Genomic DNA, 71,306 nt, shown 5'->3' with positions numbered 1-71,306 from the left:
TTAGGCTACTGATCACAGACTGATAGAACTGGAGCCGGTTTATCTTTCCTGTACCCTCTGAGATTTCAACATCTTTGAACATGCCCAGCGACGAGCGCTGCTCGGCCTTCACTGCGGATCGACTGCCGGTGTCTTTCCTGGCTGTCAAGATATCGAAGGTCTGCTGAATGTGGCAACTGGAGTCCACCAGAGATGTGTCTGTGTTTTGGAGTTTCAGGGAGAGGCCCAGCAGCTCACGGAGAGCATCTTTCATAGATGCCAAATCAGCAACAGATGAGGAGTTAGTGAGGTGTTTGTGTAGTCCCTTGTGTTTCTGTCTCTCAGTGGCACTGTGTGATGCATCCTCCCTCCCTTGCTGTTTTAAAATGGTGTGCTAATGCAGGGAAATCTTTCCATACTGCTTTCACGGTATTAAAACTGCTTGGCACTAATATTCAAAATCTGGCCAATTTTCGAAATCTGCACAATTAGATCTGCAGCTGCTTTCTCGAGCAACCGAGCGTTCTTAGTCGATTGGTGATAAAGTGAATATAGTTTTGCAATAAAGAATTCAAAATGGTTACACCCAGCCACTTCTTTGAGAGCGTCTTGGACTGCCAGTTCATGGCGATGTGCCAGACAGTGTATGGACTGCACTTTAGGAAAGTCACGCTTTAGTCTAGCAGTCAGTCCAGAGGATTTGCCAGTGAGCACTGCAGCCCCGTCTGTGGCTATGCTGATGAGATATTTCTTCAAGAACTCATCATCCAAACCCACGTTACTAAGGCTCCTTCTCAGGCAACTGTAGATTGATTCCGCGTCTGTGCCATCCATCAGCTCTGTGATTTCCATAAATATATTGTCTACGTCCCCAGCCGCTAGCAGCAACAGTCAGATCGTGCAGTTTGGGTTGTTTTATGAACCCAAAATTAGCGAGTCAAGTTCCCTGTCTTCTCTTGGTCATTATCGTTGTTTTTCAGAAATATATATAGAAAACTGAATGTCTTTGGTACATTTCTCTGCATATTTACTGTGCGCCTTTTTTTTTTTGAGAAGACATAACCAAGAGTGACTTGTTAGCTTTTCTGTTTGTCAAGTGAAAAGGAACGTTGCCTACTTTTGTAACAGCGCCACCAGGCCTTGATCGGTAATAGTATTCAATTGCTTAGCTATTTCTATGGCAGCAACACGCTCAAAACAGAAGTGCAAATGTAGTCTATACCGGAAAAAGTGACACGTACTGTATAAATAGGATTTTCTTTTAATTGACAGTTTCCATATTTTAGAAACCCCCCAAAATTTCACAAATGGTCTCTTCAGGGGAGCTTGTGCCTTATTCAGGGGAGCTAAGCTCCCCCTAGCTCCCCCGTAATTCGCACTACGTGTTACAGTATAGAAAGAGAAGAGGCCAAAACACAACAGAGGAGAGGAACCCAAAACTCCTCAGTAAGGAGAAGAAAAACCTCTGGGGGTCCAAGGTCAACTAGGTGCCCAACCCCTCTGGGCATGCTAACATTATAAAATTAAAAAAAAGTACTAATGTGGAGTATTAAACCTTCCATCATGTCCTTCTGTGTGACAGTACTGTAAAATCCTGGGTTCGGTAAAATGTTTCAGGCATTCATGTAAAGGACAACAGAGCTTTCACTGGCCGATTATCAAACTTTGTTGATAAAACAAAAAAAAACTAGCCGACCAAGCCAGAAGAAGACAAAGAATCAAAATAACGGACACAATGAGAGCCTGCATTCTCTCCTCAACCGTCCACACCACACTTTTCCTTGGGTCAGAGATTAAATACAACTTCACTCACACCAAACAAATTACCACACACTGAACACTGAACATGTTAAACCAAATATGTCTCACATTAGACCCACCGTGGAAAAAGAAACGTCTACGTTTCTAGGTAACATTCCTATAAGTAAATAAAAACATAACTAAACTTTATAACAAGTAACAAATACGAGAACAAACAAGTATTAGATGTAAGATCATTAAACAATATGAAACCACTGAAACACTTTGTGTACATTTTTGTTTAACTTTTTTTTACAATATAATCCCTGAAACGGGCTGGCAACTTAACAGGCCTGCGACCTGGCAGTCGTGATGACTGCTCGTGGTTATCAGGGGAGCAGGAGGTACTGTCCACTTGAGATGCTACCTGAGCTGCACTGTGATCTGATTCCCCTGGACGGTGTTGGACGTGTTGTGCAGTGGACTGTTCATTAATTGTATGTCTGGCAGGATGGTGGCACTGCTTTACACCAGAGAAAATGATGGAAGGCAACGCAGGGGTAGCACTAGGTACCAGCACATCTGGGTTGTCCTGGGGTGGCACCCTTTGTGTTGTTGGTATGACCTGGCACCAGGACTGGGGCTGCAAAAAGGTCGGCTATGACTGATGCAGCTGCATGAAGGAGATCTGCCTCTGCTGTATAGCTGATGAGCAGTAGAATCTGTTTGATGTCGACAGTCACAGCAAGGACTACAGTGGCTATCCCAGGGCCCCTCTGGGGACTGTGGTCTCCTACGCGCAGCAGATGAAGACTGGACCTCTGGGGTGCGAGTCAGTGATGTTACAGCTGACTGCAGTCTGTCCACTTGAAGTGTAAGTTTGTCTAGCTGGGCTTCTAGCTTGTCAGCGCTGGTATTAGACAAGCTATGCACTGGCGTGGAGAGAGCAGGCGGTGGAGTAGTCACCTCCAAAGGTTCATTAGGCTGATGCGGCCGTGCATTCAGATATGTTTGAAATGTCCTGAGTTCCTGTTTTTGTCCAAAAACGGATTACATGTGCTTGCAAGTGTTATCATAATCACATTTCACTGTATCTGGGAGACTGTCCCAATAACTAAATGCAGCACCTGCCAATCTCGATGGAAGAATTTTGGCTATTTGTGTTTTATCCATACTGAAGTCTCACAGCACACTTGAAAACGTCTAACCCACTGTGAAAAACTTTCGGTTCCTTCACCAGTGAAATCCGCCGGCAAAATACCTTTGAAGTGCACCACAGCAGTGAATGTGTCATCGTCAGACATGTCTGTAGACATACTCAATTTCAAAACTGGGGCAAAAGGCCTTCCACAGGGAGCAGAGGGCCTTGAGGGACTGTGCGGGGCAACTCCTCCGGCACAGGCCGCGCTCCTGCAGCCTTCCAGCGGAGCACCGGCCCCACGTCAGGATCAGCTGCCTGACGCTGCGCCAGGTCTGACAGGCCCACCCCCAGTGGCCCCTCCAGGGCCGTGGCCACAGCGCTCGCCTCCACTACGGTGCGGAGGGCCCCCTCACGCTGCTCCCGCCGGGCGCAGTAGTGGCAGTCCTCACAGGGGCGCCGCGAGAGAGCGTCGGCGTTGAGATGGCGAGATGCTCCTTAAAGCTGCGCAGCTCCGCGACGGTGCAGGGAGTCGGCCAACCCCTCACTGCGGCAACCTTACCTAGGTCTGTAGCCACCCCTCGTGGTCCAACAACATGTCTCAATAAGGTCACCTCCCGCCGCAGGAGCTCGCACTTGCGGGGGTTGGGCCTCAGGCCAGCACCGTCTGGAGGTTCGTCAAGGCCTGGTCGAAACCCCGGGCATGGACCAGCAGGTCGTCCAGGTACAGCACACACTGGTTCCGCAGGACCGATGCCAGCACCCTCTCCATCAGCCTCTCGAAAGTCGCCGGGGCACTGCACAGGACAAAGGGCATGACAGTAAACTGCCAGGGGCCCTGGCCGATGGAAAAGGCCGTCTTCGGGCGAACATCAGGAGAGAGCGGTACCTGCCAGCAGCCGCAGCGGATGTCAAGGGAGCTGAACCAGGTCGACCCGGTGATGTAGTCCGAGGCGTCGTCGGTACTATGAGCGCCTAGGTGCGCTTCCTCCTCACCGCCAGCGAGGGCGTTACAATACTAAAGGAGCAACGCGGTAGCTAACCAACAGTTAATAATAACCTAATAGTTAACTCCAGGCAATAAAAAAGTTGTACTCCTTTTAAAGCATGTTCTGTTGAAATTATGAGAAAACAATCTATATCGTGATATATATCGTTACTGTGCAAAATTAAAATCATGCTGGGCAAACAATTTTTTTAAGTTTTAAAAAAAGAAATCGAAAATATGATACAGTGAAGTGTCCCTGCCTGAGACAGTGCATGACTTTAAAAGCTGTAAAAACCGGGTTTAGATCATTAAAAAACACTTTTTATGTGCAAGAAACGGGTGATCAGCTTAGAATGTTTGTGTACATTGTATGTTTTTTACTTTATAATTAAACCTTTAAAATAATTGAATCTCATAAATGGAGTTTATAACGAAAGTTCGGGAGGGGTGACAACAACCTTGCTCAATCGTCCTCAGCTGTCAGTAATTAGCAATCGCTCCCGTCATCCTTCCTCCACCAGACGTGCAGAAACAATCTCCTTCCCTTCTCTTCCTGTGGTGTGTATGGAAGCATGTTTCCACCAGGGAGTAAAAAAAAACCGCGCTATGGTACAGTATCTCAGAATTGTGACTTAATATCTCAGAATTGCGACTTCATATCTCAGAATTGCGACTTCATATCTCAGAATTGCGACTTAAAATCATTCATAAATCGTACAAGATCTAAAGGCATGAAGACTTGCATTTTCAAGTGTCCTGATAAAAATCAAATTAATGTAGGTCTACAATAGTTTTGCTTATTATAATCCCTACACGGTTTGCAAGACACCATTATAGAGGACTTGTTTTGTCGTGGTTACACAAACCATTAAATTTTGGTGTTATTGGAGGAATCACACAATGTAAAACTGAGTCTTCGGACTTTGGAAGGAATGCTGTGTGAAAATTCTACTATGTTTTATACTATTATACTTATTAAAGATCTCTTCTTTGAGTTCCATAAAGTGATTTCGCAAACCTTATTTTAAAACAACTGATTTCTATTGTGTATTGTGAAGTGCTGACTGCCTGGAATAATCACAGATTAAGTCCAACTCACCCTTGTGCTCCAAGTGGACGACCTTCAGTGATGCATGCCTTCCCCAGGTGATATGGCGCACAGAACTGCTTGCAGGCAGTTGACCAAATCAAAGTTGATATCTGTGGAGAAGACTGTTGTGTGAAGGACTACCCCTGTGATGAGGATGTCTATAATCTTTGTGTTGAACTGATGGCTGAACATAACCTTGCAATGGCAGATGATGTGTTTGAAATCACTGACTTTTACTTATGACTACGTGAAATGTTCCTCAATGGGCTGGACCTTGAGTAGGAATAGGAGAATAGGGGACTTCGCACTCTCTGGATAAGATAAACTGCTTATAAACGTGGGATCTACTGTAGGTATAAGGGTGTTTTGTTTTTCTCAAATGCCACAGCAGATGTCACCACTCTGAATGTGTGGTCTTTAGATCTGATTTAACATTGAGTGTAAAATAGGATGAAACAGGGAACAAATGAAAGTAAATGCGCCAAAAGATGCAAACAGTGTGAACAATCTTTAATGGACTATAGATAATGTTCACACATAAAACCAACCCAACTTTGATTTGACAATAACATTACCTCATCTCTCTCATTTCCTTTCACCAAATGCAATGAAAATAGAGTACAAATAATATTCACTAAACGCAAGGCATTCGAACTCATTGAATTTGAACTCATCTGCAATCTTGACGTTTCATAAAAATGTCGGACAAAATCCACAAATAGCCAAACTAGTCAAACACAAATAAAAAAATTCAGGTTCTGCAAAGTTGCCGCGACCCCAAGAAATGTCTAACTGAAGAGTTAATGACAAAGATTAATTCTAAATCAAGTGCTGACCAAAGTGAGCACTTAGAATTCATCTTTGTCATGAACTGTCCAGTTGTTGTGCAAATAAACTCTGCTGCCATATTGTGACAACGCAAAAGTTGTAACAGTATTAGACACTAGATGGCAGCAGAGGTCATTGGCACAAGTGCTTGGTAGCTTAGAGAATGCACATGGCTCAAAAAAAGAACGTGTTTAACTGCATCACCATACTTTATTGAAGGTGAAAAACATCTATTAGTTTCTCACTCAATGAACAACCAGTCTGAAAGAAATTCTTGTACCAAAATGACAAAAATAAAAGTGCAATTTAACCTGAGACTTTTTAATTTCTTAAGTCAGTGGTTCTCAAACTTTTTGGACCAAGTACCACCCCTAATCCAACTAAAGCATCCAGGTACCACCTACAAGTCATCATCTCATAGGAACCCCAGAAATTCTCAATGACCAACATGAGCGCGCGTGCACACACACTCACACATACATATAATAAATATTATAATAATAAACTTTATTTGATATAGCACCTTTAAAGGTGGCTTCTCAAAGTGTTTTACAGAAAAAAAAACAGTAACAACAACTAATAAAAAAGCACCATTTCAGTGAGAGGGGTGAGCCTGTTTAGTCGAGCAAAGCAGAGGTGATTTAATTTTTCGAGCCTTGATACAATTCACAAAATCGTCAGGCATTTTCTTGACGGCAAAGGTCTCGCGGTGGATGTTACAATGCGTCCATTCATTTCTGAAGCAACCTCTTTAATTCGTGCAACTACACCGTTATGTCGGCTTGTCATCGCTCTAGCACCGTCTGTACAAACTCTGCCGCGTTTTATCCAGTCGATGCCATTCTCTTCGATAAATTCATTCAGAAGCTGAAACGTGCTCTGCTGTAGTTCCTGTCGGTAGCGGTTTACAGAACAGAAAGTCCTAACGGGGCTTGCCCTCAAACTCGCATCTAACGTAAGCAAACGAACCGGCCAAATCGACTACAGACTCATCTAATTGCAGTGAGAAGCATCGGCTAATCTGAACGTGCTCTATCAGCGTACTTTTGATATCATCCGCCATTTCAATAATTCTGTGAGTGAATGTCTTTCAGAGGGGGCAGCAGGTCGAGCTGTTTAGCAGCTTTTTCTCCACACAATACGTGTCAGCTCTTTTGCCAACGGCAAATAAGGTTCTTCAAAAATAGCGCTTTAGCAATCCGCAAGCTTGCATTTTCCCGCTTTTCCATTTTTATTTCCGTATTTATTTTAAGTTTTTATTTCATGCGCATGGGAGCGAAACACAGAGACGCTCGGTGTATTTTTCTCAATTTAACTTAGAACAGTTCTTAAATATTTTTCTGTTATCACGCTTTCCTGTACTCACAAGATCACCAGTGTTTGTAGCACGCATTTCTATGCATTCCTGTGTTTACAACGTTGGCATTGTTCCTAAATCACGCACATTCTCCTTCCTCCCTATTTGCTGGAGATACGGTAGCTTTTTTAAAATACAATTGGTCACTTCCGTCCGTAGCATGCATTCCTATAGAGTGGTATAGAATTACAGAGTATCTCTTGTGTCCACTGAAGTATTTTTCGCACACTGTATCGTAGTACGTAGGCTGCGTATTCGACACGTATTAAAACACAAAATATGAAAACCCGTCCTGATTTTTCAGTGCACAGGACACAGTTCCAGGGTCATTTGGCGTACCACCTGGAGGCACTCCGCGTACCACTGCCGGTCCGCGTACCACAGTTTGAGAACCACTGTCTTAAGTGAAATGATGAACATTCTATCATAAGTACACTCAAAACTCATATTATCATCTTATATGCTTATATGTATAAAGGTACAGACTTGGTCAGATGGCCTTTAAGTGCGTACTGTGAATAAGTATACCTTACCAAAAGTTTTGAATGGTGAAAGATGCACATATTTCTAATCTGGGTAGTCTGTAGGTTGACAGAGTAAAATACTAAATTATGTCCATTAACCATACATTACTTTCCAAAATTTTGTTCATTTTACACCTTAAGTCAGGATAGCTATCATAATGAATAGACACTCTCAAATCCTTGCATATCCGTGAAGTTAACAGTTACAGTCTTGCCAAGAAAGAGATATGAGCCTGTGTTTCCTTCCATCACACTCTCAGGTATGTTGTAAGATGCTTTGATATTTCCTCTTCCTGTGCATTCATTGTGCAGGGAAACTTCAGTGACCGCATGCTTTTCCTTTGCTGTTGGGTGCAAGTTTTCATACACAGTTTCCATTTCCTCAAGGGCTTTGCTGAGGGGAGCGAGTACACTTTCCCACTGTTCGATAACATACTGTAAGCAGGCTCTTGAATAAGGGTTTTGTGAGCCAGTTCTTGCAGAATTTGTTCTATGTTGTGTGCATTTGGCATTCTTCGGGAGCTGTAGCTGTCCAAGATTTCCAGTAATTCATCTTGGTCAGAACTGTTGAAGTCTCTGCGACAACATTCCAAGCTATAACGGTCAGATTCTGAGAGATACTTTAGAAAATTGTCAACAAGATCACTCTTCACATATCCAAGAGCTGCCTGTTCCAAGATTACAGGAGCAAGCCTGATGGGCAAATACTTCTGTTTCTGCCAACCAAAAGAAATAATTTTACCTTTACTCTGCCACTTTTTCTTGCCATAGTCATGTCAGAGAAATGGTATCTTGAAAGTGCTGCCTGTTGTACATTGTTCATAGAATTCATGCCAGAATTCAGAGAGGCCATCTCTGAGAACGCCTCCCTCATCATATCCATTCTCATACTGCCCATTTGGTAGTAGAAGCTTTACTTGAATTTCTGATTGAGTATATGAAAGGCGTTCCTCAGTGAAATGTTCAATAAGCTCAGATAGTATCTGGCTGCGATGGACAACAAGGAGTTTTTTGTCTGGTTCCCTGAGTTCTTGTGCCAGAGGCAAAGTGTCTTCTAGACTTTGTCCTCCCATCTCAGAGAGGTCTCTATTGAAAATTGTAATGATATTGCTATCCTCCACATTTTCCCAAGCAGTAGAACTTTGCTGACCTAAACTGGAATCATCTGTGACATCTGCAGGATAAAATTGTCACATCATCACTGCCTAACTTCAAATCATTTCCAGTATTTCCAACATAGATGACATCTAATGTTTCTAATTCCAATGGTGGATCAATCTGTGAGTCTGTAGAGGGAAGCTCCTGTGTGTTTTCCTGTGAGGGACCTGCAGTGTTTGATTCTTGCTGTGTCTCCACACCACCACTGTCATGTTTCTTTTTGGTTGACAGATAGAACCTCATGACAGTTAATTTGAGGCTTCATATAGAGCTCCCACTGTCCTCATCTAAGGAAACTTCTTGGTCATTTGTCAGATCCACCTCAAACTCAGAAATATTTCCATGTACATTCTTTCCATCTGGGAAAAACAAACTTATTGCCTCCGCTATGAGGTCTTTTTTTTCCAGTCCTTTGAAACACTTAACTTTCGTGTTCCACCACCCTTTTTGGGTCTCACCTGGATAAAGCCTCCTTTTCCTCCATCGTACAGCATCCAGCCCAACTCCACTTTCCTTACTTTCCTCTCTGTGTTCACCTCTTGATGAGGAGTGATATTTTCTGGATGTTTATACTTTTGTCTTTTATTCAGTTTTGACTTCAGTCTATCAAAAAGCTTTGATTTCCTACTGTTGGGCTGTTTTTCGTGTCTCCTACAATATCCCATCACTGCCAATCTGTCTCCATAAGACGGCAAATAATTCCTCATCTGTTCATCTGTCATTAACATCAGGACACTGGCATCAATCTAAAAATGAATAGTGTATTATCTATTTTCAGTTTCAAAATACCATACTTAAAGCATCATTTTATGTGGATCAATATGCTGATACTGGTTTAAGGGAAAAAGTCAATTCGGGACTGTTGAGGTATGAAGTGAAAATATATCTACTATACATGAAAATATCAATATACTGTAAAGTACTGTGCAGAAGTCAGAGACCACCCTTGCATTTATTTAATTCCCAGTTAAAACAGCCATTCAGTGCAAATTATTTAGTTTTTGGTGTCAGAAAATAATGCAAGAAACATATATTTGACAGAAAAGTACACTAAATATAACATCAAATCTATCAGTATTTAATTTGTCCACTCTTTACTTTTGTGCACCCTTCTGGCACTTTAAGTCTTCCATCCTTCCACTCAAACAAGTGGAACAGCTGTGTCCTCCCAGCACAAGTTGATCCCAAAACTGTCACTGACATTATATTAGAACACTTTCCATTACAAGTGACACTAACATTGGGTAGACACTAACATTGGACACTAACTTCCCAAACACACCATAGCTGCCCTGCACATATCTTTGTCATGTGTATCTGAAATGGCTAGAGGCGATATTTCTGATAAGATTAGCTATAAAGATAATTCACTTGCGTTAGGAAAATATAAGTCAAAGGAAAATAAGTGAAAAACAAGAGTTTCCAAAACTGGAATTAAAAATTACTACAATATACAGAGAAAATGGGACTCCTAACAATCGTGCAAGGCCTGGTAGACATCACCATCACATAGACAGAAGTTAACGTTTTTATCACTCTTGCATCAGATCTGAAAAAAATCCACAAGTGTTTCTGTCAATACTTCCATTGTAAGAAGACAACACAATGCAGTGGGTCTGAAGGGGTGTGTAGCTGTCAAAAAGTCACTATTTGAAAAGGAAATAGACAGAAGAGAAGAAAATTTGCCCTAGAACACCAAAACTGGACACTTGAGATAAGAAAGGCTTTATGGACGATGAGTCATTGAGTGGATTTGGATTTGGATCGGCAGAAGCAGAAAATACAATCAACTTCTAAGACTGAACTTTGGAGGTGTTTACATGAAGCATGAAAAAATATCCCAGTGGATTTATTTGAAAAACTCAAAGAAGGGCTCCTGTTAATAATGGAAGCTGTAATAAAGGCAAAGGGTGGACACACTAAACAATGAAAGATCTGACATTATATTTAGTTATGGATGCTTTTGTGTAATTTTGTGTTAAATATATGTTTCCTGGAATAATTTCTGACATTGAAAAATAAATTAATGGCCGTTTTGACTGGAAATTAAATAAACGAAAGGGTGGTCTCTGACTTTTCACAGTACTGAAAGTGCTGTCAATATCTACAGTAGGTCAGTGGGAGTTAGTTACAATAAACAATGAACACATCCATTCTGTTAACTGCCTTTACTTCCTTTATTTTTTTGATAGTGGAATGTCCCTGTCCCTGAGGAAATCGATAAGATCCTCCATCCTGCAATTGTGGCCTAGGAAGCACACATGGGACAGTGGTTTAGCATTGATTAGTTAGCATAGTGTAATTACCTAGCCTCCTGTTTGCCCAGACTCAAATAGTATGCATTATAGTACATTTAGAAGTAGTCCAGGACAGACAATGATGACCAACACTCGCCACAAATTTGCATTCATGTTACTGTGCTGAAATAGCTGCTGGAAAAGTGTTTGCAGGAGCTGCCTTGTACAAACAGACGAAACCCCCACAAGAGTACAGGCCTACTGTTAGTTTTGACTCATGAATTAGGTCGCGCTTGAAAAGGTTAAATTGCTCAACCAAAGTAGCTCTTGCATATGTTTTTTTTTAAACTTAGCTACGTTAGTCTGTGTACAGTTTACGCAGATGTTATTTAAGTCTGTGAAATGTATGAAGATATCAGTAGAATGTAGCACTGTACCTGGACTGAATTGTGAACAGTGGATTTCCTATGACAGATGAGCAACCTACTGTACTTTCATTGCTGGCGCCAGAAGTGAAGTCAAAACTGTGAGACTTGAAGTCGCATTTCTGAGATACCATAGCTTGTTTTTTTTAACTCACTGGCAGAAACGGGCTTCATGTGGTGTGAAACAGATCAGTGGGTTCGTGTTTCCCAGTCAGGATGGAGAACAGCGCCCCGCCCACTGCGCTCCGTCACGGAGGGGGGTGGAGCCTAGCAGAACAGACTGAGCGCTAATGGCACCGATTCATGACTTAGTGTTTAAAATTAATCTTCTTCATCCTAGCGTTAATACCGCATCGGCAGGGTCCGCTTGTCGGCACGCCCGTCTCCATTTGGCGCTGTCATAGGTGTAAAATATAGGTAAAATATACTGAGAAAAGTTCCTTTTCCCATCGGCCCTGAGATGAAGCCCATCAGCAGCAAAGGCCTGAGCAACGGGCTGCAGGTTCTGCAGAAGCACTCTGTTGCTCCTGAGGAGCTGCACATGGTCCATGTGAGAGGAGAGCTGTGAAAGAGCCCGGGCAGCTTCCTTCACAGCTCCAGCAGCAAAGAGGCATCGCAGAGCCGTGGCAAAACTGAGCAAATTGCCATATGAACCTTACAAGGAGATGCTCTCCTTCCTGCCACAGTCAGTGCTTTCCTAGCTCTAAGGATGTCATAGGAGTCCCCCTGGGCTCTGTTATTGGTCCCTATGTTAATGATCAGTAATATATCCTCGTTCAGGGCCTGGAGGTGGTACAGGTGCTGGTGGGCACTGCGTGTTGTGCCAGGGTGCAGCCACACCTGTTCTGCTGGCATCAGTGTTTCCAGGCCCCACAACATAGAGTCTCTGAGGACATACACTTTCTTTGGACCTGATGGGAAAAAAGGCATTATCACAGGCATTGCATGGCTACATCATAAGATAAATCTTAAAAGTATATAAACTGTACCTGAACAACATACATATCCAATGAATAACAATGAACAACAGTGTAAAAATTACGACTCGCAAGTAACTATAGACAGTGCTGGAAACCAGCTATCACAAGGCATGGGGAAGTTATTTACATCAGCAGTTATATATAGAGCAGTAATTTCGTATTGCTGGCTCCAGGGATCAACTTTTCATCAGCCTCCCTGGCACATCAGCATCAGCTACAAGATGTTTTCCTTTTCGTCTTCCTCAAAATTATCTGCATCTGACACACAGTGTAACATTAGCAACTGCCCGAACTTAAGAAACCTAAGCAACAATCCTCACCTCATTATCCATGTGATCATCTAACAATGGATAATCAATTAAAGCCACTAACGTCATCATCACCCTCCTCTACACAATCCACAACAAACAAGTCTCCTGTTCTATTTACATGGACTGCCCTGCCTGGCCACCAACATTCACTCCCATCTTCACTGCTCACAAATGTGCTCCATTTTCTTGCCTACAAAGTCCTCTGCACTAACAGGAAGCAATTCTAAATAACTATTCATATAATCTTTCCACAAAGCAAACCACCACATTTTTCTAAATCCATCATCATCTTCTTCTTCTTACAAAGTCCTCTGCACTAACAGGAAGCAATTCTAAATAACTATTCATATAATCTTTCCACAAAGCAAACCACCACATTTTTCTAAATCCATCATCATCTTCTTCTTCTTTTCACAGCCTTAGTCCCAGACTGTCCTGGGGTCAGCTGCTTTGGTTGTTCTTCTCCACTTGTCTCTGTCGAGCACATCTTCCTCACTCACTTCACATACCTCCATATCTTTTCTAACACAATCTATCCATCTCTTTCTAGGCCTGCCTCTTCCCCTGTTACCTTCCACCTCAAATTCCATTACCCTCTTTGTTACTTCCTCAACGTCCCTCCTCATGATATGTCCATACCACCGTAACCTCGCCTCTTGCATCTTCTCAACTACATCTACCACCCTACATCGTCTAGAGATTTCTTCATTTCTGATCTTATCCTTCATTGAAATCTGCAGAATCCATCTCAACATCCTCATTTCAGTTCTTCTCATCAAGTTCTCTTCCCTCTTTCCAACTGCCAAGCATTCAGCTCCATATAGTAGTACAGGTCTAATCACAGTCTTGTACATTTTGCACTTTAACTTTCTAGGAATTTTCCTGTCACAGATTATTCCAGTTATTTTTCTCCACTTGTTCCATCCAGCTTTCACTCTTTGTTTTACTGCCTCCAGTGTTTCTCCTCCCTTTACCAGTTTTGATCCAAGGTATTTAAAGCCATCAACCTGTTTCAGTTTTCCTCCATTTGTCTCCTTAACATTGGTCATAGTATCTTCCCTTCTCTCCATTACCATTATTTCAGATTTTTCTGCATTCATTTTCAGTCCACCCTTTTCCAGACTCCTCTGCCATTTGAACACTTTCTCCTGTAGTTCTACTTCTGAATCTGCCATCAGTGCCACATCATCAGCAAAGATGAGTTCCCAAGGCACTTCTGTTCTTACCTCCTCTGTCAGTGTGTCAATAATGTTTATAAAAAGGAAAGGACTTAGTGCTGATCCTTGGTGTAATCCAACTGTGATTTCAAACTCTTTTGTCTCTCCCCATTGTGTGACCACCTTCATAGTTGCATCTCTATAGGTTGCTTGAACTTACTTCACTATGCTTTCTGGTACTCCTTTCTTCCTCAAGCACCAATACACCACCTCTCTGGGCACACGGTCATATGCCTTCTCCAAGTCCAGAAAGGCCACATACAGCTTTTTCCCTTTCTCTAGTGTCTTCTCCTGTAACTGTCTCATCACAAAAATGGCATCTGTTGTGCTTTTCCCCGCTGAGAATTGTGGGTTGTGGATCCTGACTATCTTCCTGAGTCTCTTGTCCAGAATTTTTTCCAGGATTTTCAAACCATGTTCCAGAAGTTGTATTCCTCTATATTTTTTTTTACACTCCATTGGGTCTCCTTTCTCCTCGTAGATGGTAACCATACTGCTTTTTGTCCATTCTTCTGGAATTCTCTCTTCCTTTGCAATATTGTTTAGCAATCTCGTCAGCCACTGAATCCCCTCTTCATCGAGGTTCTTAAAGTGTTCTGCTGCTATTCCTGATGGTCCAGTTGCTTTGCCCGCTTTCATCTCTTTGATAGCTTCTGTCACTTCCTTTACTGAAATTTCTTGGATTGGTCCACACACTACGTCTGCCTCCACTAGGTTCTCTACATTTAACAGATTTTTGAAGTACTCCAGCTATCTTTGCTTGATCTGTTCTTCTTTAATCAAGACTCTGCCTTCTCCGTCCTTGAGTACTGCCACCCGGATAATATATTTTTTCTGTCTCGCTCTATGTTTAGCAATCTTGTAGATTTGGTCCTCTCCTTCCTTTGTTTCAAGTTTCTCATACCATTCTTTCCAGGCTCTTTCCTTTGCTCTTGCTACACTTCTTTTTGCTACCTTCTTTATTCTCTTATATTCTTGTAATTCTCCAGTGCCATCTTTCAGAGCCTTGTCTGCTTTTTTCTTTTCCTTCAGTGTTTCCTGAACTTCCATATCCCACCACCACTCTTCATTTTCCCTCGGTCTGCCTCCTCTTGTCTTTCCACAAACCCTGGTAGCAGACTCTTCTAGAATGTGGCTTATCTCAGTCCACTCTTCTTCAACTGAAGGCTCCTCTGTTTCCTCTGTGTTGTTTTTCATTTCTCTCACCAGCCTGTTGAAATCTACTTTGTTTTCTCTCAGTTTCCACACTTTTGTTCGTGCTGGGTGTTTTCTCTGCTTTATTCTTTGCTCCTTCAATACTGTGATGTCCATCACCAGTAGCCTGTGTTGTGTAGTATGTAGTCTATTTGGGTATGGCCTCCACTCCTGTATGTCACCTTTTGCTCATAATTCTTTGTGAACCCTGTGTTCACTGCAAACAATTCAAGAGCTTAGAGTGTTTCTAGTAGCGTTCCTCCTTCTTCATTTCTCTCTCCTAGCCCTCTCTGACCATGTTCATCTGGATAATCTGGGCATTTCTCTCCTAAATGCGCATTGAAGTCTCCTCCAATTACCACCATTTAATTTCCTGGGATTCTGCTAACCACTTCTTCGAGATCTTCCAAGAAGCTATCCTTTTCCTCCTGTGGTCTTCCTACCTGTGGTGCATATACAGAGATGATATTCCACAACCCGCTCTCAAAAGCCACCTGTACATTGATAATCCTGTCTGAGTGTCTAACCACCCTCACTATCTCGTCTGCTAGGTCTTTGCACACTATCACACCCACTCCATTCATTTTTGTACTCTTTCCAGCATATAGAATCTTGTATCCCTCTCCTAGGTGTCTTGAGCTGTTTCCTTTCCACTTGGTTTCTTGCACACACAAGATCTCCACTTTTCTCCTTGCCATAGTTTCAACCAATTCTCTCCCTCTCCCTGTCATGGTACCAACATTCCAACTCCCCACTCTCATTGACTTAACATTCCTTCCAGGCCCCTTCACCTTGTTTCTTTTCTGTAGCCCCCACTCTACAGTTTTCCCCACAGTAGCGTAATTTCCATTAGTACCCTGTTGGGACACAGTCCCTCTCCCCATGTGCTAAATCTGCTTCAGAATCACATTTCCTTTTGTAATACGCAACCTTCTGTGATTACTTTTATTGCATATTTAATCTTTTGCAACTGTTCCTGCAATTCATCAGTACTCTTCTCTAGTTGTGCCTTTTCTTCTCTAACTCACTTTTCTGCAGTTCATTCAAAATGACTGCCTGCTCACATTCCACAACTTTTTGCTCAAGTGTCCGAAGCTTACTATCCCTGCATCTAAGCCTTTTATTCACATTCCTAACACTTCCATGTCCTAGCTTTTCATTTGCCTTGTGTTATTGTGAGTGAGCTTGAATTTCAGCTTCAGCCTTATAAAGCAGTCCTCTATTTTTTTTCCTTCTCTACCCTAGCTCTTTCATCATCTAGTTTCCTGCATTCCTCCAGTAATCTATGTACATTTTTAAACTGTGCTCCTAATAATAATAATAATAAACTTTATTTATAGAGCACCTTTCATACAGATAGCAGCTCAAAGTGCTTTACAAACCAAGCGTACAAATAAAATCTTAAAATTAAGAGATATACTTTTTGTTGTAAAGGAAAACACGGTAATACAGTAAAGCAACATAAATGTCAATTTATGCTTGAAAAAGAAAAAGAAATTAGGAAGGTCGTAATAGAATAAGAACAATAAAAGATAAATAAAAAAGAAAGATAAATAGAAAGAACAGAGAACCATTTTAACTAAAAGCTAAATTAAAAAGATGTTTTCAAGTGTTTTTTAAAACAATGTACCGAGCTTGACTACCTGATAAAGAGTGGTAGTGAGTTCCATAATTTAGAAACATAAAAACAAAAAGCAGCCTCTCCACTCTTTCTGTATTTCACATGTGGTATCTGCAGAAGGCCAGTATTTGCAGATCTCAGGTCATGTATAGGAACATATAAAGACAGACATTCAGTAAGGTACATAGGTGCTAGGCCGTTTAGAGCTTTAAAAGCAAGTAAAAGAACTTTAAAATCTATCCTAGAAAATACAGGTGACCAGTGAGGATCTTTCAAAACAGGAGTGATATGTGTTCTCTTTCTTGTTTTTGTTAGGATCCGTGCTGCTGCATTTCGAACAAGTTGTAAGGGATGTATTGTTTTCTTGGGAAGCCCACTAAACAGAACATTACAATAATCGATTCTACTGGTTAGAAATGCATGGACAGATTTAACACATGAATTTATCCTGCAAGAGTTCTTTCTGAATTTTAGTACCCAATATCAATATTTCAGTCTTGTCTTGATTAACTGTAGAAAAGTTTGGGACATCTACTGAGATATATCTAACACACAGCCGATTAGTCTGTTGAAGGAGTTTTGATCTTCAGATGGAACAGAGATATACAGTTTTATATAATCGGCATAGCTATTAAATTGATCCCACGGTTCCTAATTACATTACCTAAAGGTAACATATATAATGAAAAGAACAGAGGTCCTAAAATGGAACCCTGCGGAACTCCACAAGAAATGTCAAAATGTTTTGATGATTTATTTCCCAAAGCAACAAAAAATGATCTATTCTTCAAATAAGATTTAAGCCATTCTAAAACCAACCCTGAAAGACCTACCCAGTTTTCAAGTCGGTTGATCAGAATCTTGTGATCAACTGTATCGAAAGCTGTACTGAGATCAAGTAAAACCAAATTATGTTTATCGGCACTCAGTCTCAGGTCATTCACAACATGGACCAATGCCGTCTCTGTACTATGGTTAGAACGAAAACCTGACTGAAGTTACTCAAAAAAAATGTTAGAGACCAGATATTCTTTTAATTGAATTAAAACAACTTTCTCCAAAATTTTCTTTAAAAAAGGAAAATTCAAAATAGGTCTAAAATTGCTAATAACATAATAACTCCAGCTGACAGAGAGCAATTTACAATAGTAAAAACATTATCTTGCACACAATCAAAAACCTTCTTAAACAGAGTTGTAGGAACAGGGTCAAGATCACATGTGGAGGTTGTCTGTAACAGTTTTAAGAGTCTGAAGATTAATAACAGCGAAAAGATGTCATAACAGATGTAGGTGGCTGATCAGGACAATTGATGAGACTCGTTGTGGTTGTCTGAGCTATATTCTGTCTAATCAATTATTTTATCTTGGAAATGAATTGCAAACATCTTCACATTTTATAGAAGATACATCATAAGAAAAAATACGAGAAAAAGTAAGGTTTATTAAACTGTCTATATTGGGGAAAAAAGTACTATGAAAAGGTGTTGGGCAATACCTTTCGGTCTACTGCAGTGCTCTTTGTGGCAGCCTGAGCATTCCGAGTGACTGGACCTGCAAGAGCTGATTATTAAAGGTGACGTCTTGGCAAGGTGACGGAAGCCTGTCAAAGGTTCTTCATGCGCCGCCCAGCTTTCCAATAGAATTTCAAAGGGGAACTGCAGTCCCAGTTTCTCAGACCGGTTAGTAAATCTTTGTAGCAAAATGAATTGATTAACGGCATATAAAACATTGACAAAAATCGAATTAACCACAAAATCATGAACGTTTTGAAAGTTCTGTAAGTCGCCATATTGTCACAAACCCCTGTTCTCTCCATGGGGAGAGCAAGAGTTCATATGAATTGTGCCGTGAAGCGGCCCTTCCTGCTCACTAGTCACTAAAACGATACATGTACTGTGAGGTACGAGTGAATGCGTACAGGTTGTGCTGCAGGCATTTGACCACAGAAAGTTTCCAGTGTGATCTGCATTCAGAATTAACAAGTAACTTCAATTTATCAGCTAGACTGTCTTGATCTCGAGAGCAATATTTCTGTTGAATCGCAGATGTTGGGCATTTCTGGAAATTTTGTCTATTTTGAGATGTACACAGTAACTTGTAAAGCCTCCAGCTTACATCTGACTTTAAATACACTCATCAATGCTGATAGTTTCTAAGCTCTAAATATAAAAATGTGTTACAGTTCCGCTTTAAAGGAATACCAGAGATCGATGGTATAATGTTTACTTTCTATTCATGTGTTGTCAGTTTTTAGAATAACATATCTCAGCAATCAGTGACTTTCTGAAGAAGGTAGAACCACAGGTAGAAGGTATTGAGCACATCTACCACTGCACTCAGTGTGTTCGAGAGCAGCTACAGACACACAGGGGAGGCAATCAGGTCCACAGCAGAATGAGCAAACAGTATGAAATTACTGCACAGCTATGAGGACTGACAACGATTCTCTCACACTACAGCATGACAGGACCATCTCAACAAGAGAAGAATTATTCTCTTGAATCTCACAGCAATCTAGGAGAGGAAGCACAAGACAGCTGTCACTGTACTTGAATGACATGACATTACCTAACAGAGGAAGAAGATCACTTTTCCTGTCTGTACCCCCTCCCTCTCACTGTGTGTGTTATCAATCCCCTCTCTCACTTCATACCACAATCAGCCCATCCTGCCACTGCTTCAGGGGAATCTTTCCCTCTGGAAATTCTGAAACACAACACACAAAAAACTCAGCACTTGGATAGGGGCTGCAGCAGCTCAGAGCTTATTAAGGGGAAATTGCTGTAACTGAACATAAAAAAACACAGATGAGTGACATTATGGACATCCTGGTGTTGATAAATGCAAATCCCCCATCTGATGTGCTGTATCCTGGACAGTTCTGGACAATGGGATGGAAATCTGCTCAGGTACCTTATAGTACTCAGGTGCCATAAGGACAAAACCTGTGCTCTGCAGAAGATATGACACTGATTCTAATGCAACACTGAAAGATTCCAAATCTGATTAATCCTCTCAGACAAATCTCTTCGCAGATCTGTCCTGTTGTGCTGTGGGGTACCCGAGAGAGCCTGGCCAGGGGCGTGATGGGAAGCTCCCAGACACTGGGCAGCTGGGGGTGGATCACTGGGCCCAGGGACTGCAGGAGGCTCAGGAACTCGCTCCCACCTCTGTGCGGCTGGGATGCTCCAAGCTGGCAAGCAGATGTCAGCACAGAACTTCAGCTCGGGCCTGCACATCACTGCTGGGTATCAGTGTGCATGGCTCTCTAGCTGCTGTCTACACTGAATACTGAATCACTGGCTTCACTGATGCACTTTTTCCCCCAGTTCACACTGGATCAAGAAAGAAATCACCCCCACTGGCCCAGTCTTCCCACTCTGGCTGGCTGTGGGTAGAGAAGCTGTGCACTACTGTTCAAGTCTTACGTTAGGGGGCCTTGTGTGCTCTGCTAGCTGAGGCCTCACTTACCAGAAGTCTCCCAATGAAGATGTCCGGTGAGGCCAGGAACTCTGAATTACACAGACATTGACATCAAAAGGGAGCACAGTAAACCCAACTAGACTCTGCGCATCCAGTTTCTGGAAATAAGAACTTTAAGAAATAAGTGGCAACATTACCACTTTATTACACTGACTCTCCCCACCTAGAGAGAATCTGTTCTCTAAATGATGTGGCATACTTTCTGTAACCTGAGGAAATCTCAGGTGTCTCAATACATTTTGATAAAAATTCAAGATTTAGATGAAACTCAAGACTGGGCGAACACCAGGAGGAGGAAATTTCACGTAGACAACTGCAGGGCATTTCTGTTCTTTGTAAAGACAAAATATAAATCCTAAATGGGAAACACTGAGCTAGAAAAGCTGTATCTGGTCCTCAATACTAACCAAGCTCATCAATTCTTCAGGTGAAGAACTTCAGCAGGTACACAGGCCACAGCATCATGCAGGAGCACAAAACACAGGCCACTCCAACCTCCAGCTCGTCAACACAATTGCTACAAAGCAGCACCACCTTCTAAAGAAACACAGTGAACCAGGAAGAAAGGCTACAGGAAGAGAAAATAGACAGGTTTGGCAACAGTCTGCCTGAGCATCACTGGAAGAGGTTTCCAGTCTCAGGTGGCAGAGACTGTAGACAGAGGCACTTACTTCAGTCACACTCTCATCGGCACACCAGCAGGCCAGCACAGCCTCAAAGCTCTGCCTCACAGTGCTGCTGCTCACACTCTGCTCGGCCTGAACACACAGAAACACACACATTATCCCACTGGGTGTGGAGCAGGGACATGCTCATGCTGTGCAAGAAGAGGTAAAGCCAAACACTTGGGATGGACTGACAGTTCTCAGAGTGCTGCTCAACAGGAAGTCCAAGGTTTTATTTCATGTTCATTCAGGAACATTACTGACAACCGTAAACTGCAGCTCCATACCTGGGTGGTGTCGCCTGCAAGGGCACAGTTCTTCACTATGTACTCCAGAGCTAAGACTGTGCCCCCCAGCCGCAGGTAGCCCTTCTGCCCCATTGCAATCAGGACCTGCGACTCCAGATACTTTACCTGAGGACAGGAATCACAGCACATCGTCACAGAGGACCAGTCTGCACATGCTGAGACACACAAACACCCTCACACCTTCCACACACCTCAGGAGTACTTCACACATTCCCAGGCACAGCAGGATACAGAGCATAGACACATGACAGCAGAGCAAGGCCAGATCACTGCAGCTCTGACTGTACCTGATTGCTGGGGTTGTGAAGGGATGCCACAAAGCTCATGAGGACATAGTCCTTCAGGGCCTCCTTGACACAGACTGAAAAAACACACAACCCTGTGAGTGCAGCCCTGGTCCAAGCAGCTTGACCAGACGCAGCAGATGAAGAGGACGAAGTAGAGACTAGGAATCGGGTGTGTGATTGTACACAAATGGCAAATCTTTAATTAATCATTTAAATATTAAATACTCTGCCTCCTTCTGTTATCTTGACACAGGTAGATTTCAGCTTGACTGGCTGAGCCACTTTCTGCCACCCAGCCAACTGCTGTCTCAGACCAACATGAGTAACATCCCGGCGTTTTTCGGGAGGATGATTATGGAAACACGGAGGAGATCCGCTCTAGTGTATGTTTGTTTAACACCAATATATTTGTGTGTAGTGAACTTCACTGGGTCAGCGTTATTTTGATACTAAGATTTCCATATGTTTTCCAAATTAATGTCTCCTTTTCCAAACCTTGGAAATCAGTAATTTTTAAGAAAAGCATACAGCACATGTGTCAGGGATTGTGCTCTGCGAAAGAATGTACAGCCATTGTGAATTTTCACAGGTTCCACAATGCACGAGCAGGTATTCTTAAGACACTGTCTGCCACCTGTACCCAACACTCAGTGGCTGAGTCTAGCAGTCCTACCTGGAGCTCAGGGCCCCCGGGATCCTGCAGAGGCAGTAGCAGCACATCCTCCACAAGCACACGAGTCAGGTGCTCTGCACTGCAGGGAGCTCTGGGCTGCAGCTACAGTGGGACAAGGAACAACAGGACACTGTTAGCAGCTCTTCCTCAAGACTCAGCATGATGTAAACAGAGATGGAACTCTGACAAAAACTCAGTGTTACATCCTGCCAGTATATCAGTTTTAGAAAAATGAGTATAAGTTACATATGGCAATAAAGTTCAAGTTCAATTTGAGTTGTATTTGTTTCTCCTGGGAGCACTGTTCAGGATCCTATTTGAAATCTTCTTGCCTCATCTCTAATGATGTTGACACTTTATAAACTTTATTATATTGGACATGATTATGCTGAATCAGATGTTTTGTTAATTGTTTTTTTTTTCAATTTTATTGTAAAACAAGCACCATCATTAAAGTAAATGGTAGGCAGTTTATGACACCGTGTGAAATCAATAGCTGTGATTTTAAATCAGGTATAGAATCAGGTCATTATGAGAAGGCTGTGGAAAAGACTAACTCCACATTCAACACAAAATGAATCCCCTGAGCTGTCAACCTCTGAGAGAATCCAGAGGAATCCAGAGTGCTTTCTGATATGTACAGCAGCTCGGAAAGGTTCCATTCACTGCAGGGCGGCTCAGCTGTTTTTCACTTCATCTAGAAAGCTGATTTGAAGTCTTATGTCTCCAGTCGTATCAAAGCAGGTCTTTCATGTTCAGCCCACACTGGAACAGATGTTCCACCACCACAAGCTTGAAGGTCTTTGCCTGAACCCCTACAGCACTGAACCGAAACTCACAAGTGAGTAAATGGAGATCCAAGACAGACTGTGAATCCCATGACTGTGGCACAGTCCTGTATGAGCTCCAGATTGAACCTCACGTTTAGAGAATCAGTGGGATGTCTTGCTTAAGACAGGGGTGACCTTCTACCTTAAACAGGGCAACAAGCAGCTACAACAACGCATCTAAGAAGATGGCGCCGTGTTAGTGGCAGCCTGCTCTTTGTTGTCTCTTTGTTTGTGTCAGTTAGTTAGTGCTAGTTTGTTAGTGTTTTTGTTTTGTTTCTTTCAGTTAGTTAGTGCTAGTGTGTTAGTGTTTTTTCTTCATACCCTTGCCGGCAACTAGATTTGCGATCACAACATGATGGATGCTAGGAAAGCTGAGATACTTTTTCTTGTTTTTCCTGATACTTAGACCTCTGTTTCTATCGGGTTGCAATGCCGATAGCTACAGAGGCATTGTCTAAATGCGTGACCAGCTGATCGCGCTAACGCGTTTGGCTCTACTCACTGGAGAGAAGCCATCAGTTCCAGAGTAGCTGAGGAGGAGAAGCCGAGGCTGTAGGACTGGTGTGACGCGAAAGGCAAAGAGAAGGAGATTTAAACCCTATCTTCCTTCGATCGTCATGGGAAATGTGAGGTCCTTAGTGAACAAGATGGATGAACTGGGAGCACTGGTGAGGAGCGAGGGAGTATAGAGAATACAGTATGATGTGTTTCACCGAGACGTGGCTGCAGGAACTTATTCCAGACTCGAATGTTACCATCAGCGGCATTCAGCCGGTGCGGGCGGACAGAAACACCGAGAGGGGTAAGAGGAAAGGAGGGGGCTCGCTCTGCTTGTCAACAACAGATGGTGTAATCCTGGGCATATTCATGTTAAGGAGCGCTTCTGTAACCCGGACATTGAACTGGTTGCCATAGGACTGCGTCCATACTATCTGACGCGGGAGTTTACATGCGCCATCTTTGTTGTTGTTTACATTCCATCCACAGCGAACGCAGAGGCAGTGTGTGACATTATACACACAGTCACAGCCAGGCTACAAACGAAGCACCCTAGTGCTTTTATAGCTATTTCAGGGGACTTAAACCATGTCTCTATTTCCTACTTTCCACCAGTTTGTTAAGTGCCCGACCAGAGAAAACAAAACACTGGACTTATTATATGCCAATGCTAAGGATTCATATAGTTCCACAGCCCATCCCCCCCTTGACAGATCAGATCACAACCTTGTCTTGCTTGCACCACTATACACGCCTATTGTCCAGCGCCAACTGTGAGGAGATGGTCTCAGGAGGCTATGGAGGATCTACGTGGTGGTCTGGAGGCTACCAACTGGGATGTGCTGTGCGAACCACATGGGGACGACATACACAACATGGTGGACTGTGTCACTGACTACATTAACTTCTGCGTACACAACACCATCCCCACCAAAGACGTACACTGCTTTTCCAATAACAGCCCTTACTTCTAAGAAGGAAGCTGGAGGAGATACAAGTCGGTGCCTCCATGATCTTGTGGATCACTGACTATCTGACAGGCAGACCACAGTCTGTGAGACTTCAGAACTGTGTGTCTGAACAGGTAGTAAGTAACACAGGGCCTCCTCAGGGACAGTTCTTTCTCTGTTCCTCTGTTCTTTCTCTGTTCCTCTTCACCCTCTATACTTTGGACTTTAAATACAACTCAGAGTCATGCCACCTGCAGAAGTTCTCAGATGTGCTGCAATTGTGCAATTGTGGTGTAGGCATCCTCTCATGAGGCACCAATAAATGTAGGGGTTTTGTGCATTTACTGGGACAATTATTAATTGTAGCATTAAGTCACAAAATGAGTCTTTGATGGCTATTAGAAGACCGACCCAGAGGGATACTCAGCAACGCACACACGGATACTAATACACCACAATACATTTATTAATACATAAAATGTGCATATAAACATAACAGATCTTATTGTGAGGGTTAGCAGAATACAAAAGGTATATATTCAGTCATGAAGAGTTACAAACCAAGAGGGACATACGTTCAGTATATCATTCATTTAGACCGTTTCGTAAATGAACTTGGATTACAACTTCTACACTAGATACTCAAAAGCAAGTACATCACTCATAGGAATTAAATTGATATAATCTCAGGTTGAGGTAACAACTGAATTCTCGAGCTGTAATGCAGAATGTTGAATACTCATCCAATCTGTGTGGATTCAGATCTCCCGCGGACACAAACAGCGGCAGGCTTGTTGCTGTGTCCAATTGGCGTTCTCTGGCTCGGTGCCAGGCAGTGCTGGTTCAGCGAGAGAGAAGTGGGAGAGATTTCTGCTGCGGTGCGCTGCTGATGCTCTCTGAAGACCGGCTGGTTAGTGTTGGCTGAAACTAGCGTTTGTGCACAGAATAAAAATTGACTGTGGGTCCAAGCAGGTCACACTCTTTAGACAGGAAGAAGACCGGTTCGTTCCTGATGTAGCGCGAGTCCTGAATCCACAGATTCAGCTGTCCACAGTTCCAACTGTAGTTCACTTGTTGATCAGGTGAGTTTTCGCGGTGGGTTCACGAGGCTTGCTGCTGGGCTATCCTCGGGTGGATCCTTTGGTTAGGCTGGCAACCTCCGTTCTCGACTCTTAGAACAAAGTAAAGTTCTGACTCTCGGACACACTGGCCGTTATGTTGTGGTCCGACCTGAAACTGAGGATGTCCAGGAGGAGCTGAGTCTGAGAATGTCCAGGAGGCGCCCCGAGGAAGCCCTGTGCTGCCTGTTTTACCTGGAGGAACTACGGTCATTCATTGTTTGAAAGTTCTGTGGGCATTCGAGACCCACGTGGGGTTAACCTGCCCTACCAGTTCCTGATTGGCTGAGGGTGGGTAACAATTCACTCTGACCTTAGGGTTGTAAACAACTTTGAATAAGACTCTCCCAGACAGTAAGACGCAAGAGATGACAATTTTTTAGGGTTGCTGGAGAATCTCAGCTTCTGGAGTTGTTCCTTATCAATACACTCTATCGGCTAGAAAAACACCTTAATTGTGAACCAAATGCAATGGCCTCTCTAATCCAAGCACCACTGAGATGAAGGAGAGAGGGACTGGCAAGGGAGCAGCAAACTTAATTCCTGTATTTTAATAAGCCTTGCCCCTACACTGGGATGTATCAAGAGTGGGCAGGAGGAAGAGTGCAGAGGAAGAGGTCAGCAGCTTTGTGGAGTGGTGTGGGGAGAATCACCTGCAATTGAATGTAACAAAGACGAAGGAACTGGTTGTCACGCCCTCTGCAGCCAGAGGGCGCTCCTTCTCTGTCCTGTCCCTAGTTTCCAGTCTGCTGTCCTTCTACTTTCAACTACTTTGAAAAGCCAGGATGCCTTTCTAAATTGGTAGCAAACTGGTCCCTGTCAGGTAGCCAGGAGAGGTCTTCTCATTCACTCAGTAAGGCATTTATTCATATTGCGCAATAGGGAAAAACAGCAACCACCAGTCTGTGCAGCAAGTGAGAGCTGATTTTCAAAGTCAAATAGCAAAAGGGTCCATTATTTTAAACACTTAGCTGATGCAACACCTCAACTTGTTTACTTCATTATGGTTGGTTAGTAAAACAAAGACAGGCGAGACAGTCATTTTTCAGTCCTTATAGGTCTTAGCCTTAGGACAGAGAAGACAGCTACGTGCAGTTACTCATCGCCTTTTTGCTGGGACAGAGATCAACATATTCTTAGAACATCCCATGGCCTTGACTCGCTGGGTACAATCACACTTTGTTCTAAGAATCCAGCTGCTTTTACAACACAGCTCTGCCCGTGAACTGACATATTTAGGATAAAACACTTTTTTTCAGTAACTATCCATTACATCCCATAGAGAAAATCCACATGGAAGACATGCAAGCTCCACACAGCAGGAAATTCAGTTGGACATCAACCCCAGGAACTGTAAGGCTACAGTCCTTAATCCACAGCACTCTGCTGTCCAAATGGTCACTCGTGAATTAAGTGCTTTAAGAGCTACACTATCATTAATTCCCCATTCTGAATGCAGGAACTTGTGCTTTCATAGATTTTAATTATCACTAATCCTCTCCCACATGACATTAACTGAGAAAACAAGACTTGACTTGGAATATTTCAATCTAGGGCCCAGATATTTTCTTCTAAGTGTTTAGAAAAATTTAACCTTTAATCTGGGAGATCAAATCTGAAATGAAAAAAAAAATCTCATGACAAAGAGCAAGAGTAACCAAACATTCAGCTTTGCAATGAAACTATTTGTCTCGTTATCTAATTTAGACCACCCCTGACCTGCACTACTGGAGGATGTCACTTCTGGTATTAGTACTAATCCAGCTCATGACTATCTGAAGCACTGGGCTTCAATTTCAGTTTTTGTCGCCATGATTCCTAAACCCTGAGGATAAGGTCTATGGAAAGAATATAATTAATGATGTCTTCTGTAATTGATACTTGAGTGATTCAATCAGCAGTTCCTTGTGGTTAACAATTTAACACCTGGTTAGACAGGTGTGTGTAGGAGCTGAAGCCCAGCAGTCTTGAGTATATAAAGGCCACTGTGGGGGGGGGGGGGGTTTATACCATACATGAGGTTTGTGTGATCACTCATCAATGTGGATGGGAGAGGCTGTGTGTTTGCTTGTAGGATTCTTTCTAGGTAAGGTTTGGGTTTCTTACTTTGACTAAAAGGAGCAGCATAAAGGCAGATGGGAGGATTAACTGCATGCTGCTAGTATTTAAGGATTTCAGTATAGGTATTTGATCTTGAGTATAGATGTTGCCTGAGTGTTAAATCCATGACATGGATGTTTGTGTGCTCTTGAAGTTCTGCAAACCTTTGATTCTCTGTGTATGGAGCTCTGTTCACTTGTGGTTGTTGCTGATTCATTAACACCCTATTGGCTTGTTTCTTCTGTCCTCATATATTGACTTAGTCCCTTGGTGTCGGATGCTCATGCTCCTATGTTGCCCTCATCCCAGGCTGCTTCCATGTGATCATTGACCCAGTGGTGTCCTCTCCTCCCCAGTGTCTGTGGCTGAAGCCCTGCAGTGTTGGGCTGTGCCTGGCGGTCTGAAGCAGATAGATGCTGGTGCTGGAAGGGTGTGTGGAGTCGACAATGCAGACAACCTTGTCAGCTACTAGGGCAACAGCCGGGTCTCTCTGGCCATGAAAGGGAAACATGAGTGTGGGGCCAGCAGGGCTCTGGAGTGTGAGTCTCGTAAGCCTTGTGTTCCAGTGGCTTTGGGGAAGGTAGATTGAAGTAAGACCAGGTGAGGCTACAGCTGATCTATATGGGTTAGAAATGATAGCTGCCTGAAGACTACCTGGGATGTCACATTAAGCATTAATATCCAGACCTGTAAGCCCTCTAATCACATGGCCCTTTGCCTGTAGTAAGCTAATGAAACATATCAAGTCTTTCCACAGTGGCTTAGTCCCAGTTTTAGGCATGAGTGGATGAGCTAAAGTGCCCCCTGTGTTGCTTGGGGAGCATCACTGATCGGTCTTTTCCAGTGGCCCTAACCAGGGATGTAAGTTGAGGCTGTGACTGGGGTCCTCAAGGCCTTTCACTCTTGACTCTAAATCACTCCAGTGTAATGTTTGTTTCCGTAATGTTTGCACAAAGCACTTGGTCTTAACTTTCTTTTGCATCCCTAACCATGTTGACTGGGTGCTTTTTTTTTTTTTAACAACGGAGTTCATCTTCATGGTTGAATCCTCACCTGAGGTTTAGCTCAAGTTCAGGTGTAATACTTCATTGCTGTAACTAGTTGAGTGGCATGTGGCTTGGTGAACTTGTACAATTTAAAATGTAGTTGCCATATGAATACCTACAACACATGTTACAAAAATAACACCTATTACTATGTTACTGAGTTGTGTGTGTGTGTGTATATTTGTAATCATGTGAACCAGTATTGCATACAGTCCACTCAACTGACTTTTTTCAGGTGATTGTTTACATTTTTATTTCTGTACTTGTAATCAGTTTTTGTTGTTTCTTTCATAATGTAAATTTAAACTTTTAAAGTAGGCTGAGTATGTAACAATTGCTGATACAATGTCATTGAGAAGGTGAAGGTCATACAGTAGAGTTGTTGTTGCCCTTTAAGATTTTCAATACTTAAATTGGGGCCCCTGAACAGTGCAGGACAATCGCGTGAACCTGAGAATGTATCTGGTCACTCTTCACCGTTTGGGCTGATTCCAGAGCAAAAACTTTGTTGCAACAGACAGCAAATTTGAAATGAAGCATTACTAGTGGTACAGTTTTTGTATAGCATCTTGTGATTTAAATGTTACACTTAACTATATATCCAAACATTTGCTTTATAATTTTCCCCACATTATCCCTCATCTCGTTATAGTCCTACCCGTCTGTGCTCAGCTTTCTGACCACTAGGTGGCACTGCTGCTTGGCTGACTGGCCTCTGGATAGACTTCTCTGGGATCTTCAAAAAAGCTTTGATATATTTAATGAGAAACATATGAAAAACAGACAAGAGATTAAAAATCCTCAAATTTGCTGCTGCCTTTTTAACAGTTTTCTTGTAAAGTCAAAATTTGAGACAGCCATAATCACACAACAAAGCTCTGTTTTTAAATATATTGAGGGAAAGGGCCCCAGATCTCATGGAATGGCTCCAGATGCTTGTGCTATAGAAGCAATTTTGTTCAGCCACAATTATTCCAAATTCCAGTGCTGATGGTTAATGTGAACATTGTCTCTGAACAACCACCGAATGCTAATTCAGGGTCTGGGGTATATTGTTCCCAAACACCTTTGAGTACCACTGAAATATTTCTACCTGAAGTTTATGTAACTTGGGGCAGAGCCTTCAGAAGATCTGCACCTGTCACATAAAGGAGAAACATATCTTCAAATTAATTTGAGATTTTAGTCAAATTAGTTTTCAAATAATGTAGTAGACCTACGATCTTCTATTGCAATATCTGGTGTCTAGCATTATTAGAGCACCAGTGGATATTGTTCTAACCCTCGTTAGTTCCTGATATCAGGTGTCCTTCAGGTGTTTAACAGACAGCCCTGTGTGCCTAGAAAAGCAGGAAACAAACTGTGATATTAGTTGTCTAGAGATGTGAGGTCATTGCACAAGATTGTAAAACAGATCCGCTCTTGTAAATTGATCATAGCTGGTGAAGTCTCTGTTGATCCTGTTTGAGAGCTGGTCAACAGTTCTACTGGACTGATGTCAGGAGAAAAGGTCTCCCAGCAGCTCCCCAAATAAGCTCACAAATATAGACTTGACTGTGGCTTTGAACTGCATATAGAACTAATGGTGGCTTACAATGAGCTGAACAGCTGTACAAGTCACTGAAAGGAAATATCTACGGTAAATAATACTACTACAATTTTTTTTAATTAAATATTTTGCTTTCTTGTTCTATGTTAACAGACAATATGTGAAAATGTTACTGCAGCAGAAAAAAAATGCAGATCAGGGGGAATTTCAAGCTTTTCAAGAATGATAAACAGCGATGGCACTTTGTGGCTAAGAAGAGTGGCAAACCTCTGTATCCTTTGTGAGAACACTCTTGCTGAAAGAGTGCAATGTTAAAAGCTTTTGCATGTGTAAAGTATAGACAGTGCCTGTGTATGTTGACTTTCTCTTTTGCAATACTTTAAATGGGATTATTATATGGTATTTTAGCCTCTAAAATAACTTGACCTACAGTGTATATGTGCATGTATAAGACTCTTGTAAAACACATTGTGTGAAAGAATTAATTGATATTGATACTCTCAATGGTTACACAAACAAAAGGTGGTGTCAGAGGTTATATCAGTGTGAATGGAAAGAGCCTCTCTGGAGTTTGTATCAGTAAGACACTGAGTTCAAGCAGCAGCCAGGTAAGACTACAGCAGATGTGTATCATTCAGCAGCTGAGCATAAAGCATGTTAGATGAGTGACACCTGCACCTTCCTTCCTACAAAAAGTCGCCCTGGAAGACATACTATTCCATACAGTTGTTGAACACATTCCATTCTGAAGCACATGTGAGCTGTGTATTGGGCAAAGTGTAATGTAGTTTAGTTTCTGCCATAAACCCTCAGATTGAGGAGGTGGATAGAAATGCCCAAGTTACAACACCCAGCTCTACTTGGGAGCCTCGTTGACTAACTCCTGAGTAACAGGGCTCTATGCAGCTGCTGTTTGGGGGGGGAAAAAAAATGCTCCTTTGCTATTTATGATCCCCGCTTCCCTGTTGCGTAGACCACGCTGAATTAGGCAACCTACCGGATCACTAATTCACCACCACACCACCATCTCAATATACACTGAAGCACTGTCTTCCCTGACCTTCTCGCTCGGTGTCCATGTGAGCTTTATTATTGCTTTTCGCTTGTTCTTGTTTACAGCTCTTCGGCTTGGAACTGCTGGTCTCTGTTGGACCTACGGCCTCTGGATTGCGGAAAGTACACTCCTCGGTTTCAGACTCCTGGCTTTGTGCTTTGAACGACGGCTCCTGGATCCCGGCTTTGATTTAGGATTACTGGCTTCCCCTTTTGATGTCATTTTTTCGAATTGCAGAAAAGATCAGTTGCAGGATTATTTTTCAGCTCCTGCATTTATTTTGTAATCTAAAATACATTGTAGCGCCCTCGCCTGGTGGTGAGGAGGAAGCACACCTACGCACTTAGGGTACCGCGAAGCAGGCTGGGATTTGTAGCCGGGGGGAGTCTGAGGGTCAGCACGATAACCAGCAGCTGACCCTGCTGATGTAAATAGTGTTATAGTAGTTTTAGTGTCTGTGTAGCTTTATACAGTAAGTGTATGGCCTGTAGTTAACGAGTTACCACCCTAAACTGTGTACGTTTTCCATCGGTCTCCTCATGTGTGCGTATATTTTGCATGGTTTCGATAGCAGAATAAAGCAGTCGCTTTCTCTTCAGTCAAACTTCCTCCTGACGTGTTTGACAGGATCTAGGCCGTGGGGAAGACGCCCTGTGGAGAGTGAGGAACATGGGGGTATTCAAAGGCATCGAGGTCCCAGTCAAGGCAGCAGGTAGCCTGGCCCTGTTCATCACCCGAGAGAACTATTACCTCAGAGATCTGTGGAGAGAAGGGAGAGAGGAAACAGAAAATCTGTGGGAAATAGACGGCATAGGACAATATCTCAAGAAGCTGTGAAAACATTATCATGTTTAAATAATTTGCTTTGCACCAGAACAGGAGAAATTGTTGCTATGTAACTATTATTGCATCAAAATGTAATGAGATGTAATCATATATACTGTTTTAAGTATGTATATTAATGTAAAGCTTTCTAATTTGTGATTCCCTGTATTTTTGTGAAAAGAAAATAAAGTTCTTAATCAAAATAGAATTGTCTCCACTTGTCCTTTGTGCTAAGGGAACCTGAAAATGCTACAATTTTATATTGTATTATTTTGGTTTCGGTTTTATTAGCTGGTCTTGTAACACTCCTTTGAACTGGAATTGAATGAACTGAGTCTTTATTACAACTGATGTTAAGTAGGTTTCTTTGATGGTCTTCATCCATTGTTGTATTGCATGTAACCTCTTTGATAGGATGTGGTGGACTATTAGGGCAGCTGTTTTGGCCACTACTTATGACCTATGATTGAGGAATCATTTGGATCATCTGGCCAAACCCAGAGGTCCAAGCACTGACCACCTTGAACTCTAGAAGTACTGGGATCTAGCCCTGAATCCAGAGTGGAAACAAACACTTGGTCTTGATCTAAGCAGCCATGTCACCCTACAAGTCACAGCTGAGAGCCCACTGAAGCTCAGCAGGTGTGAGCCTGGTCAGTACCTGGATGGGAGACTCCTGGGAAAACTATAGTTGCTGCTGGAAGAAGTGTTAGTGAGGCCAGTAGGGGGTGCTCACCCTGCAGTCTGTGTTGGTCCTAATGCCCCAGAATAGTGACAGAGACTCTATACTGTAAAAAGGCGCTGTCCTTTGGATGAGATGTAAAGCGAGATCCTGACGCTCTGTGGTCATTAAAAATCCCAGGGCATTTCTTGAAAAGAGTAGGGGTGTTACCCCAGTGTCCTGACCAAATTTCCCCCTGGCCCTTACCAATCATGGTCTCCTACTAATTCCCATCTCTGAATTGGCTTCATCACTCTGCTCTCCTCCCCACTGAGACCTGGTATGTGAGGAGTGTACTGGTGCATCAGCAAGGTGGGGCTGCACACTGGTGGTTGTGGAGGGGATCCCCATTACTTGTAAAGCACTTTGAGTGAAGTGTCCAGAAATATATTTATTTATAAGTGTAAGCAATTAATTATTATTATAGGCTAGGATTTGAATACTGAGATTGACTCGGCATCCCGAATATAGGGTGAGAGACTGTTCCATAAGATAGGGGTCCTGTAACTTAAGGCTTTACAGCCAACTGTTATTTTATTAATTCATAGAATATGAAGATGACCTGCATTCTGTGAACTAAGCAGGTGACTTGGGTGGTATACATTAATAAGTGCCATTAGATAGACAGGTGCCTGACCTCTGAGAGTCTTGTAAGTAAGTAGAAGTATTTTGAAGTCTGCCCTGTACCTGACAGGAAGCCAATGAAGAGAGCTAAGTATGGAGGTTATATGGTTGTACTTTCAGCTCCTAGTAACGATTCTAGCTCCTGCATTCTGAATTCAATGTAAGGTATTGAAAGATTGGAGGGTGCTCCCTGATAGTAGGGCATTGCAGTAGTCTAACCTGCTGTTACAAGAGCATGTATTAATTTCTCTGTGTCTTAACTATAGGAAGCATGTTTTAGATAATGTTTTAACATAAGAGTTAAATGAAAGCCTAGTGTCTAGGTACGCCCAGGTTACGTGCAGAGTCTTTGAGGCAAATTTTTAAATCCTCTGAGTTAAGTGCTGAAGTTATAGTAGTCCTGTCAGTATTGTTGCCTCCAAACAATAGAACCTCAGTTGAGTAACAAGTTTTCACACATCCTAGTCTTTACTTCATTAATGCAATTAACTAAAGTGATAAGAAAAGAGTTGTCATTTGGTGTAAACAAAATGTATATTTGAGTGTCACCAGAATATGAATGAAAGTTAATATTATGTTTTCATATTTTCCTCCCTAGCGGCAGCATGTAAAGAGAGAACAATATTGATCTAACAACCGCTACCTTAAATTGATCAGGTACAACGCCTGATGCAAGGGACGTGTTCATCATACTAATTATAGGTCCTGCCAGTACTTCGAGGGAATCTTTGACTAGCTGAGTGGGGATGGGATCTACCGGGGGGTCTGTACACTAAAAGAATGTACTGTATGTAGATGATTCGGGAGCTATTTTAAGGAGCATTGCTTCAAATGTGTGAAAGTCATTAATAGTTTTTAATTCAATTCTCAGAGACTCACTGAAGATGGCTGCTAGGCCACCTCCATGCCCTGGGCAAAGAGCTTTCGGTAAAAAAGTTTTGCCATTAGGTGAGACCTCAACTAAAGGAATGATAATAATAATAATTGCTTACACTTATATAGCGCTTTTCTGGACACTCCACTCAAAGCACTTCACAGGTAATGGGGACTTCTCTCCACCACCACCAATGTGCAGCATCCACCTGGATGATGCGACGGCAGCCATAGTGCGCCAGAACACTCACCTCACATCAGCTATCAGTGGGGAGGAGAGCAGAGTCATGAAGCCAATTCATAGATTAGGAATCTATGAATTAGGAATTCATAGGAATAGTGTCAGTGGGTCTAAGCCAGGTTTCTGTTAGTAGACAGAGGTCAGAGTTGCTGTCAAGCACCATATCATTAACCAGAACTGATTTGTTGCCTAGTGAGCGAACATTTAACAGTGAGCATTTTATGGTAGTTTCATGTTTTAACTGATTTAGGTTTACCTTCCTTTAGGTTTAATTTCCAGTGGAATGGAAATTAAATTGTCAACAGAGGAGCCCCTAAAGGAACGTCTGAATTCTAAACTAGGTCTAGTGATAGTTGCAATACTCTGTCTATTCACACTCATATCTGGTTCTGGATAGTAATGTGATTGATGGGATGCCATGTGGTAGAGAACCTGGGTCGGTACAGGAGGTGAACTAGAGCTGGGAGTACAGACAGCACACGATTTAAGATCACATGGCTGAGGCCTGGTTGGTGCTCTTAGTAGTCAAGCAAGCAGCTTCTCTGCTATATTTTGGGATAGAATTAATGATCCCCTCTGGTTAAGGTGGAGACCGTCCCATTTATAAAAACCATTCCCAAAAAATGTCCCAATTATTAATAAAGGTTATTCTATTGTATGCAACCAACGATTTAGGGAGTATAGCCTACCATAGGGTATGTCCCCTCTGTATAGGATTGGTAAGGTACCAGACACAACTAAATTCCGAAAATTTTCTTTGTGCTCTTTTGCACATTTATATCATTTGTTCCAGCGTGAACAACCAAGGTGGAGGCTTCATTGCTGGAAAATGTGTCTAGTTTCGCCTCAATGTCAGAAACTCAGGCCCCAGGGAGGCATTTTACAGAGACCACTGCTTTGTGATGGTTAGGATTTCTAACATTCCTGATTATCAAGTTGCCAATTATGAGCACCTTATCTGCATCAACAGACGCACTGCCTATAGCAGAGAACCTGTTGCTGAGTCGGATTGGTGACTGGTGTGCAGGGGGTCTAGTCCTTGAGCTCTTAGACCCCTGTCTGTGACCCAGTGCTCACGTGTGGTTGCTGCTGGTGCCGGCGCTGACCTGGAGACAGCTGGGCCAGGAGGGACTGCAGCCACTTCTGAAATGACTGAGTGCTCTAACTGAGCTGAATCTATCCATCCCTCAACCTGGTTAATATCTAATAGTGTGCTAATGCGCCCCTCCAAAATGGGAATTCTGTCCTACAACTCTACTATAACTAAACATTTCTGGCATTTAAAATTATCAACACAGTGAAGACGTGAGCTGGATATGGCTTCACACTCATGACAAGTCAACGTATTGCTCACAGACCAGCAGCAACACTCAAGAGGTACCACAGAACTCTCTTTTACCAACTTCTTACAATCAACCTCTGCTAACTGGCAGAATGGGGAAATGAAAGACGCAAGGAAGTCCTGCACTTCATTAACAGAAGCAACAATTCATTTCTGCCGAGATCTGCACTCTGTACATACTGTAGTCTTCTAGTGAATACAAAACACCCACAAGTTAAAAGGCTTGAACTCCTTCCTGCTCAGACCGTCATTTCACACAGTAATAACTCGATCTGCCCAGGAGAAACAGCACTAGAACAATCCGATCTGTGTGACCGAGCCTCAGCACGTCCCTGCCTAGTCCAGTAAACAGCCATGACTCTTGAATCCGCAGTGAAAAAAGAAGCTCAGAAGGTGAGATGTTTTCTTTGCTTCGTACTTGAGCTCTGAGCAAGTCAGTAAAATTGGAACGCGCTCCTGACCGCCAAATGTTACGTCACAATCCTGCTGCCACTACGTGACACATGCGCATATTCAGTGATTACAATCATTAATATTATTAATTGATTGAAAGTTATTATACAACTTAGTATTCTTCCTGCTCTCCCCACAAGCAAATGGTTCTCTTATTTCCAGTCTCAGTTGGAAAGTCTGTGAAGACACAGAGCAGCGCTTCTTCTTTATGACATGAACTCAGATATGCGTCTCCCTACGATCACTTCAGACTTTGGCTTCCTCCCACCTTCCACAGACCTGCTACCTTGTCTTTCACGCAACAGCATAACCGTGGCTTTTCCTGATCATAAAAATCTCCAACCAAACTAATCTAAGACAATTCATGTTCATTTGCTGCATCGATTGTATGAAAGAATGATCTAGATTTGCAACAGACAGATCTGTCTGCTATACTGTGCATTATAATGTTCCTACTTGAATCCCTCACACACTGACCTCGTGCTCTCAACAATCTGTAAAAACACATCACACTTTCAGAGCAGCTCGACTCCCAGCACACTGCAGCAGGGCCGCGGTGTGAGAAATCCCTGTGGGCCAGGAGAGCCAGAGACTGCCGCTGTGCCACAGGAGGTCAGCGGACTGATGGGTGGACAGACTCGCCGGTTTGGGCTGAAGCTGAATCACCTGAGCTCTCCTGCGCCCCTCTGTCTCTCAAGTGTTACTTTCTCTCCTGTACTTCACTGCTCTGTATTCTGTACTTCTGTGTGAAACAGCTTGTTTCCAGCTCCTCCTGTCTGAACACTTGCAGATTGAAGACAGAAAAGCACTTCATACACTTCAGTGTTGGTTCAGCACCATTCATACATTCTAGAATGAAAACCAGCTTCTGTACACGTTGTGTAATTTATTTAAACACAAATGTGTGTGTGAAGGAGAGAGAGGTTCGCTGTCTGGTCCAGAGTGAGCTGGGGCACCCAGGTGTCTCTGCAGTGGCTTGGGAAGGGCGCCCCGACTCCAGAGTGCTGCTCAGGGCCGGGTGAAGAGCCCCATGGCTTCAGCAGCCCTCTCTCGCACCTACGGCTCTGGGTCCTGCAGCAGGATCCTCAGATCTGCAGGAGGAAAGAGACGAGGGTGTTACTCGGGGTCCTGCAGTCCTGCTCAGCTCCTGACACACAGCTGCAGTGCTGATCCAGCTCTTGCCCAGCAGGTGTGAGTTAGGAGACACTGTGCAGAGCAGCAGGTCTGGACCTCATGCAGTGGGGTTAAAGAAGGAGTGTGAGATCCTTTCTGTGTGACATCTGTGTTCTTTTCACTGTCAGAAGGAACAGTACAGTAGTCAATAATGTCATAGTATAAAGCTGGAAGAAATGGCCACACTGAAATTCACAGACCACACAAGTCTCTAAAAAGAATAAAATAAAGCAGCGCTACTATAGATGTGCAATTTCACAGAAATCTGCTAAACAGGCCAACTATACATTTTTCATCTCCATGCTCTGAACTTCTCAAAACTTTGTACATTGGGTATCTATGGTGTGAGAGGCTACAGCCAGAATTTCTGGTTAAACAGACTCTAAAATACTAAAATACTAAATACTAAGCCACTGAAGCTAAGCAGGTGTGAGCCTGGCCAGTAACTGGATGGGAGACCTCCTGGGAAAAACTAAGGTTGCTGCTGGAAGAGGTGTTAGTGGGGCCAGCAGGGGGCGCTCACCCTGTGGTCCATGTAGGTCCTAATGCCCCAGTATAGTGACGGGGACACTATACTGTAAACAGGTGCCGTCCTTAAGATGAGACGTCAAACCGAGGTCCTAAATCTCTGTGGTCATAAAAAAAACCAGGGTGTTTCTCGAAAAGAGTAGGGGTGTAACCCCAGCGCCCTGGCCAAATTTCCCATTGGCCCTTACCAATCGTGGCCTCCTAATAATCCCCATCTATGAATTGGCTTTATCACCCTGTTCTCCTCCCCACTGATAGCTGATGTGTGGTGAGCGTTCTGGCGCACTATGGCTTCCGTCGCATCATCCAGGTGGGGCTGCACATTGGTGGTGGTGGAGGGGATCCCCATTACCTGTAAAGCACTTTCAGTGGAGTGTCCAGAAAAGTGCTATATAAGTGTAAGCAATTATTATTATTAATTATTATATACTTTACAAGAACAACTGGTCAACATACTGGACACAAAAGACAAGCATCGTTACCTCGCTGAGCTCTTCTCAGAGCGAAACAAGAGCAGAGTCTCCTCTGCAGCTGCTGCACTTGGAGGCCTGAAAAACAGAGGGGTTGAACAGCAGAGCTCCTGCACACACAGCACCACACAGGATACTGCACCACCGCACACTGCCAGCACTCTGAATGGAGAGCAGCTCATGGAAATGTTTTTCCTGGTGACATTGGTAAGTCTGATTAACCTGCCTCATTACTGGCAGAAAAATGCATTTCAAACACTAGACAGATGAGGCTGAAAGTGGTGCCCAGTGTCCTGCTGCCGAAATGAGACTACGGTACCTAGACATACTAGAGCCTTCTTACTAGAGGCCTTTTACTAGTGTGACATATCAGAGCCTGAGTCCTTTGAGAAAACCCCAGTGATCAAACACCTTCAGACTCAAACCTGTTTCAAGGGAAACCTACAGAGAAGCGTTTTAATGATTGAATTCTCATCCCGGCAATACCCCATCACTAACCACAGCAAAACACACTTTTATCAGTGGAGCATCATCTCAATCACTCTTCTTATTGTCACTGAGCTCTTACCAATGAAGATGGCAGCACTTTCCCGAACCCAGGCCCTGTGCACCCTGGAGCTCAAGCCTCTGGGCCAGGCTGAACTGCCCACTCGTTATCTGGACACAGGGAATATTGCAGGGCAGTGTGAGACAGCACGCTACTACTGTAAAGGGGCCCCCATGTGAGAGACAGCCCTCCATTACACATAAACACCTCTTAACCATCTAATGAGAGTGTATGAACTCATCAGCACTACTGTGATTATAATCTGGATATAAACTGCTACTCACTGTAATCAGTGCTCAGTGTAAGCCTGGTTCAGCACAAATATATTTCCTAAATCTGACACCAGTCTTCGTGTGTTTGTGTCCCAAAAGCAGGGTGTGCTCTCCTCTCTCACCAGCAGCCCAGAAGCCAGCCCTAGGAGAACCTCACTCACCAGGATCCTGCACATCTCCTTCATGGACAGCACACATTCCAGGGTGAAGTGCTGTAGGACTGTCCAGCAGGCCTGAGGAAATCCACATCGTCAAAACCAGTTTATCTTGACACAGAGCCCAAATTAAACAGAAACTACACAAATGTCACAAAATAGCAGCCAGCCCTGAAACCCTTTGACACATCCTTGATAGTAACCCTCTGAATGTTTAGATTTCCAGGCTACAAGTTCATACTGACTGTAGGGTTGTTTTTCTTCACCAATTGCAAAGCTGGTCAAACACTGGATAGATGACAAGTATGAATATCAAAGAAGGGCGTGAGAAGACCCACAGTCCCACAGGCTGAGCCCAGCCAGCGGCAGCTCTGTGTCTTTACCTGGATGACCTCTGGGCTGAGGTCAGTCAGGTTCAGCAGCACGCTGACCAGGGAGCTGTGGACCTCTTTGTTGAGCCGGGCTTTCTCAGAGCCCAGCCTGACAAAGCTGCCCCAGAAGAACCACTGTGGCTCTGCGGACCTCCGGGCTCTCCTGTAACACAGACACAGGACAAGAGGGAAACTTTACACACAGACACGCACAAACTGTCACCACTTATTTTCTCCTCTCAGGGCTGGAGTCTGAGCCCACTGTCACTGTAGCTCAAAGGGCAAACACTGTAATCATGGATTTCGAATTGATTACAATTAAAAACGTTATATTTAAATTTAATAGACAAAAACAAATGACACAATATTTGAACAAAGAACATCCTAAAAAACTTACACTTTCCAAACAGGGCCTGGCTCTACAGTACACAAAGGGCACCAGTGCTTTGGCTTGACTCTCGTCCGCGATGGACAGGACAGTGATCAAGCCCAGTAGAGCCCGCAGAACAACTGGCTCAGCTGGGGTCTCTTGCTCTGTCGGGGCTGAGCTCTGAGCTGCCAGCTGCTCCTCTGTGTTTCTGTGGATCTGAAGACAGGAGGACACCAGTCGGCCTTCATTCCCAGTACTGCTGGGACAAGGGTTACACTGAGGGAGGGTCATGCTGGTCACTGCTGGTCAGCAGAAGGGACAGCTAAAATTGATGTGCTAGCCAGCCACATCTGAAGATAATTGTCCACCACATCCGCCTCAGGTGGTTCAAGCTACACAAGCCCTTGGTCTGGGAGCGCTCAGGAACTTGGTCCTAAACTCTCAAGCTTCTTCCTGACTTCCGAGTTTGGTCCCTGAATAATGGCCCCTAGCTTCACCCTGCCTTTGTTGTCTAGATTACCCTCTTGTGCTTGTGTGCTGTGTCTGTCTGTTTACAGACTGTGCTTATTACCATCAGCTCTGAGTTTGGAGTTTGCTGTGTGCTGAGCCTCTGTGTTCACCCAGCTTTGATCTGGCCTGTTCTGGATGTGGCTTTGGGCTGCTGGTCTGCACCACGCTTTTCTGTGTCCGCCAGCCTGTCCCTGTGCTGCAAACAGGGAGCTGTTTGCTCACACAGCCGCTTGCCTGTTTGCTGGTGTCTCTCTGCCTGCTCTTGGGCAGTGACATATTACAGGGAGACAGTACCTCCGTGCTGTAGCTGTCAGCTGTCTGACTATCTGTCCTCTCCTCAGTTAGAAAAACCAGCAGATGGGCTCTATAGTCACTTACATTCAGTTCTGGATCATCCACCTTCATGTTTCTCATCAGGCCGAGATGATCAGCCAGGTCCTTCACGGTCTCCGAGACCACCTGGCTGGTACTGAGGACCTGCCACACCTCCGGGAGTGAGCTGTAAAACACACCCCCAGCTGTGAGTGCAGGGCTTAGCATTCAATCTCATTCTCAGAGCTAAAATACACAAACACTGACGCCACAACACAGTGCTGTTGTTGTGATGCTTTTATCATTGCAAAGAGCTTCTCACTGTTAGAATTGTGCTCTACCTCTCAGAGGGAGATGTGAGGGTCACTAGGGACTGGATGGTCTGTCTGAGGTCTTGAGCAGCCAGATATAATATCCCCTCCCTCATACTCTCTTTCAAGCTGTCATCCAGAGTGTAACTACCCCCGAAGAATTGCAGCAGGTCAAGAGCCTACAGGGAACAAGAACAGCAGGTCAATCTCAGACAGATCATATGAGCTCCGTTACACTGACTGTTGAAGTTGTCCACTACTGCCCCTTTGCTGCAGTTCTCAGTGCTGTCATCAGAGACAGGACACAGGATCATGTCACTAGGTGTGAACAAAGGAGTAATTTTTCTGAATACTTCTGGAACAGTGTTTCCCAAAAGCTAAAAACACAACTGTATTGATCAATAGCAAAACAGTTTCCCTTCCGATCACTTCTCACAAACTATCTGTTCTCCGATTCACAGTGAGAGGAAACAGCTTGTCCAGAGCATCTGTGTGGGAAAACAGCAGAGAGGCGGCTGCGTCAGAAACACTGACCATCATTGTCGCCAGGAGCTCGGCCTTGGCAGGGAAGCTGGGAGCTCCGGAGGGACTGGCGCTGCGCACTGCCTGTGCCATCATGCCCACACTGCGGCACAGGCTCAGTCTGACACTGGGCTCCTGCAGGGGGACACACAGCAGCCCAGACGCCACCTCACCACCCCACCCCCACCAGCCCTGGACTCTGATGGACACCCACAGCCTGGACAGCCTTGGACACTGTATCCCTGTGTCCTCCTCCCCATAATCCCATCAGGTTCAAGTATAATTAACAACTTCTACCCAGACAGTGCAGGAAAGTAGCACTGTAGTAACTGATTCCTGAGAGTTGTTACAAATACCTCCCTGTGTTAGAGATGCACATTACACAATGTAGCAGTGGTTGAATACTCTCTTCAGACAGGAGCTGTGAGGTTCACTCTGTCAGGTCTCTTGTTCTCATGGAGGACATGTTGCCTACCTTAGTGGTGACATGGTGTCTCAGTCTCTCCATAAAGTCAGTGTCCATTCTCTGCAGTAGATCCTCTGCAGGTGCTTTAAGTGCAACGTGCCCATAGCACAGAATCAGGGCACAGGTGAAATCACTCTGCAGTAACAAGCATGACAATCCAGATCAAGGTGCTGAAACTTGTAGGTAGAAGCTGACATTAAGAGCAGCTTCTGTTTGTCTGTCAGGACTCTGATGCAGTACACCTACCCCATAGCCCTGCTCATTGCAGGGGAAGGCTGGGTCAGTCAGCTGGGTCTCCAGTCTCTTCAGCACAGACAGCACCACATCCAGGTTCACACTGGCACACAGCCCCATCAGCACTGCCAGATCCTGGGACACCAGACAGGCATCAGAGCACTCTTACAACACCCACAAGGGCATCATGCACACTCTCTCATGGACTGCTGTTCTAATGCCATGATAAAATGAGCCGAGTCATCAATATCCGTTCAACTGAATGAATAAGGGCTTCAGCAGTCAGATACACGGCACTTCTGTGTTGCCATGAGCTGTGGAGAGGGGTAGATCACAGCACTGAGCTGCTGTCATTGATGAGGCTCCTGAGGGCTTCACCCCTCAGACAGACACTCTTACTGACTACTGTAACGTCTCTCTGTGCAGGTGAGCAGGCTGCTGTCCCCATTACCTGGGCGTGGACCATGGTCAGCAGCTGCTCCAGCTGGGATTCCAGCACTGGTCTGGCCTTCGGCACTGCTGCCCCCACAAGCACACTCAGACTCTGAAAGAAGAGCACGTTGGAGTCAATCTGGAGAGGCACTGCTGCTTCATCAAGAGGCCTCACTCTCTCAGTTTATGCAATAACACGTTAGCATTAGGATTTTGGTAGTTTGATCACACCTCTCCTGGACTCTACTCCTGGCAGATCCACCTTGTTCACACCCTTCCACAATCACATGGGGCGCCAAAGACCATAATCCTCTTCTGCACTGGGTCTCACCAGCACATCACTGGAGCTTGTGGACAAAGGGACACTGGGAAAGTGCTACTAGTGATTGTTAGGATCAACAATTTAAGGAATCAAAATCCAATTTCTAAAAGAAACGGACCTCGCAATCCACAACCTGTACACCTAAAGGCCCTTCGTCGGTCACAGCCCTACCTTGTTGATTCTGGAGTAGCTGATGTCCAGCTCAGCTGCATACAGTGCCTGTAAGGCCTGTAAAACTGCTGGCAGCTCACTCTGAAACTTCTCCTCAGGGAGCAGGCAGCACATAGCTGCCAGGGCCAAGACAACGGCCTCCGTCACCTTCAGACAGAGCAAAACACAAACACCATCATCCTCAAGGAAAGGATTCAGTCACAGTAAAGCAAACTTGTCTAAAACCACAGACAGTTAAAACAGCTTTGAGCAATGAATAAAACCTGCTTCATAAGTGCACCCTATTCAACTTTCCTTACTGTGATCTGAACCCTGGACCCTGATACCCTTCCCTAATACCTGCATGGACACATCTTTTCTTTTCATTCAAGTCCATTCTTTCCTCCAGAACATCTGAGAAATCAAGATGATTAATAAGATGTCAAATAACCTACACTGGATTAAAGATCCCATACCTTTGGCTCAGAAGATGGCAGCCATCTGTGCACTATATCAAAACTAGTGATGACCTGGCTTGAACAGTCCTGAACACACTGCCCGGGACCCTGGAATTTTGCCCAGCTCTCGTACAGGCCTTCTAATGCTGACAACACAAGAGAGGAACAGCCTGCTACACTCCTCAGCTACATCAAGGCAGTCCTGTAGTTCAGTGGGAAGCGGTCAGAACAGGCCTTGTCAGTGGATCGCCAGTGGAACCAAGCATTGATAACAACTGTCCCCCTAAATGAGACAGCTTGCACACTTACCAAAAGACATCATGCCTTCATTTTCTTAGTCTCAGTAAGGGGGAGAACAGGCACCAGCAGGTCCAGCAGTCTCACTATATCCGTTGCAATGTCACGACCTTCAAAGAAAACACATTTCACACTGGGTAGGGGCCAAGGCTCATGATGACACTGGAGACTCAGCAGCGGGATGAGTAACAAACACTGAGCCTTCATAATAAGCTCATGTATCAGGGCTTGAATGGGCAGATACGAGCAGTATCATGAAGTTTGAAATACAGCACAGTACAAAATCTGGAATATATCTGTGCAGATCACACCCCATTAGAAGCACAGAACTTACTGCATTTCCAGGAGATATCTCCCACAGCATTCAGCAGCGCGTGGTGAGGGACTCCGGGCTGGAAGAAGGACAGCACCATATCCATGGTACTGTCGTAGTGGTCTCTCACCACACAAACGACAATGTTGCTGGCTGGCTGTTGCCAGTCAGGCAGCCATTTCTGAAACAACAGTAAAAAGAGATCAGAGCATCTTGGGAGTCAAAGGTATTGGAGTTGAAGCAGCAGGTTGGATCAAGCCAATGAGCACACAAGTTAACACACAACAATTTGCTTCCATTAGATGTACCAATGTGTGTTACAGGCAAGGAAACAGACCACAGCACTGCAGCAAGACAACAATACGATAGATTGGAATTAAAGGGATTTACATACCTGTGACATAGTCATCTCATTCAAGGCCATCGAGACGATGCTCTTGGCCAAGGACTCGTCCAGATGCTGCACAGATGTTTTGCGCAGCAGCTTCTCCACTGCCTGGAGGACAGCAGAGCGATGGGCAGTTGTCACCTAGAGCAGGGAGGAACCAAAGCCAGGGGTGAGACTGCTGCTCTCATCACAGCACCAAGAGTGTCTGTTAAAAGGCTTCTCCTTCAGGGCCAGTCAGCCTGGCCAACGGGCACTGAGTGTGAAACAGCAGAACCACCCCAGCTCACCACACGAGGGAGTGGAAACGTACACAGAGAAACCCCAGGCTTCCACTCAATCACATCTGTAAAGATGACAACACGTTAGGGCTTATTTTCTGACTTCTAGTTTCTTGGAGCACACTGGGCTCCTGATTAGAGTGCGTTTGCAACGAGTATGTCAGGAGGTGTGCAGGGAGCTCCTTCATGTTACCTGGGGGCTCTCGAGGAATCCCAGGATGACTGGCAGTGTCCCCTTGGTGTTCCTCTGCAGGAGGGAGAGCAGCTCTTCTATCAGGAGCTTCCCAGATTCCTCATCAGCGCTGCTCATTCCCTCCAGAACAGCCAGGACCTCATCTACAGCAAACACACAGACAGGGGAAACACTGGTGTCGCCGCAGCACAGACTTCTAGGGAGAAAACTCTGAAACCGACCTGTTGTCTGAGGGACCTAAAACTCTGCTGACACATGTCTGAGAATTATAGAGATCAAAATGATTTTTGATGCACAGCCCGTAAAAGCTGGGACTCTTTCACCCCGGAGAGTTTTCCAGTAGAGAGGAATACAGATCTGCTCTAAGGGCAGGGGGCTTCAGAGTGCAGGGTTTTGTTTTCGTCTCATTTTCAGTTCAGTTGTCCTGAATAACAGCTGCAGCCACTGGGACTTCTGAACCCTGAAGAGCCCACAAACAGAGCTGCTGTCTGGGTCACATCAGTCCTGTTAGCAGCTGCTCCTCCGCAAACAGAGGATCTCAGTGTTGAAGAAGAATCAGGCAGCAGCTCTGCTCCCAGGTGGAGAACCTCCTTCTGCTGCTCTAAGGGGATTAGAGCCTCTAATTCAGCGTCTCTCACACCCAGTCAGAAGGACTTGGACAGATCTTCATAAATATACATTTGCTTTTCCCAAATTTACAATTAAATGTAAATGAAAGAATAATTGCAGTACATCACTCAGACACAGCTCATTTCATAACCACTGTGAGTTACTCATTTTCAACACTTTCAATAGTTTCATACCTTACATGGATGTAAGTCTTCTTAAAAATACTCTCATACTAAATTATTTAATTTTATATCTTGTTATTTTATGTTATATCTTTTATTTATTTTTGCTCAAATCATCATTAGTTGAAAAGATGAAGAGACTGCTGTTGCTTTCCCTGCCTCGAGCTGAGGAGACCTGCAGGGTGACAGTGAAGAGCCCTCAGGTCAGTCAGAGCTGAGCCCAGAGATGGAGTCCCAGTGGAAAGGGAAGCCAGGAGTCAGTGTGTGGGGGGACTGGCTTCAGGGGGCACTGGTTTAGATCCAGCTGTGTCATACCTGGCCCAGGGCACTGGCAGCCTGTGCGCTGCACACAGGAGGAGAACCACTTCACCCTGCTGGGCTCACAGCTGCACTCCTTCGGGCTCATCTTGGACCTGTCAGTCAGCCAGTAGAACAGCCCAGTGAAGCAGGGAGCTGGGCGGCGCTTCTCACACACTGGGAGTACAGGTACTGCTGACAGGCCAGCAGTAGACCCACTAGACACCACAGAACTCTCTCTAACCAGCTGGTCCTACTGGAATACAACCCAACAGGCTGAAGGGCAGACACGGGATATTGAGAACACAAGCAAATTCTTCACATCAGTGAAAGCAGAGACAGGAACAGAAGCAGCAATGAATTCCTGTTCAGATCTGCACTCTGGGCTAGACTCCCCGGATGACTGGCAGTGGCTCGGTATCGCGGATCCGATTGTTCTTGACCTGTTTCTCCTGGGCAGATCGAGCGGTTATTGTGTTAACACGGTGTTAAGTAAGAGGGGGTTAAAAGCTCTTAACCTGCTGGAGTTTTATTAAAGCCCAGAGTGCAGATCTGAACAGAAGCTGGGGTGGTTCTGCTGTTTCACCCTCAGTGCCCGTTGGCCAGTATGAGAGTATTTTTAAGAAGACTTACATCCATGTAAGGTATGAAACTTTTGAAAGTGTTGAAAATGAGTAACTCACAGTGGTTATGAAATGAGCTGTGTCTGAGTGATGTACTGCAATTATTCTTTCATTTACATTTAATTGTAAATTTGGGAAAAGCAAATGTATATTTATGAAGATATGTCCAAGTCCTTTTGACTGGGTGTGAGAGAAAGTGAATTAGAGGCTCTAATCCCCTTAGAGCAGCAGAAGGAGGTTTTCCACCCGGGAGCAGAGCTGCTGCCTGATTCTTCTTCAACACTGAGATCCTCTGTTTGCGGAGGAGCAGCTGCTAACAGGACTGATGTGACCCAGAGAGCAGCTCTGTTTGTGGGCTCTTCAGGGTTAGGAAGTCCCAGTGGCTGCAGCTGTTATTCAAGACAACTGAACTGAAAATGAGACGAAAACAAAACCCTGCACTCTGAAGCCCCCTGCCCTTAGAGCAGATCTGTATTCCTCTCTACTGGAAAACTGTCCGGGGTGAAAGAGTCCCAGCTTTTACGGGCTGTGCATCAAAAATCATTTTGATCTCTATAATTCTCAGACATGTGTCAGCAGAGTTTTAGGTCCCTCAGACAACAGGTCGGTTTCAGAGTTTTCTCCCTAGAAGTCTGTGCTGCGGCGACACCAGTGTTTCCCCTGTCTGTGTGTTTGCTGTAGATGAGGTCCTGGCTGTTCTGGAGGGAATGAGCAGCGCTGATGAGGAATCTGGGAAGCTCCTGATAGAAGAGCTGCTCTCCCTCCTGCAGAGGAACACCAAGGGGACACTGCCAGTCATCCTGGGATTCCTCGAGAGCCCCCAGGTAACATGAAGGAGCTCCCTGCACACCTCCTGACATACTTGTTGCAAACGCACTCTAATCAGGAGCCCAGTGTGCTCCAAGATACTGTCTGTGCTGTTTCTTACAACTAGAAGTCAGAAGAAAAGCCCTAACGTGTTGTCATCTTGACAGATGTGCTTGAGTGGAAGCCTGGGGTTTCTCTGTGTGCGTTTCCACTCCCTCGTGTGGTGAGCTGGGGTGGTTCTGCTGTTTCACACTCAGTGCCCGTTGGCCAGGCTGACTGGCCCTGAAGGAGAAGCCTTTGAACAGACACTCTTGGTGCTGTGATGAGAGCAGCAGTCTCACCCCTGGCTTTGGTTCTTCCCTGCTCTAGGTGACAACTGCCCATCGCTCTGCTGTCCTCCAGGCAGTGGAGAAGCTGCTGCGCAAAACATCTGCGCAGCATCTGGACGAGTCCTTGGCCAAGAGCATCGTCTCGATGGCCTTGAATGAGATGACTATGTCACCGATATGTAAATCCCTTTAATTCCAATCTATCGTATTGTTGCCTTGCTGCAGTGCTGTGGTCTGTTTCCTTGCCTGTAACACACATTGTTACATCTAATGGAAGCAAATCGTTGTGTGTTAACTTGTGTGCTCATTGGCTTGATCCAACCTGCTGCTTCAACTCCAATACCTTTGACTCCCAAGATGCTCTGATCTCTTTTTACTGTTGTTTCAGAAATGGCTGCCTGACTGGCAACAGCCAGCCAGCAACATTGTCGTTTGTGTGGTGAGAGACCACTACGACAGTACCATGGATATGGTGCTGTCCTTCTTCCAGCCCGGAGTGCTCCCTCACCACACGCTGCTGAATGCTGTGGGAGATATCTCCTGGAAATGCAGTAAGTTCTGTGCTTCTAATGGGGTGTGATCTGCACAGATATATTCCAGATTTTGTACTGTGCTGTATTTAAAACTTCATGATACTGCTCGTATCTGCCCATTCAAGCCCTGATACATGAGCTTATTATGAAGGCTCAGTGTTTGTTACTCATCCCGCTGCTGAGTCTCCAGTGTCATCATGAGCCTTGGCCCCTACCCAGTGTGAAATGTGTTTTCTTTGAAGGTCGTGACATTGCAACGGATATAGTGAGACTGCTGGACCTGCTGGTGCCTGTTCTCCCCCTTACTGAGACTAAGAAAATGAAGGCATGATGTCTTTTGGTAAGTGTGCAAGCTGTCTCATTTAGGGGGACAGTTGTTATCAATGCTTGGTTCCACTGGCGATCCACTGACAAGGCCTGTTCAGACTGCTTCCCACTGAGCTACAGGACTGCCTTGATGTAGCTGAGGAGTGTAGCAGGCTGTTCCTCTCTTGTGTTGTCAGCATTAGAAGGCCTGTACGAGAGCTGGGCAAAATTCCAGGGTCCCGGGCAGTGTGTTCAGGACTGTTCAAGCCAGGTCATCACTAGTTTTGATATAGTGCACAGATGGCTGCCATCTTCTGAGCCAAAGGTATGGGATCTTTAATCCAGTGTAGGTTATTTGACATCTTATTAATCATCTTGATTTCTCAGATGTTCTGGAGGAAAGAATGGACTTGAATGAAAAGAAAAGATGTGTCCATGCAGGTATTAGGGAAGGGTATCAGGGTCCAGGGTTCAGATCACAGTAAGGAAAGTTGAATAGGGTGCACTTATGAAGCAGGTTTTATTCATTGCTCAAAGCTGTTTTAACTGTCTGTGGTTTTAGACAAGTTTGCTTTACTGTGACTGAATCCTTTCCTTGAGGATGATGGTGTTTGTGTTTTGCTCTGTCTGAAGGTGACGGAGGCCGTTGTCTTGGCCCTGGCAGCTATGTGCTGCCTGCTCCCTGAGGAGAAGTTTCAGAGTGAGCTGCCAGCAGTTTTACAGGCCTTACAGGCACTGTATGCAGCTGAGCTGGACATCAGCTACTCCAGAATCAACAAGGTAGGGCTGTGACCGACGAAGGGCCTTTAGGTGTACAGGTTGTGGATTGCGAGGTCCGTTTCTTTTAGAAATTGGATTTTGATTCCTTAAATTGTTGATCCTAACAATCACTAGTAGCACTTTCCCAGTGTCCCTTTGTCCACAAGCTCCAGTGATGTGCTGGTGAGACCCAGTGCAGAAGCGGATTATGGTCTGTGGCGCCCCATGTGATTGTGGAAGGGTGTGAACAAGGTGGATCTGCCAGGAGTAGAGTCCAGGAGAGGCGTTATCCTGCTCTGTCAGATTTTTGTGTGTGATCAAACTACCAAAATCCTAATGCTAACGTGTTATTGCATAAACTGAGAGAGTGAGGCCTCTTGATGAAGCAGCAGTGCCTCTCCAGATTGACTCCAACGTGCTCTTCTTTCAGAGTCTTTGTGTGCTTGTGGAGGCAGCAGTGCCGAAGGCCAGACCAGTGCTGGAATCCCAGCTGGAGCAGCTGCTGACCATGGTCCACGCCCAGGTAATGGGGACAGCAGCCCGCTCACCTGCACAGAGAGACGTTACAGTAGTCAGTAAGAGTGTCTGTCTGAGGGGTGAAGCCCTCAGGAGCCTCATCAATGACAGCAGCTCAGTGCTGTGATCTACCCCTCTCCACAGCTCATGGCAACACAGAAGTGCCGTGTATCTGACTGCTGAAGCCCTTATTCATTCAGTTGAACGGATATTGATAACTCGGCTCATTTTATCATGGCATTAGAACAGCAGTCCATGAGAGAGTGTGCATGATGCCCTTGTGGGTGTTGTAAGAGTGCTCTGATGCCTGTCTGGTGTCCCAGGATCTGGCAGTGCTGATGGGGCTGTGTGCCAGTGTGAACCTGGATGTGGTGCTGTCTGTGCTGAAGAGACTGGAGACCCAGCTGACTGACCCAGCCTTCCCCTGCAATGAGCAGGGCTATGGGGTAGGTGTACTGCATCAGAGTCCTGACAGACAAACAGAAGCTGCTCTTAATGTCAGCTTCTACCTACAAGTTTCAGCACCTTGATCTGGATTGTCATGCTTGTTACTGCAGAGTGATTTCACCTGTGCCCTGATTCTGTGCTATGGGCACGTTGCACTTAAAGCACCTGCAGAGGATCTACTGCAGAGAATGGACACTGACTTTATGGAGAGACTGAGACACCATGTCACCACTAAGGTAGGCAACATGTCCTCCATGAGAACAAGAGACCTGACAGAGTGAACCTCACAGCTCCTGTCTGAAGAGAGTATTCAACCACTGCTACATTGTGTAATGTGCATCTCTAACACAGGGAGGTATTTGTAACAACTCTCAGGAATCAGTTACTACAGTGCTACTTTCCTGCACTGTCTGGGTAGAAGTTGTTAATTATACTTGAACCTGATGGGATTATGGGGAGGAGGACACAGGGATACAGTGTCCAAGGCTGTCCAGGCTGTGGGTGTCCATCAGAGTCCAGGGCTGGTGGGGGTGGGGTGGTGAGGTGGCGTCTGGGCTGCTGTGTGTCCCCCTGCAGGAGCCCAGTGTCAGACTGAGCCTGTGCCGCAGTGTGGGCATGATGGCACAGGCAGTGCGCAGCGCCAGTCCCTCCGGAGCTCCCAGCTTCCCTGCCAAGGCCGAGCTCCTGGCGACAATGATGGTCAGTGTTTCTGACGCAGCCGCCTCTCTGCTGTTTTCCCACACAGATGCTCTGGACAAGCTGTTTCCTCTCACTGTGAATCGGAGAACAGATAGTTTGTGAGAAGTGATCGGAAGGGAAACTGTTTTGCTATTGATCAATACAGTTGTGTTTTTAGCTTTTGGGAAACACTGTTCCAGAAGTATTCAGAAAAATTACTCCTTTGTTCACACCTAGTGACATGATCCTGTGTCCTGTCTCTGATGACAGCACTGAGAACTGCAGCAAAGGGGCAGTAGTGGACAACTTCAACAGTCAGTGTAACGGAGCTCATATGATCTGTCTGAGATTGACCTGCTGTTCTTGTTCCCTGTAGGCTCTTGACCTGCTGCAATTCTTCGGGGGTAGTTACACTCTGGATGACAGCTTGAAAGAGAGTATGAGGGAGGGGATATTATATCTGGCTGCTCAAGACCTCAGACAGACCATCCAGTCCCTAGTGACCCTCACATCTCCCTCTGAGAGGTAGAGCACAATTCTAACAGTGAGAAGCTCTTTGCAATGATAAAAGCATCACAACAACAGCACTGTGTTGTGGCGTCAGTGTTTGTGTATTTTAGCTCTGAGAATGAGATTGAATGCTAAGCCCTGCACTCACAGCTGGGGGTGTGTTTTACAGCTCACTCCCGGAGGTGTGGCAGGTCCTCAGTACCAGCCAGGTGGTCTCGGAGACCGTGAAGGACCTGGCTGATCATCTCGGCCTGATGAGAAACATGAAGGTGGATGATCCAGAACTGAATGTAAGTGACTATAGAGCCCATCTGCTGGTTTTTCTAACTGAGGAGAGGACAGATAGTCAGACAGCTGACAGCTACAGCACGGAGGTACTGTCTCCCTGTAATATGTCACTGCCCAAGAGCAGGCAGAGAGACACCAGCAAACAGGCAAGCGGCTGTGTGAGCAAACAGCTCCCTGTTTGCAGCACAGGGACAGGCTGGCGGACACAGAAAAGCGTGGTGCAGACCAGCAGCCCAAAGCCACATCCAGAACAGGCCAGATCAAAGCTGGGTGAACACAGAGGCTCAGCACACAGCAAACTCCAAACTCAGAGCTGATGGTAATAAGCACAGTCTGTAAACAGACAGACACAGCACACAAGCACAAGAGGGTAATCTAGACAACAAAGGCAGGGTGAAGCTAGGGGCCATTATTCAGGGACCAAACTCGGAAGTCAGGAAGAAGCTTGAGAGTTTAGGACCAAGTTCCTGAGCGCTCCCAGACCAAGGGCTTGTGTAGCTTGAACCACCTGAGGCGGATGTGGTGGACAATTATCTTCAGATGTGGCTGGCTAGCACATCAATTTTAGCTGTCCCTTCTGCTGACCAGCAGTGACCAGCATGACCCTCCCTCAGTGTAACCCTTGTCCCAGCAGTACTGGGAATGAAGGCCGACTGGTGTCCTCCTGTCTTCAGATCCACAGAAACACAGAGGAGCAGCTGGCAGCTCAGAGCTCAGCCCCGACAGAGCAAGAGACCCCAGCTGAGCCAGTTGTTCTGCGGGCTCTACTGGGCTTGATCACTGTCCTGTCCATCGCGGACGAGAGTCAAGCCAAAGCACTGGTGCCCTTTGTGTACTGTAGAGCCAGGCCCTGTTTGGAAAGTGTAAGTTTTTTAGGATGTTCTTTGTTCAAATATTGTGTCATTTGTTTTTGTCTATTAAATTTAAATATAACGTTTTTAATTGTAATCAATTCGAAATCCATGATTACAGTGTTTGCCCTTTGAGCTACAGTGACAGTGGGCTCAGACTCCAGCCCTGAGAGGAGAAAATAAGTGGTGACAGTTTGTGCGTGTCTGTGTGTAAAGTTTCCCTCTTGTCCTGTGTCTGTGTTACAGGAGAGCCCGGAGGTCCGCAGAGCCACAGTGGTTCTTCTGGGGCAGCTTTGTCAGGCTGGGCTCTGAGAAAGCCCGGCTCAACAAAGAGGTCCACAGCTCCCTGGTCAGCGTGCTGCTGAACCTGACTGACCTCAGCCCAGAGGTCATCCAGGTAAAGACACAGAGCTGCCGCTGGCTGGGCTGAGCCTGTGGGACTGTGGGTCTTCTCACGTCCTTCTTTGATATTGATACTTGTCACCTATCCAGTGTTTGACCAGCTTTGCAATTGGTGAAGAAAAACAACCCTACAGTCAGTATGAACTTGTAGCCTGGAAATCTAAACATTCAGAGGGTAACTATGTGTCAAAGGGTTTCAGGGGTGGCTGCTATTTTGTGACATTTGTGTAGTTTCTGTTTAATTTGGGCTCTGTGTCAAGATAAACTGGTTTTGACGATGTGGATTTCCCCAGGCCTGCTGGACAGTCCTACAGCACTTCACCCTGGAATGTGTGCTGTCCATGAAGGAGATGTGCAGGATCCTGGTGAGTGAGGTTCTCCTGGGGCTGGCTTCTGGGCTGCTGGTGAGAGAGGGGAGCACACCCTGCTTTTGGGACACAAACACACGAAGACTGGTGCAATATTCCCTGTGTCCAGATAACGAGTGGGCAGTTCAGCCTGGCCCAGAGGCTTGCACTCCAGGGTGCACAGAGCAGAAGGGCCTGGGTTCGGGAAAGTGCTGCCATCTTCATTGGTAAGAGCTCAGTGACAATGAGAAGAGTGATTGAGGCTCAGTGTAGAGATGATGCTCCACTGGTAAAAGTGAGTTGTGCTGTGGTTAGTGATGAGGGTATTGCCGGGATGGGAATTCAAGCATTAAAACGCTACTCTGTAGGTTTCCCTTGAAACAGGTTTGAGTCTGAATGTGTTTGATCACTGGGGTTTTCTCAAAGGACTCAGGCTCTGATATGTCACACTAGTAAAAGGCCTCTAGTAAGAAGGCTCTAGTATGTCTAGCTACAGTACAGTAGTCTCATTTTGGCAGCAGGACACTGGGCACCACTTTCAGCCTCGTCTGTCTAGTGTTTGGAATGCATTTTTCTGTCAGTAATGAGGCAGGTTAGTCAGACTTTCAATATCGCTAAGAAACACATTTCCATGAGCTGCTCTCCATTCAGAGTGTTGGCAGTGTGCGCTGGTGCAGTATCCTGTGTGGTGCTGTGTGTGCAGGAGCTCTGCTGTTCAACCCCTCTGTGTTTCAGGCCTCCAAGTGCAGCAGCTGCAGAGGAGACTCTGCTCTTGTTTCGCTCTGAGAAGAGCTCAGCGAGGTAACGATGCTTGCCTTTTGTGTCCAGTTGTGACCAGTTGTTCTTGTACAGTATATACAGACTCTAGTATTTTAGAGTCTGTTTAACCAGAACTTCTGGCTGTAGCCTCTCACACCATAGATACCCAGTGTAGCAGATTTAACAGATTTCTGTGGAATTGCACATCTGTAGTAGAGTTGCTTTATTTTATTATTTTCAGAGACTTGTGCAGTCTGTGAATTTCAGTGTGGCCGTTTCTTCCAGCTTCATACTTTGACATTTTTGACTACTGTTCCTTCTGACAGTGAAGAGAACACAGATGTCACACAGAAAGGATCTCACACTTCTTCTTTAACCCCACTGCATGAGGTCCAGACCTGCTGCTCTGCACAGTGTCTCCTAACTCACACCTGCTGGGCAAGAGCTGGATCAGCACTGCAGCTGTGTGTCAGGAGCTGAGCAGGACCGCAGGACCCCGAGTAACAGCCTTGTCTCTTTCCTCCTGCAGATCTGAGGATCCTGCTGCAGGACCCAGAGCCGCAGGTGCGAGAGAGGACTGCTGAAGCCATGGGGCTCTTCACCCGGCCCTGAGCAGCACTCTGGAGTCGGGGCGCCCCTCCCAAGCCACTGCAGAGACACCTGGGTGCCCCAGCTCACTCTGGACCAGACAGCGAACCTCTCTCTCTCCTTCACACACACATTTGTGTTTAAATAAATTACACAACGTGTGCAGAAGCTGGTTTTCATTTCAGAATGTATGAATGGTGCTAAACCAACAGTGAAGTGTATGAAGTGCTTTTCTGTCTTCAATCTGCAAGTGTTCAGACAGGAGGAGCTGGAAACAAGCTGTTTCACACAGAAGTACAAAATACAGAGCAGTGAAGTGCAGGAGAGAGAATAACACTTGAGAGACAGAGGGGCGCAGGAGAGCTCAGGTGATTCAGCTTCAGCCCAAACCGGCTAGTCTGTCCACCCATCAGTCCGCTGACCTCCTGCGTCACAGCAGCAGGTCTCTGGCTCTCCTGGCCCACAGGGATTTCTCACACTGCGGCCCTGCTGCAGTGTGCTGGGAGTCGAGCTGCTCTGAAAGTGCGATGTGCTTTTACAGATTGTTGAGAGCACGAGGTCTGTGTGTGAGGGAATAAAGTAGGAACATTATAATGCACAGTATAGCAGACAGATCTGCCTGTTGTAAGTGTAGACCATTCTTTCATACAATCGGTGCAGCAAATGATCATGAATTGTCTTAGATTGGTTTGGTTGGAGATTTTTATGATCAGGAAAAGCCACGGTTATGGTGTAGCATGAAACACAAGGCATTGTAGTAGGTCTGTTGAAAGTGGGAGGAAGCCGCAGTCTGGAGTGATCGTGGGGAGACGCATGTCTGAGTTCATGTCATAAAGAAGAAGCGCTGCTCTGTGTCTTCACACACTTTCCATCTGACACTGGAAATAAGAGAACCTTTGCTTGTGGGGAGAGCAGGAAGAATACTAAGTTGTATAATAACTTTCGATCCATATAATAATGATTATAATCACTGATTATGCGCATGTGTCACGTAGTGGCAGCAGGATTGTTACGTAACATTTGGCGGTCAGGAGCGCGTTCCAATTTTACTGACTTGCTCAGAGCTCAAGTACGAAGCGAAGAAAACATCTCACCTTCTGAGCTTCTTTTTCCACTGCGGATTCAAGAGTCATGGCTGTTTACTGGACTAGGCAGGGATGTGCTGAGGCTTGGTCACACGGATCGGATTGTTCTAGTGTTGTTTCTCCTGGGCAGATCGAGTTATTACTGTGTGAACATGACGGTCTGAGCAGGAAGGAGTTCAAGCTTCTTAACTTGTGGGTGTTTTATATTCACTAGGAGACTACAGTATGTACAGAGTGCAGATCTCGGGAGAAATGAATTGTTGCTTCTGTTAATGAAGTGCAGGACTTCCTTGCGTCTTTCATTTCCCCATTCTGCCAGTTAGCAGAGGTGGATTGTATTCCAGTACAGGAAGTTGGTAAAAGAGAGTTCTGTGGTATCTCTTGAGTGTTGCTGCTGGCCTGTGAGCAATACGTTGACTTGTTATGAGTGTGAATCCATGTCCAGCTCACGTCTTCACTGTGTTGTTCTTGCTGTCTGATATGACAGAACAAGATGAGCCCAAAGACGTGCGACTGTGAGTCCACCTGGGTCTCCTGCAGTCTGCACCTCTCAGGGTGCTAGTGCCCCGGGCCAGGTATGACACAGCTGGACTGAGAGCAGCCTCTCCGGCACACATTGTGTCTGCTGGCTTCACTTCCACAGAGCTCCCATCCCTGTGTTATACTCTCCACTGAGCTGAGATCTCTAGACAGCAACCCTGTGAACCTGAAGTCCAGCAGTGCTGAAGAGCTGCAGTAGAAGCAGTGAAAAACAAGAAGATTCTGTTAATCTTTTTAAGTAGTAGTGAGAGAGGAGATTGGGGGGATAGGCAGGAGAAGGGCTCAATTTTTTTGTAAGGTAAAGTGATGCCATTCGAATGCTGTTGTCTTGTAATCCTGTAGTGTGAGAGAATCCCTCTCAGTCCTCATAGCTGAGCAGTAACACAATCAGCCTAGTGTAGTGTGTGGGTGTGTTTGCTCATTCTGCTGTGGACCTGATTGCCTCCCCTGTGTGTCTGCAGCTCCTCTCTAACAAACTGAGTGCAGTGGTGGATGAGGTGTGGGCCTGCGGGCTCACTCAGGACACAGACGGAGTGGTCTGTATTGTCTCTGAGGATAAGGTGAGTCTGGCAGAAGGCTGAGCCCATTCTGGGTTCTGTTTGCCCTGGTTCAGTGTGCTGTCTGAGCTCCTGAGCTCAGTGCTCACTGTCCTCTTCTCCAGTGTCACAGGCCTTCCTGTACCAGTGTGTTGGTGCAGCTGCCCAGCACCTCTCTCAACAGGAGACTGTGAAACAAGCGCTTCAGGACAGTGTGAAAGAAGCAAGGTTTAAGAATCCTGTGGAGAGAGAGGTGAGGTGATCTGTTCCTAATCCTCACACACAGACTCAGGGCTTCTGTTGCTATTGACGCCATGAAAACCGGAAATCTCTGAGCGATTTCTTTCAACACGACTGAGGGACAGACGGAGATTTTAAAAGCACTTTTCTCTAGAGATGCATGTTCTACCTTCTTCAGAAAGTCACTGAATGTTGAAATATGTCATTCTAGAAACTGACAACATATGAATGGAAAGTAAACATTATACCATTGATCTTTGATTTTCCTTGAAAGGGGAACTGAAACACTTTTTTATATTAAGAGGTTAGAAACTATCAGCATTGATGAGCGTATTTCAAACCACAATGATAGTCAGATGTAAACAGTAACTTGTAAAGCCTCCAATATACATAACAAAATAGTCAAAATGTCCAGGTATGCCCAGCGTCTGCAGTTCATTATAAGAAGCAGGCTTGTGAGACATCTCTTTTAATCCATTAGAAATACTGCTCTCGACGTCTTGCCGATAAGTCGAATTTGTTAACTCTTGAGATAAAAGAGGTTTGCGACAGCATGGTGACTTACAGAACTTTCACAAAGTTCATGATTTTGTGCTTCAGTTGATATTTGTACAATTTTCTATACTGTCAATGAATTTAATTTGCTACAGAAATTTAATAACTGGCCTGAGAAACTGGGACTGTAGTTCCCCTTTTGAATTGTATTGGAAAGTCGGGCAGCATATTAGAAAGCATGAAATTAATTGATGGGCAGTAACCTTTGAAACTCTTCTGCCACCTGCACAAAATGTTACCTTAATAATCAGCACTTACAGATACAGCCACTCGGAGTGCTCTGTTAGACTGACAAGTGGCGCAGTGAATCCTCAATGTGCCAAGTATCTAGCACACAGAAAATCGTATTTTTATAATAAAAATTAAATGTATATTAAGTCCTTAGTGCTTTCTTGTGCTTGCCGTAGTATACTGTACAATAACTATATATTTTTTGAATTAACTACAGAAGTATTAGTAACTGTGCATAAATAGTAATTAGAAAACAGAATTTTATTTTGGGTTTTGATTGTCAAATAGATTATACATATAATTAAATGTATTATGTTATAATGTTATATATTATGTGAAAAACAGAAGTGTACTAGACAGTAAAGACAATCATTTTGAGGCAATCACTCTTTCCTTACAACAACACCACAATGAATGCGAGAAAATGTTTTGATCCATTCGGTATATTGATATACTGTAGATTCGTTTCAAAAGACTTTGAAATAAAATGGAATTTGTTTTTTTATTTCACTTTTTCTGTAAGCATTTATAGCATCACTAATTTTAATTGTGTGGTCTTTATACAGTACATATTTATTTATTGTGCTGTATCTAATGCTTATTTGCAGTGTCCTGGAAGATGACAGACATTTAGTTTTAAGTGTAGGTGCTTGTTCAAGCAGGACGATGCTGCAGCTCAGTGGTGGAGGTCTTGCCACACCAGCGACCCGGGTTCAGCTCCAGGGAACATGCAAGATGTGTTTTTAACATGAAGACTCTGTCTCTCCTAATAAAATACAGATATAACATATACTCACCATTTGACATTATTATTAATTGTCTATATTATTGTATGTTAAATATTCAAATAATATTAATAAAAATAGCAATAACACGGACGAAGTGATATAAACATGAAACATATACACTGCCCCACTCTAGTGTTCGGCCGATGTAACTAGCCCAAGGTTCATCTGAAAACTGTAAGTGTTTATGGTTAAAACACGGTGTCATGTGTTTGTTCTGTTGAAAATGATCAGTTTATATACGTATTGATAGAAAGAAGCCTCTGGTCCTTTGCAAACTAAGTTAATTGGCCTCTACAGGCTGTTTCACCTGTTCTTTTGATCCTTGTCATCAAACTAGAACATTGATGTCATCTCATATCTCATGTTTGTTTTTCAGTTTTGTAAACTAAACTGTTAAAATTAGAGGATCTGTGTGGACTGGACATCTCTTTCTCGATGCTCCTGCAGTTTTGGTTTCTTTCAAACCAATGATATTTAAAAGACAATTATTTGTGATCCATGAGCTATCTGCAATTTTAGAAAGCTTTTTGTTTTTGCACAGTTCATACTGTGTGAATTCCTTCTCAGCAGTCACTCAGATCGGATACTTTAAGTAGCCCATTTTGTACAGGTACTATGCACTAATTACAGTTAAAAACAAATCAGCAGAATAAAATTGGAATCACTACTGTATCACAAATGCAGGCTTCAGTGATATTTGAATACATTTTTATTTCTTAACTATTCAAATTTTGAAGAGAATATCTTCTGCATTTTATTTTGAATTGGAACATTTTTTCAATTATACATCCAGCATGTACTGCCAGAGCTAATCCCAGCAATCTAGATTAACTGCATGTATGGATATCTGTGGATATTACTTTAGGGATTTCTTTAACTCAATATCTTTCCTTACTCGTTTTAACTTTACTTAGCTTGATCTAAACAAAACTGTATCATGAACGTTAATAATGCCAATCGTTAACGTTCATGTGTATCATATGTTACGTGTGTGAGCGTCTGAAGTGTTGTTTGTGTGTCAGTGTATTTGGCTCATGCACCTACTGTATTTAAAAACTACACTTTGTTTTTGGAGAGGCATGCGCTTCCTGTTCCCTTAAAAAAAAAAAATGTCAAATTAATAAATGCCACTCACAGAATTCTAAAGCATTGTAAATATGTGTCTTTTGTCTTTGTCCCTTTGTGTCACAACTAGGATGCAAATATATCAGAAGTCCTTAAAAGGACCTGCAGGACACCATGATTGAAACACTACGTAATAATTCATTAAATTTAGAGAATAAATGTCCTTGTGTCTAGCTGCTACAAAAAAACAAAATGAGATGTACTGCAATCGAGATAATAGTCTGAGTCCTACATAAGAAGTTTATGAAGTCTTTGGGCGGAGTGGTGGCTCTTAGCTTGTGGTTGGAAGGTTGCTGGTTCAAATCCTGCAACTGGCAGAGGACTCCTACACTGTTGGGTCCCTGAGCAAAGTCCTGTGAGTCCTGCTCTGTGTCCAGTGAGAGAGCGGGTTTGAATCCTCGTGTCTCCACAGACTCCAGAGCCTTTTATGTTTTACACACAGCAGCTCTATCACCCTGCAGCTCACAGCTGGCAACTCACTGAAGCCCAACAGGTGTCAGTCTGGTCAGGACCTGGATGGGAGACTCCTGGAAAAGCTGAGGCTGCTGCTGGAAGAAGTGTAACTGGTACCAGTAGGGGGGCGCTCCCCCTGCTGTCTGTGTGGGTCCTAGTGCCCCAGTATAGCAATGGGGGACACTATACTGTAAAAAAGGTGCCGTCCTTCAAATGAGAAATAAAACAGGTCCTGACTCTCTTTGATCATTAAAGATCCCAGGGTGTTTCTGAAAAAGATTTGGGGTGTTACCCTGGTCCTGGCCAAATTTCCCCCTGTTCTTTGCCTCCTAATAATCCCCATCTCTGAACTGGCTTCATCACTCTGCTCTCCTCCCAACTGAGAGCTGGTGTGTGGGGAGTGTACTGGTGCATCATCCAGGTGGGGCTGCACACTGGTGGTGGAGGAGGGGAGTCCCCATTACCTGTAAAGAGCTCTGAGTGAAGTGTCCAGAAAAGCATGTACTGTATAAGTGTAAGAAATTATTATTAATTATTAGATCACTTTATTAGCCATATACAATTTCTTGCATTAGGAATTTGTCTTTTCACATACCCCAGCTCGCTTTCCAGGAGACACAGACAGGGAGAAGCTTGGGGTCAGAGCGCAGAGTCAGCCGTTTATACAGCACCCCTGGAGCAGTTGGTGTTAAGGGCCTTGCTCAGGGGCCCAAGAGAGTAGGATTCCTCTGCCAGCAGTGGGATTTGAACTGGCAACCTTCCAGCCACATGCACAGAGCCACCGCTCCACCCAAGAAGGAGAAGTGGCACTTTGCCTTTGCAAACGACGATGTGTGGCGGACACTGTAGTCGGCAGTAATAAAACAGTAATAAAATCAGAGGAACAATTATTTTCCAAAACCTTAGACCTGTAATTGTGGGAAGAGATTTCTGAAGGTTACTCAATACAGGACTGAGTTTGTCAAGACACTTCTGCAAAGTATATACCCTTCTGGTCTGTCAGGACCCATTAAAAACAGCCGCCCCACTTGTTCAGCTGTTATAGTAAAGGAGAGACACCAGTGGGCCCAATTCCATTGTTAAAAATGGCCTCTGCTGATTCACTGCTCTCAAACTGAGATAAGAAATAATTCAGCTCATTTACATGGTGGCCCAAGGTGTGAGGCTCAACAAGCTGTTACTGTGGGGGACTTGGCCGTCTGGCCTGGTCCTGTTTCCATTCATCAATTTCTCCACCTGGGATTTCCCATCTCTTTACGGCTGTTTTAATTCTTCCTGTACCTTCCTTTGAATCACTTTCCTCCATAATCTAGCATTTCCTTTCTGTCTGTTTAGATGGAAACACATTTTCAACCCATAAATGTATGTAGTAATGACATCTACCTTGTCTTTAATATCCTCACAGACAAACACCCTCCAATCTGCAGTCAAGAAACGACCAGCAGCTGTGAACACAAGCACAAGGGGAGGATTTATGAAATTCACACACAAGCCTTTCTAAAGTGGGAGCAATCTGGTCCCACAGAGAAAATCCACATGGAAGACATGCAAGCTCCACACAGCAGGAAATTCAGCTGGAAATCAACCCCAGGAAATGTGAGGCTGCAGTCCTAAAATCCACCTCACTGTTCTGTCCAAATGGTCACTCGTGAATTAGGTGCCTTAAGAGCTACAGTGTCATTAATTCCCCATTCTGAATGCAGTAACTTGTGTTTTAATTAACACTAATCCTCTCCCACATGAGATTAACTGAGAAAACAAGACAGGACCTGGAAGATTTCAAATCAGGTCCAAAATATGTTTCTCTGAGTGCTCAGAAAAATGTAATCTTTAATCTGTCAGATGAAACATGAAATGAAAAGAATATCTCAGGACAAAGACTGCAAAGGTTTGTAACAAGAGTAATGAAATATTCAGCTTTGTAAAACATTTTAGTGCAAGACCTGATACACCTAGTTGTTTCATTAGCTAATTCAGTTATTTCTTGCATTAAACATTTACAGAGTTTTATTGTGTGCCAGCTGCACCTGTGATCACCCCTTATCTGCACTACTGGAGGATGTCACTGCTGATATTAGAACTAATCCAGCTCATGACTATCTGAAGCACTGGGCTTCAATTTCAGTTTTTGTTGTCATGATTCCTACAACCTGAGGATAATTCATGATGTCTTCTGTAATTGAAACTTGAATGATTCAATCAGCAGCTCATTATGGTCCAATTTAACACCTGGTTAGACAGGTGTGTGTAGGAGCTGAAGCCCAGCAGTCTTGAGTATATAAAGGCCACTGGTGGTGCTTGTACTATACATGAAGTTTGTGTGATCACTCATCAACATGGAAGGGAGAGGCTGTGTGTTGTGTTTGCTTGTGGGAGTTCTTCTAGGTATGGTTTGGATATTCTGTTTTAGTTAAAAGGAGCAGTATAAGGGCAAATAAGAGAAATAACTGCATATTGCTTGTATTTATGTGTTAGTATAGCTGATTTGACCTTGAGTGTAGGTGTTGCCTAAAAAGATACTTGGAGTGCTATTTGTATTAAATCCATGACTCGGATGTAGAACTCCAATAGCACCTGAAAACAAGACCATGTTTATCGCACATAGGGGAGTATAACCTCTGTTCATATTGTTGCTAATGTGTTAATGCCCTGTTGACTTGTTTTATTCTGTCCTGTCTCTTGATTAGTTCCTCACTGTCAACTGCTCATGATCCTCTGTTGCCTTAAGCCCAGGCTCCTTCCACCTGATCTTAGTGGTGTCCTCTCCTCCCCAGTGTCTGTGGCTGAAGCCCTGCAGTGTTGGGCTGTGCCTGGCAGTCTGAAGCAGGTAGATGCTGGTGCTGGAAGGGTGTGTGGTGTCGACAATGCAGACAACCTGGTCATCTACCAGGCCAACAGCTGGGTCTCTCTGGCCATGAAGGGGAAACATGTGAGTGTGGGGCCAGCAGGGCTCTGGAGTGTGAGTGTCGCCAGCGTTGTGTTCAAGTGGCTGCGGGGAAGGTGGATCCAAGTGCAACCAGGTGAGGCTACAGCTGATCTACATACTGTAGGTTAGAAATGGTAGCTTTCAAGTTTATACATGGAGAAAGTCTTCTGGCTGAAGGTGGCCATTTCCTTCACTCCTCAAGTGTTTGAGGAAGGAGCACTGCACTGCCCCCTGCCTAGAACAGCTGTATTTCTTGCTCTCCTCTGCAGGCTCCCTCATCCAGATTGATGCTGGTGGAGACAAGTTCGTGGTTGGTGTCAATGCTGCCAATTCCATCTTCTGCCTGAACAGCGGGCCTGTGCTGCAGTATGCTGGCCAGGGCAACATCCCCTGGATTCCTGTTGTGGGCTCCCTCAAGTACTATTCCTGTGGGCCTTTTGGCTGCTGGGGAGTGAACCGGTTGGACCGGATCTTCGTCAAGCTGGATGTGAGTGGGGATTCCTGCAAAGGCTCTGACAGGTGGTACCCCATTCAGGGCTCCCTGTCCCTGGTGGAGGTGGGCTCAGATGGCAGTGTGTATGGGGTGAACAGGAATGGAGTGGTCTTCAAGAGGTGAGCTGGGGGAGGGGTTAATGCACATGGTTGCATGCATGACTGTCCTGATTCTATGCTGCTCTAACCCTGCTCCTTTTCCTGCAGGCTTGGTATTGATGCCTGTAACCCCTTTGGCAGGAGGTGGTGGGCTCTAAGGGCAGCTGGTGTGGCCAGGCATGTGTCCTATGACCGAGGAATCCTCTGGATTGTGTGCAAAGATGGCCGAGTCCAGAGGTGTCAGGTCTGAGTAGCCCTTATGGTCTGGTCATTGGAGGAGAATAGTGAATGTTTCTACCTTCTGAGCCAAATAAAATAGCCTGGAACTTCTGATGGTGTTGCATGCTTTTTATTCCCCCCCCCCTCCCTCAATCTGATCACAATGTTATTTTATGATGTGGAACTAAGAGCTCATTCAGAAAACACTGCAACAATAGTTGCATCCAATCATGGACACTGCCTGTGCACTTGAGCATGTCTTGTGCCAACAAGGAAGAGACCGCTGTCATCAGTAGTTTGAGCCTGAGGTGCTTAACTACTTTATTGGAGCCATCAGGACTAAAGCAGATCCATCTAATTTATTGTAGGAAATTGCTAACATGGAGGTTAAATAGTCTTTTGATAAATCCTTGCCCGACTTCAACTATGTAGAAGCAGCCACAGTAAGATTTAATGTATTTAGTCTTTCAGAAGGGTCTGAGTAAAGTCACCTTTGAAATACAGGTGCCACGTATTCATTTGAGAAGTGGTTATGTAGGACATTGTACTAAGCCTAAAATATTTAGGTGTCCTGACAAGCAATACTCCCTGACCTGCAGTGATTTTATGTAGGTTCTACTATTGCTCACCTAGTCTAGGTTATAGGTGATGCAAATTAGGTGGATGAGGTAGAGTAGCACTGTAGAAGTACCAAATGAGATTATGGTGTTTCACAGTGGGTAAAGGGCCAAAGATTTCCTGGCACAAATATTCAGTCTTATGGGCACTGATAAAGTCAACCTAAAGGACTAGATTGAAGGGGTCAGTGAGAGCCCAAGCAGAAACTAGAGGTGCATTTAGGAAATAGAAACATAATCTTTCCCCAGAGGCTTGTGATGGGGAGAAACAGGACCTAGCTGCAGTGTAGCTGCTCGTTGCTCTTAAAAGGCGCATTTCATACAAGTAATTTTTTTTTTCCAGTAAGTGTAAAAAAAAATCTGAGTCCTGTGAGTGTGTGCAGTCCTGCGCTGGGTCTCAGCAGGGCCTAATTAGACTTTCAAAAATGAGTGGAAAGTATATGCAGCAAAATCCAGGAAAGTACTAGTGAAGCCTTTCTATTGTTGACTTTTAATATAAATACTTTCCAAACACACTGTACATAGTGTTGCCGTTATTGATGGTTGAGCAGCAACTGCAGATTTTTCATCTTTTCTAAAAGCATAGTAAAACTGCTAGACCAGAGAGCGTATGTTATGCTCTAGTACTGTGGGAGATTTAGTCATCGCAAAATTGGTTTTTGAGACTGGTCAATTTAGAGACCACCGATCGAATCATTTGGAGTGAAAATCTGAAGGGATGCTAGTCCTTCACAGGGCATATAGACACTCACACCAGCCTAATGTTACCACAGGCCAGTTAACCTACCAGTATGTCGCTGGACTGTGGGAGTAAACTGGAGCACCTGGAGGAAACCCAGAGAGAACAAGCAAACTCCACACAGCAATCAACCCAGGACTTGAGCTAAAACTAGTTTTACTGGTCATTTGCCCATCAGAGAGGAAGGAAATGTAAAGATCACAGCGAAGTTCTTTATGTTTAAATTTATTAAGAACAGAAGAGCTCATAGTGTGAACCTCACAATTGCTTTCTGCAGACTTGACTAACCTGCTGGTACATTCTGTAAGGTGTGTGCAGTCAGGATTTATTCCAGTGAGTTTTTCACTCCTTGCAGGGCCTGCCTGGGCTGTCAGTGAGTGAGCTGCTGTGTGTCCTCTGCAGGAGCCCAGTGTCAGACTGAGCCTGTGCCGCAGTGTGGGCATGATGGCACAGGCAGACAGCACCAGTCCCTCTGGAGCTCCCAGCTTCCCTGCCAAGGCCGAGCTCCTGGCGACAATGATGGTCAGTGTGTCTGACGCAGCCGCCTGTCTACTGTTTTCCCACACGGATGCTCTGACAGTCCTTACTGTCAGTAGAAATCAGAGGGGAGAGAGGTGCCGTCGCTCTCTTCCTCGCTTCAGCTGCACACAGTCTCTGGACTCTCAGCTGTGCCTGTAGATGAGCACAGGCCCTGTCCTGGTGTCTTTTGATGGAGGGAAGTGGGGTTTACATTTCTCTCCCATCTCTTCACAGGTGTTTGTTAAAAAGCAGCCCAGTGATCCCCTGAGCAGAGCTGTCTGTCTGCTGGCCCTGCACGCCTGTTCCACACTGAGGTATTGTTTCCTGATGAAACTGCTTTCACTGCTTCCATTTCTTCAGATTTACATTTTTAAGGGTGCTTGAGGCAGATGGGCATTGTGTTTGATGCAATAAGTGCCATTTCCTAACATCAATATGTGGTGCATCAACTGCAGTACTCCTACGTCTAAAACAATACTGTAGAGATTTAGTTTTGGTAATGAATTTATATCTAGACAATACTATTATAGAGGGAGGACCTCTAACATAAAAATGCTGTATATTTTTTTTTAAATAAAGGATATTTAAAAACCTGGAATGATCAAATGTATCACACATGGAAAATCATATACATTTAGTAGAATGATACCTGCCACATGTGGAAATAAGTAACCAAACAGTTTCTGTAGAATAGAATTTTGCATGAATTATAATTGCAATCGTATGCTATATTTATCTGTAGAATCTATTTAATACTTATGTGACTTGGTTTAAAATGGATTTGTCTTATGTATGTTAGGAGATGTAAAAGTCAGGAGAAGTCATGTTTGTATATGACATGGACTTAAAACTGCAACCCGGGAGGCTAGCACTAGGAAGGGTTCTCAAGAAGGTCTTCCAGAAAGACATACATTTAGCCACCACTATACACAAGTACAGTGTGGGAGTCTGATACAAAGCTACCAAGCATATTGTCAAAGCTAATACCATTGCTTATTCTATTTTGTAACAATTATTATGTTTGATAACGTGGGTTAGACTGCCATCTATGTTGCTGCATGATCCATTCTTGTCACATATTTAATGATTTATCTGTGCCATCCAATCTGTATATTACAGTGTTCAGGCTTCCTGTTCTTTGAGCAAGAGTACTGTAAATGAAAAGTGTTAAATTAGACTGTCAATCACAATAGCCTTGTACTGCTTTGAAGCTTTGCTAATCGTATACTAATTGTGTCCAAATCCTTACAATCCCTACTAGTTGGAAAGTTAGTAAGGTTAGTTAAACAGAAAAAGAATGCAAGCAAGTCCTTCAAAAAGCGACATGTAGAGCCGTGCATTGAAAAAGCTCAAGAAAGAAATCTGTCAGCTATAAACAGAAGAGTTGAGCTGGATAGAGAACAGGAGAACAGTTGTGAGAAACTGAAATGCCTCTGTCACTCAGTATCATGAAATTGAGAAAAACTGAATTCATGATAAAACATTTCCAATACATTACAAAGTAGTTTCTAACGGTGTCTGAATTTGCTTAAATAATTTTTTGTATGTGTACATTACAGAAATCCTTTGGGTAGTCTGTAAGTATGGCTATGTCCAGAAGTGCAAGGTCTGAACTTGCAGCTTTCCAAGTCTTCAGGATTGTGACCTAATTTTGGGTGCAAAGTGGAAGCTGGCACTTCTTTATGTAAAACATGGACTGGTGTACATGTGTCTGCTAATAAATGCACCTGAAATTATGAATGGTTTTGTTTTGTCCATACCCTCTTAACACCATTGACATATTTAGACAATTTCCGCCTGGAATTTCCTACCCCTTAAATATTTGTTATATCTCTGCAGCAGAACATAGCAGGAGCCTGGTTCAGGTCTTAAATTGAAGCTAACCCCCTTGGCTTTGAGTGTGAATAGTCAAATTTCTTATATTTCTTAATGTGTCCACTCAGCAGAGCTCTACACTCAACACTGCTAGAGAGTCTTTATCTGCTGTTATGCAAAAACCTCAGAGTTCCCTTCTGGTGTGGGAAATAAAGGAGCACTGATAAGAAACTGATTGAATACCCCTTCTGTGTCAATGATTTAGCTAAAAGGCAGGCGGAATGCAGCCTGAAGCTTCTAGAGGAAGTCTTACCCCCTAAGGGCTCTGAATGGCTGAAAATACAATGAATGACAGCGGCTTTTGCCAATCAGATCGCCTTATTTCTAGCAGACGTTCTTCAAACATTTACTACGTAATCAATAACGTTCACTAGTCTCCAGCTCTGGAGATTAGCTAGTCTGGGTTATTTTGGATATATATCATGCTCCAGAATAAGATAAAAACATGGGATATATATATTTACTTTTTTTTGCTTTTGCGGTTTTGTTGGTAAAAATGTATGATATTGACATGTTGTGCTGGCTGGGTGTTTTTATTGAGATTCTGTTAGTTCATTTATTTATTGGTTTATTGCATTATAGTGTCATGTCTGTGGAAACAAACTTTATGGTTTTGTTGTGATGATATTGGAGAATATGTGCATGTGAGAACATTTGTGGAGCGGTTTCAAAAAAACGTTATCTCGCGTTTATCTTAAAAATAAAAAGTGTCATCTGGGGAGACAGGAGTAGTCACCAGTGACCACGATACGGACTAACATTACAGATGCAGCCATTCAAAATGCGCGGTAAAAACCCGCGGTACGGTAACCTACCCACAAGCCACCGCGGGGCACCGGAGCATACCGCAGGGCAAGTGATTGGCTGGCCAAAATGACCGACAGGGGCACTCGTGGTGCATTGGTTGGTAGTGCAAAGATTTAATCATTTAATGTCTTTACTGTGCACATTTTAATCCGCTTAGTTTTGAATATTTATATGGATTTTACCACTAAAGGGAAATTTTAGTAGCTGAGCATAAAAAGAAGAGGAGCATAACGCATCTGAAGGTCATAAACGATATTAATTTAAAACACTACTGTATGTATGTAAACTGTACTGTGTATGGCTGGTCTTGGTAGTTTAAAGAAAAAATACACACCAGTCTTCCATTTCTCCCTAAACATTTTAAGCATGAAAGTTTTATGAAACGGTACCCAAATATTCGATTGCTGTATAGAATGAATTTTAATTAAAAAAAAATATTTAACACGAACATTAAGCTGTTTACATGTTCCGCCTGAGAACAGTCACCCGTTGCTACCCAACGCAGAATGGTGATTGGCTGACACCATCTGACACCCCTCTGATTGGAGAAAAAAGACGTGCTGGTTTGCTATACCAGGAAGAGGATTTCTTTCAATTCTAAACGTGTATTTTAAAAGTTTAAGAAGTAAAAACCTTACAGCGTACACAGATTTCTAAACTGATCAGGATCGTTATCTTTGTCTTATGCATAATAATGTTCACCGCTCTGTCCAGCAAATTAATAATAAACTTTATTTTATATAGCTTTTTAAATGAATAAGTAATTAGATTGCTCATAAACCTAATCACTTGCTTTTTCTTTTTATTTAGGCTCAGATTTCAACTATAGATCGTATTATTAATAACCATAATAACAACCAACCAACAAAAACAACCATATAAACATAATACCAACCAAAAACATAGATAACAACCACAATACAAAATCAAATAATCAAACCATTTTACTCTCGCAAAGTCCTCCAATTATCATAATCCCGCCCCTTATGCAAAACCAAACCTTCCTCCCATCCCAGTTTATCCTGTTTATCATAAACAAAATCCACCTCAATTTTCAACATAAAGCATTACAAAAAATTAATACCTGAACACTCCATACTCAACAACGATAATTCACAAACAGCCAGAACATGTAACTACACATTCCCAAACATACCTACTTTCCATAGCCCCGCCCCTTATGCAAAACCAACATCCCTCCCCTGTTCTCTCTCTCCCCTGGCGGTTGTAATTGTTTTTATTTTCAAATAAATTTTAGCAAAGTCATGTATTTTAAAAATCTTAAGATTTTTCTATTTATGTCTTTATTTAGTGGTTTCATTAGTGACAAAGGCTAAACTTTCTTGGAAAAATGTCTTTTATGTAAACCATGTTTGCTATTAATTCATTCAGGGCTAAAATATATTCATTGTCTTCTAATGAAAGAAGGGTTCCTTTCGCCGTAGTCGGGAGCCTAGCCTTTAACTAGTAAGTACTGTATTTACTGGGTTTTTGAGGGGGGGGGTGTCTTTCGCTGGAAATCTCGCCTCCTACTTTGAAAATACCCGTGAAACCGGTTCAATTCGTCACAGCCAGCACTCCTGCAGAGAGTTGGGTTGTACTTGCAGTGCATACAGTACACGGGTTATGCTCTTCGTTAATGTCTGTGAAGTTTTATTTAATCTCTGAGCCATACTGATTCTTCTGGAAGCCAGTTTCCGACAGGGAGTAAAAAAAAAAAACACACTATGGTATTCTCTCCAATGCAGTGCAGTTAAAAACATACCTCTGATGCTGCTCCTAAATGAATATCGTTTATGACCATCAGAAGCTTTATGCTCCTTTTCTTTTTTCCAGTGGATTGAACAGGGAGAGGCATTTCATGATGTACTTTTCACTGATGAAACAACAGTGGCTCTGGAACAGTTTTCAACCAAGTCGTTTTATTAAAAGGGGAGATATGTACACGTTACTGAAGCTAAAAGTTTAGCCTTTGTCACTAATGTAAACACTAAATAAAGACATATAGAAATCCCATTTTTAGGATCAGAGTCTTACATGTGGTTATTTCGAAAACGTTTGTACGTGCTCCTTCTTACCATGTTACTGTTTACCGTTCCTGACCATATTAAGTTTAAGTGCCTGTGGG

General features: G+C 44.1%; 2 protein-coding genes, 3 long non-coding RNA genes and 1 pseudogene across 5 annotated transcripts; 3 read left to right on the top strand and 3 right to left on the bottom strand.

The window, feature by feature from the left end:
* Positions 1-7,724: 7,724 nt before the first annotated feature.
* LOC148639756 (uncharacterized) lies at positions 7,725-8,717 on the bottom strand (annotated as a pseudogene).
* A 28,578-nt stretch (positions 8,718-37,295) lies between these two features.
* Positions 37,296-40,243, bottom strand: LOC148639755 (uncharacterized). The gene is made up of 5 exons (XR_015930731.1): positions 40,233-40,243; positions 39,958-40,108; positions 39,581-39,652; positions 38,613-38,678; positions 37,296-37,520 (listed from the first exon to the last, which is right to left on the bottom strand). It is a non-coding gene; the product is annotated as an uncharacterized LOC148639755 (long non-coding RNA).
* A 104-nt stretch (positions 40,244-40,347) lies between these two features.
* On the bottom strand, positions 40,348-41,590 carry LOC148639754 (uncharacterized). The gene is made up of 3 exons (XR_015930705.1): positions 41,479-41,590; positions 41,204-41,324; positions 40,348-40,531 (listed from the first exon to the last, which is right to left on the bottom strand). It is a non-coding gene; the product is annotated as an uncharacterized LOC148639754 (long non-coding RNA).
* Positions 41,591-52,000: 10,410 nt separating this feature from the next.
* On the top strand, positions 52,001-53,239 carry LOC148639753 (uncharacterized). Its single transcript, XR_015930521.1, has 3 exons — positions 52,001-52,112; positions 52,267-52,387; positions 53,060-53,239. It is a non-coding gene; the product is annotated as an uncharacterized LOC148639753 (long non-coding RNA).
* A 108-nt stretch (positions 53,240-53,347) lies between these two features.
* LOC148639752 (uncharacterized) lies at positions 53,348-55,431 on the top strand. The gene is made up of 6 exons (XM_088620978.1): positions 53,348-53,358; positions 53,483-53,633; positions 53,932-54,003; positions 54,116-54,212; positions 54,721-54,786; positions 55,274-55,431. The coding sequence occupies exons 1-6, from the start codon at positions 53,348-53,350 to the stop codon at positions 55,354-55,356; spliced, it is 480 nt and encodes a 159-aa protein (XP_088477104.1). The 3' UTR covers positions 55,357-55,431.
* A 7,756-nt stretch (positions 55,432-63,187) lies between these two features.
* Positions 63,188-64,732, top strand: LOC148639751 (fish-egg lectin-like). The gene is made up of 4 exons (XM_088621485.1): positions 63,188-63,270; positions 63,660-63,905; positions 64,081-64,423; positions 64,511-64,732. The coding sequence occupies exons 1-4, from the start codon at positions 63,222-63,224 to the stop codon at positions 64,650-64,652; spliced, it is 780 nt and encodes a 259-aa protein (XP_088477611.1). The 5' UTR covers positions 63,188-63,221; the 3' UTR covers positions 64,653-64,732.
* Positions 64,733-71,306: the final 6,574 nt, after the last annotated feature.

This window comes from Lepisosteus platostomus, chromosome 26 (assembly GCF_059453375.1).
Source record: "Lepisosteus platostomus isolate fLepPlt1 chromosome 26, fLepPlt1.hap1, whole genome shotgun sequence".
NCBI lineage: Eukaryota > Metazoa > Chordata > Actinopteri > Semionotiformes > Lepisosteidae > Lepisosteus > Lepisosteus platostomus.
The sequence above is the reverse complement of the archived record's forward strand: the minus strand, read 5'-3'. Positions and strand labels throughout refer to the sequence as shown.

Bases quoted from the DNA above. Each gene is read 5' to 3' on its own strand.
- LOC148639752 (XM_088620978.1), top strand. The intron at 53,634-53,931 runs GTAAAGACACAG...GGATTTCCCCAG, and splicing joins TCAGCCCAGAGGTCATCCAG to GCCTGCTGGACAGTCCTACA. The intron at 54,004-54,115 runs GTGAGTGAGGTT...CCCTGTGTCCAG, and splicing joins AGGAGATGTGCAGGATCCTG to ATAACGAGTGGGCAGTTCAG.
- LOC148639751 (XM_088621485.1), top strand. From the start codon at position 63,222: ATGGAAGGGAGAGGCTGTGTGTTGTGTTTGCTTGTGGGAGTTCTTCTA. The intron at 63,271-63,659 runs GTATGGTTTGGA...TCTCCTCCCCAG, and splicing joins GCTTGTGGGAGTTCTTCTAG to TGTCTGTGGCTGAAGCCCTG. The intron at 64,424-64,510 runs GTGAGCTGGGGG...CTTTTCCTGCAG, and splicing joins AATGGAGTGGTCTTCAAGAG to GCTTGGTATTGATGCCTGTA.